This window comes from Tripterygium wilfordii, chromosome 18, assembly GCF_013401445.1.
Source record: "Tripterygium wilfordii isolate XIE 37 chromosome 18, ASM1340144v1, whole genome shotgun sequence".
Lineage (NCBI taxonomy): Eukaryota > Viridiplantae > Streptophyta > Magnoliopsida > Celastrales > Celastraceae > Tripterygium > Tripterygium wilfordii.
This window is the reverse complement of record NC_052249.1, coordinates 3,557,738-3,628,915: the sequence shown is the minus strand read 5'-3', so window position 1 is coordinate 3,628,915 and position 71,178 is coordinate 3,557,738. Positions and strand designations below refer to the sequence as shown.

The 71,178-nt window shown below is 36.2% G+C and overlaps 9 protein-coding genes across 13 annotated transcripts; 3 read left to right on the top strand and 6 right to left on the bottom strand.

Moving 5' to 3' along the window:
• Positions 1-6,497: 6,497 nt before the first annotated feature.
• On the bottom strand, positions 6,498-7,022 carry LOC119983396. The gene has a single exon (XM_038827081.1). It carries the CDS (start codon positions 7,020-7,022, stop codon positions 6,498-6,500), a length of 525 nt encoding a protein of 174 aa, XP_038683009.1.
• On the bottom strand, positions 7,019-7,942 carry LOC119983395. Its single transcript, XM_038827080.1, has one exon. The coding sequence runs from the start codon at positions 7,940-7,942 to the stop codon at positions 7,019-7,021; it is 924 nt and encodes a 307-aa protein (XP_038683008.1).
• A 5,683-nt stretch (positions 7,943-13,625) lies between these two features.
• On the top strand, positions 13,626-20,288 carry LOC119983307 (common plant regulatory factor 1-like). Of its 4 annotated transcripts, none has more exons than XM_038826972.1 (12): positions 13,769-13,989; positions 15,923-16,000; positions 16,219-16,263; positions 16,385-16,480; positions 16,648-16,728; positions 17,372-17,532; positions 17,734-17,782; positions 17,981-18,029; positions 18,859-19,097; positions 19,271-19,348; positions 19,466-19,591; positions 19,696-20,288. In XM_038826972.1, the coding sequence occupies exons 2-12, from the start codon at positions 15,938-15,940 to the stop codon at positions 19,933-19,935; spliced, it is 1,227 nt and encodes a 408-aa protein (XP_038682900.1). In that variant the 5' UTR covers positions 13,769-13,989; positions 15,923-15,937; the 3' UTR covers positions 19,936-20,288. The 4 variants fall into 4 exon arrangements, with proteins under 4 accessions (XP_038682901.1, XP_038682900.1, XP_038682899.1 ...); XM_038826971.1 differs by having other exon boundaries at positions 15,881-16,000; XM_038826974.1 differs by having other exon boundaries at positions 13,876-13,989; positions 15,912-16,000.
• A 3,127-nt stretch (positions 20,289-23,415) lies between these two features.
• LOC119983831 (GDSL esterase/lipase At4g01130) lies at positions 23,416-25,318 on the top strand. Its single transcript, XM_038827561.1, has 5 exons — positions 23,416-23,862; positions 23,970-24,185; positions 24,269-24,429; positions 24,595-24,865; positions 24,945-25,318. Exons 1-5 carry the CDS (start codon positions 23,607-23,609, stop codon positions 25,208-25,210), a joined length of 1,170 nt encoding a protein of 389 aa, XP_038683489.1. The 5' UTR covers positions 23,416-23,606; the 3' UTR covers positions 25,211-25,318.
• Positions 25,319-25,435: 117 nt separating this feature from the next.
• Positions 25,436-26,320, bottom strand: LOC119983393. Its single transcript, XM_038827079.1, has one exon. The coding sequence runs from the start codon at positions 26,318-26,320 to the stop codon at positions 25,436-25,438; it is 885 nt and encodes a 294-aa protein (XP_038683007.1).
• A 5,171-nt stretch (positions 26,321-31,491) lies between these two features.
• On the top strand, positions 31,492-33,753 carry LOC119983832 (protein CURVATURE THYLAKOID 1A, chloroplastic-like). The gene is made up of 5 exons (XM_038827562.1): positions 31,492-31,724; positions 32,408-32,508; positions 32,677-32,784; positions 32,951-33,022; positions 33,498-33,753. Exons 1-5 carry the CDS (start codon positions 31,574-31,576, stop codon positions 33,561-33,563), a joined length of 498 nt encoding a protein of 165 aa, XP_038683490.1. The 5' UTR covers positions 31,492-31,573; the 3' UTR covers positions 33,564-33,753.
• An 846-nt stretch (positions 33,754-34,599) lies between these two features.
• Positions 34,600-35,293, bottom strand: LOC119983834 (eukaryotic translation initiation factor 1A-like). Its single transcript, XM_038827563.1, has one exon. It carries the CDS (start codon positions 35,215-35,217, stop codon positions 34,780-34,782), a length of 438 nt encoding a protein of 145 aa, XP_038683491.1. The 5' UTR covers positions 35,218-35,293; the 3' UTR covers positions 34,600-34,779.
• A 1,385-nt stretch (positions 35,294-36,678) lies between these two features.
• Positions 36,679-43,204, bottom strand: LOC119983830 (BTB/POZ domain-containing protein POB1-like). Its single transcript, XM_038827560.1, has 6 exons — positions 42,849-43,204; positions 40,591-40,716; positions 40,184-40,305; positions 40,046-40,109; positions 38,272-38,551; positions 36,679-37,895 (listed from the first exon to the last, which is right to left on the bottom strand). Exons 1-6 carry the CDS (start codon positions 43,087-43,089, stop codon positions 37,061-37,063), a joined length of 1,668 nt encoding a protein of 555 aa, XP_038683488.1. The 5' UTR covers positions 43,090-43,204; the 3' UTR covers positions 36,679-37,060.
• Positions 43,205-59,722: 16,518 nt separating this feature from the next.
• On the bottom strand, positions 59,723-67,034 carry LOC119984597 (F-box/kelch-repeat protein At3g61590-like). 2 transcript variants are annotated; one of them, XM_038828615.1, is made up of 4 exons: positions 66,703-67,034; positions 65,721-65,858; positions 61,654-61,734; positions 59,723-61,193 (listed from the first exon to the last, which is right to left on the bottom strand). In XM_038828615.1, the coding sequence occupies exon 4, from the start codon at positions 61,174-61,176 to the stop codon at positions 59,995-59,997; it is 1,182 nt and encodes a 393-aa protein (XP_038684543.1). In that variant the 5' UTR covers positions 61,177-61,193; positions 61,654-61,734; positions 65,721-65,858; positions 66,703-67,034; the 3' UTR covers positions 59,723-59,994. The 2 variants fall into 2 exon arrangements, with proteins under 2 accessions (XP_038684543.1, XP_038684545.1); XM_038828617.1 differs by lacking the exon at positions 61,654-61,734.
• Between the last annotated feature and the right edge of the window lie 4,144 nt (positions 67,035-71,178).

The following is a 71,178-nucleotide window of genomic DNA, read 5'->3' as shown; positions in this document are numbered from 1 at the left end:
CATGATTTAATATATTATTCATATTTGTAAAACAATCTTATTAGTTGTCTAATGTCAGACTATTATTATATTATTTTTTATTAACACAATCTTTTATTACATTGTTTCTGATTAACACAATCTTTGTTTCTAACTAACACATACTCTTATTGCATTGTTTTTGTATGTAATTGCATTGTTTCAATATTTCAGATATTTTATTACAATATTTTCAAAAACAAATGTAATAAAATAATGTAATTAAAAAGATCATGTAAAACATATTGACCATTGATCTTGGTGGAAAGAATTTTATATATTGAATCAGAATATGTAATTTTTTTCGAAATTTAACACGTATTTTGAGAGAAAACATTTTGAAGTTCCATTTAAGAAAAGAAAAAACAAGTTGTGATGTCATTGATTGGTTATTATGAATAATTATGGGTACTTTTATGAAAAAATACATAATATACTTTACATGTCATCTTGTTTAGTAAACATGTCATATAGATTATCGTACTTTATGATTGAAAACAGGCAAAATGATTGTTTCTATCCTCAAACTATAAAATTTATCGAGTATATCCTCAAACTATCTCAAAATTTATCGATTCTATCCTAACCTAATTTTTTGGTGAGTTCCGTGGATGATTATGCTTATGTGGCACTAACCTCCTGTGAGTGAAAGGCACGTAATACCCTACGTGGCCACAAAACTTAAAAGAATTACATGTCATTAATAAAAACAAACAAACAAAATCAAAATCCCTAGATCAGTTTGCCCCAGATCGTACCAAGCTCGAGTTCGTGAAGGATAAGAGATCAGTTTGCTCCAATCCTCTGCAATCTCATGGATTTTTTCCATGGAGTTCTGGTTCTCATCGGTTCTAGCTAGTGTCCAATGTGCAGCTGAATCGTCGCACAAGTCGCATATCAAAAGTGACATAAACATGAATCTGGGTTACTACAACAGAGACGAACCGTCGTAGAAGTCGTTGAAAGGAGGCGACATAAGTTATCTTCGAAGCCAAAAAAATACGACTCTCTCTCTCGTGTCTTTAGTGCTAAATCTCTTTTTGGTTTCTCTGGAGACGTGGGCATAGACTATACTTGCTCTTTTTCCTTTTATTTTATTTAAAGAATATTAGATTGGAACCATCTAGATTGTATGAAGAGGAAGCAATTTTTTAATTAAAAATTAAAATTATACAAACCAAAAATCAGAAACCATAGAAATCCAAAACCAGAAACCCATTGAGGAGAAAGAAAGAAACTTACAGCTTGAATCGAGAAAGCCCTCTCTGCTATGTTCTTCGAAAGTCGGAGAAGCCACTATCATCGCCGCCTCATTTAACCTTTGATTTTGAAAGAACACGAAAGCTGTAGCATAAGCCTACGTGGAATTGGGGAGAGATCAGAGATGATTTTTAAGGATTTGAGTTTTGTTTTGCCTTTTTGATTAAGGACAATGCTAGAGACCCCCAAAATATCATCCTCAAAAGTCCCCCAACTCTATGTGACATTAAAATTGGGTTTTTTTGAAAAGTAGCACCTTGAAATAACACATTTGGAAAACTAACCCACTTTTGTAAAAACATGAAATCTAACACTTTTTTCAAAGGAATTGACACAAATACCCTGAAGACATTGGAACGACATCGTTTTGGTTCAAAGGCCGGCCTTCACTTCCTGCGACATCCTTCACCTTCTTCTTTCTTCTTTCACGTTCTTTTTACGACTATTTTCGATAGTCTCCATTGTCGCATATACTGTTATATACGATTTCTGCCACATTCGACCTGGTACAGCATGGGTATGTATTATTTAATGTTGTATTTGTGGTTCGATTGAGTAAGCAGTGATCACGGTTTGTGTTTTTGATTTTGGCAGTGCTAGGTGCTTAGAGTTTTAGTTTTTCCTGCTATAGGGTTTACATATTTCATTAGCGTTTATGGGTTTAGGGTTCCAGTATGTTGTTAGTGGATTTGGGTATTATAGGTTGGTGTTCGAGTTTTATGGGTTGATGTTCGAGTATTATGGGTTGATGTTCAAGTTTTCTGGGTTGACTGTTCGGGTAAATAGATTATCCTGTTTGAGGATTTGAGTTTGACTGTTCTGTTCGAGTTAATAGGTATGCTTGTCTGAGTAGTTGATTTCTTTTGTTCGAGTATTTGATTTTGAATGTTCGAGTAATAAGTAGTTTTGTTCGAGTATTTGATTTTGAATGTTCGAGTAGATAAGTAGGATTGTTCGAGTATTTTAGTTTGACTGTTCGAGTAAATATGGTTGTCTGTTCGCTTATTTGAGTTTGATTGTTCGAGTAAATATGGTTTCCTGTTCGAGTATTTTAGTTTGATTGTTCGAGTAAATATGGTTTCATGTTTGAGTATTTTAGTTTGACTGTTCGAGTAAATATGTTTGCTTGTTCGAGTATTATTAATTTTGTGTTTTAATTAATTGTCTCATGCAGATTATCTGATAAGTGAGGAGCAACATTTCCCCGCCCGGGTAACCACCTTTTCAAACATATCAATTGTTACCACTTCAATTAAATTGAAGTTGAATTAGGAGCAATTTGAGGTTTTTAGGCAATCATGCTTTAGCATGATGCTGATGTACATGACATCAGTTGTTCTTCACAACTGATACACCAGCTTCTATTACGTCAAATTGTTTCTCCCCAGGGTGATTTTGGAGAAAGATTACATTTCAATATTGGTGGAAAGAAGTGCACATTTGGTATTGAAGATTTTGCGATTATCACCGGACTATTATGTATAGAATCTGTGCCCGATGTGTCAACTCTGGTTGATACATCTGTTAATAGGCTAAAATCCCTTTATTTTGAAGAAAAATGTGGAAAGGGCAAGGGTAAGGGGAAGGCGACCAATGTAAGCAGAGTTGAGCTGGAAGAGGCATTCGATAAATGTGATAATGCTCATGATGCTTTGAAGTTAGCATTGGTGTATTTTGTTGAGTCTGTATTGATGCCTAGGGAGAGAAGAAATGCCATTAATATTCAGTGGCTCCAACTTGTGGATGATTTGGATGCCTTCAACCAATATCCATGGAGAAGCGTTTGCTACCAACGTACTGCTACCTCTCTTGCATCTGCCATGGTTGGAAGGGCTAAAAAATACTTGAGTAAGGGTAAGTCAAAGGAGACATACAACCTTTATGGAATGCCAATAGTACTCCAGGTAAAAAAAAAAAGATAATTCTATTTTTGTTCTCTTTATTATTTATTGTAATAATAGTTTACCATTGTATTGATTATATGCAGATTTGGGCGTATGAAATTGTACCCATTATAGCCTAGAGGTATGCCACCAAATGTGGTGAAACACACCCCAGAATACTCAAGTACTCAGGGAATCAAACCCCTACTTCAGATGAAATCGTGTCATATGTATTTGAACTGATAAAGGTTAGTGAAGTTAAAATGTTTAATAATATTTGTTTAGGTTAGTTTTAGTCTTATGTTCGAGTATTTGTAGATAACATGTTCGAGTTTTTGTAGTTAACATGTTCGAGTATTTGTAGTTAACATGTTCGAGTATTTGTAGTTTTATAGTCAAGTATTTGTAGTAACATGTTCGAGTAGTTGTAGTTTAATGTTCGAGCATTTGTATTTTGGTCTTCCAATTTCACTCATCACTTTGTTTTTAATCTTCTCAGATTGAGGTTCATGATGCTCTAATGCCAACAGAGGCTGAGCTGGAGAAGGATTATGTTAGGGAGGTTATGAAGATAATTAAGAAAAGAGAAATTAAAAGAAGCAGAGATAAGTCTGAAAAAGATGAAGAAGATAAACAGAGAAAAGAGAGAAGAACCAAGAGAAGGAGGGATTACAATGTTAATGTTGAACAAAAAAGGAGAAAAGAGAAAAGAACAAAGAGAAGGAATGATCACATCGAACATGCACATGCACATAAAACCGGAGGGAATTTGATATTGAAGGCCAAGTTTGATGCCATAGAGCAGAAGTTGACAGAGCATGGTGCTCAACTTTTGGATGTGAAAAAGGAAATTGCTGAAAGCATTGCTGATTTTTTTGAGACTACCAAGGCAATTTACGAAGGTTTGGCAGTGTCAAATGAAAATTGTGAGAAAAAGGAGGATGAGGATGGGAATCAGGATGAGGAAGAAAATGATGCTGATGGAAAGGATGAGGATGAAAAGGATGATGAGGGAAAGGATGATGAGGATAAAAAAGAGGATCAGGAGGGAACGCATGATGCGGATAAAAATGAGTATTAGGCAGGAAAGGAGGATCAGGATGGAAAGGAGTATCAAGAGGGAAAGGGTGAGGAGAAGGACAATGAGGGGAAGACAGTTTCCCCTGTTAGACATGACGATGATGTTGAGGATGCGGAGGTAGTTGCTCGATCTCACAGAACAACTGTTTGAACAACCAATGACAGACAAAATTTCAATTAGAGTTGAAGAGATTCCAAAAGCCAACTACACATTTACACGGAGAACAAAAAGAGGTTCCACATCGAGACGTGTAAATATATATAATCTAATGCGAAAAGAGTCTCAATCACAAGAGACAAGCACGAACCAAAATCTTGATGGTCCTTGGCCAATCAATTTAAAGAGGTCGTATTCGACTCTTTGGAGACAAGGATTGGAAGCATGGGTAAGAAACATGGCTGAGGATACATGTTATTTGGTGGTTGGTGGAACGAAGATGTACAAAAGTTGGTTTATCAACGCAATGACACCCGATTACTGGTTGACAGACCAGGTAACATATATATAACCATATTAAATAAAAATTTTATTCCTAATAGTTACTTATAGTTATCTTTGATTTTGTAGCATATGGACGTGGCAATGTATCTCCTCATGAAGAGGATCAATCAATACCCTGCCATATTCAATAAGAAGGTTGTGCTGTTTGACACTATATTCACTGTAAGTATTTATAGGTGTGTTCGAGTATGTTAGTTAGATGTTCGAGTTGTTGAATTTGATGTTCGAGTATTTTAGTTACATGTTCGACTAATATAATTCACATGTTCGGGTATTTGGTCAGATGTTCGAGTATTTTAGTTCACATGTTCGAGTTTTTTTAGTTACATGTTCGAGTATTTTTAGTCAGATGTTCGAGTATTTTAGTTCAAATGTTCAAGTATTTTAGTTACATGTTCGATTATTTTTAGTCAGATGTACGAGTATTTTAGTCAGATGTTCAAGTATTTTAGTTCACATGTTCGAGTATTTTAATTATTTAATGATCGAGTATTTAAGTATCATGTTCAAGTATTTGAGAAGAAATAATATAGTACATTTTAAAGGTATCAGTTGAATCCCACTTTAATGAGTTCATTAAAGATCCTCATTATGTTGGAGAATGGGACAAACATGAAGTCTTTGAGCACTATATTTCTGGAAAAAACCCTAAAGGGTCCATACCATTGAATGGTGTAGATTACATTTACTTTCCCATGAATTGGAGAAATATCCATTGGGTTGCAATTGAGGTTGACGTTGCCAACAAATGGATCAATGTATGTGATTCCAAAATTTCAATCACCAACAAGGAGGATTGCAATAATCATATGAAACCCTTGAGGACTATGTTGTCATACATCCTTCGTTTGGGTGGGATTGATGCAGGAGTCGCCCCATGGCCTGTTCATAGATTGCAAGATGTTCCTCAGCAAGAGACCGAGTAAATGTTTTCAGTGTTAGATAAATTTTTTATGGTAGTTAACTTTTATATATTATTTTAACATATATGTTGTCTTATTTTTTACAGGGGAGATTGTGGGATGTTCACAATAAAATTTATAGAGGTATTAAGTGTAGGAATGCCAATAAAACTTATTAATCAGAAAGACATGATGTTTTATAGGAGGAAATTCGCAATCGGGTCATACGGACAACATTTTTAACATAATTTTGTAAATACTTATTTCCCTTCTATTAAATTGTATATAACTCCGTGTAATACAAATATTGGTTCGAGTAATATAAGGTATATTTGTTCGAGTAATTAGCTTTTATGATTGAGTAATATACTATAAGGTATATTTGTTCTAGTACTTTACTTATTTGATCGAGTAATTGGTGTGTTGGTTCGACTAAATGAATATACGTTGTTTCGGCATTTGTTGAGTTTATTCGAGTATTTTGTCGTCCCATTTCGCGTATTTGTTGAGTCTGTTCGAGTAATTGGTGTCCCATTTCGAGTATTTGTTGATTCTGTTCAAGTAATTGGTGTCACATAGTGGGGTAATTGGCGTGTATGTTCGAGTAATTACTGGTTTAATAACCTGTGACTGTTCGAGTAATACATTAAACTGTTCAAGTAATACATTTAACTGTTCGATTAATGAATTTATAAAAACTCATAACACTAATGATTTAATATTCAAAGCATGTTACATCTATGATGTTGGAGTCAATGCGATTGGCTCTTTGCATGTTTGACGATTATGACCTCGCTATCGACACCGGGAACATATCCTCACTGCTACAATTTCACCTGATGATGGGATGCTTCATTGCCTTGGCCTCCCCCCTTGACGTCTAGTCGCCGGCGGGAGCAATACGTTGTCCTCGCTAACTTTGTGTTGATCCTCAATAGTTACTGGGTATATAGGTTCAGCGTAAGCTAACATTAGGGCCTCATTCGTATAGTACGGAGAACACATGAAATAAAAAGATATGTTCCGAACTCGACATGCAGCCAATGCGTGTACACATGGAAGTTGGTCAAGATCAAACACCCGGCATGAACAGGTCTTGTTTTGCAAATCGACATGTCCATCTTGATCACCATCTCGTACATAGTCCTCACTATGGCTTATCGGTTGAACATTTAGTCGCTGTGACCTATTGCTTCTCTTTCTAACTTCCTTGTCACACTCACAACATAGGTAAGACGTGACAGATGCTGCGTTATTACGACGATCACTGAACCATTCCTGTAGTTTGGCACGCAATTGTTCAACTAGCATTGTAATCGGCAAACTTCGAGCATCTCGTAGTATAGCATTCAAGCACTCTGCAATGTTCGTCGTCATGATACTATACTCTTACCAGAAGACAGTGCTCTAGACCACCTATGGAAACCAGCTTCAACTAAATAAGCATATTGTCTACCTCCATCGACATTACGCAACTGATTCATTAAATGCTCAAACTCAGATGTTCGATACACCTTAGCAGCTTTAAGATATATAGGGATGATAGATTCGTTGAACCCTTTCGCCTTCATGTTCCGTTGGATATGGACGATACATACACCATGAAATGAACCAGGCAATACAAGTGAAACTGCCCTATCAATGCTAGGATTTCTGTCTGAAATTATACATAACCGTGAAAAGTCTTCAACTACAATGACATCCCGTAATTTTTCAAAAAACCATTGCGAAGATGCATTATTCTCAGAATCATCAATGCTAAAAGCAACCGGATAAATTTGCTCATTTCCATCCAAAGCAGTTGCCACAAAAAGTGTACCCAAATACTTACCCTTCAAATGGTTGTCATCAACGACGATAACAGGGCGTATTGAACTCTGAAATCCACGTAAGCTTGCACCAATAGCCATGAAAAAAAAATTGAATCGATTTTCATCATCAGACTCAATATGAGTAATTGTACCAGGGTTATTAATCTCCAATACAGCACAATAATGGGGTAAGTAAGTAAATGATTCTTCCGATGAACCACGAAGAGAATAAAGAGCACATTCTCTAGCCCTCCATGCCTTATCATAGGTAATATTAACTCCATATTCTCTTCTAATATCCTGCATTATGTCCTTTGGTCTGTAAACATGCCCAACACCTTCATATCTGGCCCTGATGCAATCACCAATCACCCTTCCTGATGCTTGCTTGTGCCCATGATTCACAAATTCCAACGAACATGTGTGAGTATCATTGAATTTTTTCACAAGAAAAAGTTCAGTTTCTTTTAGCTTTATCCCTCTCATACGTCACTGGCATCCACTTGCAACACACTCGACCACAAGCAATGACTTCGTCGACCTCGTCACCCTGAATTGAAAGTTCTTCTTAATAGCATAGAGGGATATATGCTTATGTAACTCTTTCTTGTTTGTAAAAATCACCCCCACATCAAAAGTATCAGATGATTCGCTGTTGAGGTCAATAGTATTGCTCCCACTATATTGCCCAACCTGAATGTTCTCACCCGTCTGTGCATTAGGATCAGTAATTGTAGCAACATCATCAACAACATCATTAGAAGTGTGTGGGTGTATTTCATCACCTTCTTCGACACTATATAATGGAATGTCATCATCGTATTCATCATTAATATTATCTTCTCGACCCTGGTCATCTCTAACATCATCAAAATCTTCTTCGAATTGGCTTAAACTAGGAAACTCATCAATCCGATTTCTGGCACGTCCAACAAAAGGTTGAGTTTCAGGAACATAACTTGCATCTTGCGAATGAAACTGTTGATGCTCTTTTGGTCTGACTGTTATACATAGTGGGGTACCCGGTTTCCGTGAAGCGTCAGGTCGTCGTGCATCATCGTTCTGCCATATGAAGAATTGCAAGTCATCATCATTGCTAACAACCAACGGTTCCATATGAAAATGTGTGTTATATACAAATTTCATGACCGACTCATTCGAATTTCGATCAATTCCCGTAATCTTGTATATCTTCTCCAAAAAATCCTCATAGGAGATTGACTCATTTACTACAAAACCTTTCCCAGTACCACCAATGAATTTGTAAATTCCTCCTGAAAATTCTCAATCTCCGTCGTATATAACAACAATGTCAACCACACCCATTCCTGAAAAACAAAATTGCAAGAACTTGACAACTCGAACAGACATCATAAACCACTCGAACATATATAATAGAATACTCGAACATATATCTTCAAACACTCGAACATAAGGCATCATCAAATACTCGAACATATGTAACAAAACACTCAAACAAATATCATCAAACAATCGAACATATATAATAAAATACTCGAACATATATAATAAAAGACTCGAACAAATATCTTCAAATACTCGAACATATGTAATATAATACTCGAACAGATATCATCAAACAATCGAACATATATAATAAAATACTCAAACATATATCTTCAAATACTCCAACATATGTAATATAATACTCGAACAGATATCATCAACACTCGAACATATATCATCAAACACTTGAATAGATATCCTAAAATACTCGAACATATATAATCAAAAATAAACCATATATTTATACACTATTATCCGGATAAAAGTGATTACCCTTATCTTTAATGGTTATTAGTTGAACCTTTTCCGATTTTCTATGTTTGTCTTTTCAAAACGCGTGGGAGACCTTTGATTTCTTGGTTTATCTTTAATGGTTATTAGTTGAGCTTTAATGTTTAATATTAATTATGACGTTTCGATTTCTGAGAAGAATTAAATACAGTGGAGTTAATACTTAGGATTATTCCTATATATATAGCACTATCTATGGGAAAGATAATCATCAACCCAAAAAAAAAATCTCCATTTTTCTATAAGATGACATCCTCTCGAAGTTCTATGAAGACCTTGAAGAAGGAACTGGAGGAGGCATATGAAGACTTGGAAGATCACGAAGCTAAGATTGCAGAGCTTGCTAAAGCTCTGCAATCTGCTGGGAGTTCATTGTCCCAGCTCCATGAGCTAGCTGAGAAGCGAGCTATGGAGCAGGACACCCATAAACTTCAGGACTCCCTCCTTGATCTATCTGTTTTGATCAAGAAGGTTTTAGATAAAATAAGTGAAAAATTGAATATCTGGAGTTAGATTGTAAAAGAAATTTTATTTAAATTTCTATTTCTGTTACATTATTTGATTCATTTAATATCTGTTGAAATATTTACAATTACACGAATACTCGAACACATATCACATAATACTCGAACATAAGTAACAAAATACTCGAACAGATATCCTAAAATACTCGAACATATGTAACAAAATACTCGAACATATACCTAATAATACTCGAACAGATATAACAAAATACTCGAACATATATCCAATAATACTCGAACATATGTAACAAAATACTCGAACATATATCACATAAAACTCGAACATATATAAGTAAATACTCGAACATATGTAACAAAATACTCGAACAGATATCCAATAATACTCAAACATATGTAATAAAATACTCGAACATATATCACATAATACTCCAACATATCTCACATAATACTCGAACATCAGTACAAACTCGAACATATATAACATATTACTCGAATCATTTAAGTTCAAATTTAATTCCTAGAATTTTAAGAGTTCGAGTAGTAACCGTTTTAGCTTCCCCACGTTCTTTTAAAATAACTACCCACTTATTTGAACGTTGTTCCTTCAGCTTTAAATAGGACATAGGAAGAAACTGTTTAAGGTCATCCTTTATCCTCTTCAAAAATCAAAGATCACCCATCTCGAACTAAACTGAGTTCTTCTCATCCAACTCCTGCAAAGAGAGCAATAAATGAGGAGGAAAACCCCATTCCTCCAAAGAGAGCAAAGACTGAAGACCCGTCTTCTTCAAAGAAGACGGGGATCCAAGATAAAGGTTCCACTTCCACGAACAATGAGAGCCTGAAGACCCTATCGTCGACATATTCACGGTCTCTGAGGAGTTATATAGAGAAAACCCTCAGAACTCCATTGAAGGGTTGAAAGAACTACTGAAGGAAGCCGAAAGGAACCTTCAGAACGAATATGAACGTAACCAGTCCTACACGAACGTGCTCCGTTCAGCGAGGGATGCATTGATCAGCATTCGTGACAATGCATGGGGTCACGTTCGCGGCCAAAATGTTTATCGGCTACAAGAGTCCCTTTTGGACCTTGCAGCCCATGTTGGAGCTGCAATGAATGCCATAAACGATGTAATCCGTACATGGGCACGTTAGAGTTTATTTCATTTAATGTCAATTTTTATTAAATATTTCCTTTATCATTCTATGAAGTAAACAATACTCGAACAAATCTCAACAAATACTCGAACATCTATCGGTAAATACTCGAACAAATCTCAACAAATACTCGAACAGATCTAAAAAAATACTCGAACAAATCTACAAAAATACTCGAACATCAATAAATAAAAACTCGAACATCAATAAAAAAAACTCGAACAACTATCAACAAATACCCGAACAACTATCAACAAATACTCGAACATATATCAACAAATACTCGAAGAAGAACATAAACTGAATCAACTGAATATGGTGTGTCTACGATTCAATGCAAGGTAAGAGAGTTCTAACGAAGCCTATATACCATGCGAACTTAAAAAGCACTCACTTCGGGTTATAATGTCGATATAGAGCAAGAATGATGACTGTGATGGGAACGCCGACAATGCTGAAGAATGCCCAAGCTATAATGAAAGGCAGCTCAACCAGACCTCTTGAAGAAACACCAGAAGATTTGGTGCGGCAAAGAAACACCGATAAATGTCAGGAATGGAGTTTCAGTAAATCGGGTTTTGGGTTTTCTCGATAGGATACGGATATCTCTGTTTGCTGTGGCATGTGAGGGACATTGATGTGTATTGTGGTATGTTATAAGGGTATTTGAGTCAGAAAAAAGCAAAAAAGTGTTAGATTTCATGTTTTTAAAAAGTAGGTTAGTTTTTCAAATGTATTATTTCAAGGTGCTATTTTTCCAAAAAAAACCCATTAAAATAGTCATTGATTAAAAATACAGATGTAGGGCACACTTCACATCCAATACTTCACATTAAATGAGGATTTTTTGGGATCACTTTTTAGGGGGTCTCAAGCATTATTCTTTGATTAATTTATATGTGAATGAAAAATGACATGTAATTTTTTACATTTTGATGGCCACGTAGGAAAATATGTGACTTTCACTTATCGAAGATAAGTGCCAAATAAGCAAAATCGTTCATGAAACTCACTAGAAAGTTGGCTCAGGATAAAATTAATAAATTTTGAGATAGTTTGAGGATATACCCGATAAATTTATTGTTTAAGAACATAAATGAAAATTTGAGGATAGTAGAAGGATTAAAACAATCATTTTGTCGTTGAAAACATTACGAATACGTAACGTTGTGGTTAAAAAAAATATCTGTAAAACTAAAAAAGCTAAAAGATTTGCTTCACGTCCACGTCAACTGGGGCCCCGTATGCAATGTCTGTATGAAAACCATGTGCCTGCAGCAACACACGTCATCTTATCGGTCAACGAATTCAAAAAAAGTAAAAGAATAAATAAATTATTCAACCACCTCAGACCAAGCCAGTCACAGTCTGAATATGCCGCAAAACACGCATCTTTGCCAACTAATGAATGGAGGACACGTTTCTGACAGTGACCCCTTCGATCCCAATGTCACAACCCACCACATCTGTTTGCTTTTCTTTTCATATTATAATTTTCTCGAGTCATGCTTCTAATTTTTGTAACTAAAATATCCAGATATTTAAATCGTTAATTAATTAATAAAAAAGTAATCAGATTTTTTAATTTAATTTAGTTAAAGAGATAAAATTCCCATAAGAAATGAGATGACCTTTTTTTGAGGTGACGTAATCGCGCATGCTCCAACCAATAACAGGGCCCCCCGTGGAGTCTCCCACGTGGAGATTTTTGGTGGAGACACGCGGGCCATTTTAGGATCCCAAGAAATTCTAGGGAAAGTGAAAGGTGAGCTGGCTACGCAACCCCCGTTGGTTCATAATTTTCGTGACACGTCAGTACTTTTGACCACATCACAGCGACCTTCAGAAAGCCTGTGGGGACCATTCCCAAGTACGGAGTACGTGTTATTGTCTTGCTTTTTCTGCCTAGATATAGCCATATAGGCCTTGATCTAGCCGTTCGAGCTGTATATTCCCAACCGTAGGATTCAATCGTGCGCAAGAGTTTATTAAAATAAGGTCGTTCGATGAACATTTATAATCAATACTAAGTGGACGGCAGGGATTGAAGGCATGAGTCGAAACAAAGTGCATCGGACCGTGGAGCGCACTGCCCTCGGCGTCGTCATAGGTCAGAGTTTTCAAATTACTTCTTACGTCCCAATTTGTCTATTATTTGTCGAAAATCTAATTTTTTAGAATAAGTGATTTAATGTAATTCAATTATATAAAATAATTACAGTGCTTCAAATTTGACTTTATTGATTTAAAATAATTTTTTTCCTTAAAGTTTGATGTTTTAACGTAACAACACTAATTTTAGAATATATTGTAAAATTAATAATTAATGATGAAAAGTAACATTATTTTTAGGACAATTCTAAATAGAATGATGAACAAAAAAAAAAAGGAATGGATGAAGTATTAATTATGACGTTGAACTTCATAGATTAAACTGTTTAGCAAATCAAAAAGTTAAAATATAAAATTACATATTTGAATATATGGAAAATCATGAATAACTCAAATGACATTCATATATATAATATTTCATAAAAATATTAAGTTCCAATCATCTCAAAAATAAAAAATAAAAAAGCCTATAACTGGGCAGTCGTGGATTCCACAAAACCTATTCATTGTAGCTAAATCTTTGAAGAGAAGCACCAATAGTTTTTTTTTATATATAAAATTCTAATTAAATAAAATGGCAGAGACCAGGTAAGCAACATGACTGGTGGAATCGGTTGTGCCTTGCACCCTTACCCGAGACGTGTAAATCGACAGAATCACGAACACGTGTACGGCTCAGGTGACGCTGGAATAAAATTAAATGGACAGCGCGAATATCATTACGCCAACTCGACAACCACCACACCCTGGTCACTTTTTCTGCGGGACACGTGTATCGTGACGTGGGCGTTGCCTTGGCGCTCCCTCTTCACCTTCTTCCTCCAATCCGTCTCTGCAAAAACGAACTTTCTCCCTCACAGTAAAGTCAGTTGTAGGTTTGAATTCTCGCCGACAGTTTTCATTTCACGAGTTTGCTCTGTTGCGATTCTGGGACGAGTTAAGGCTCCAAAGTTGAAGGTACGCTGAAGTTGAAGTTCTGCTATATGATTTTTTTTTTTCACATTGAACGCTTTCAGAAATTTTAATTTCCATTATTTGATTCTATAAGTCCATTTTGATTGTCGAGAGAGTTGTTGATTTGAATCTTCGAATTCCAGCGATTTTGTTGGTGATAAAATGTAGGAAGGCAGTAGTTTGAAATCTTCATTTCCGGTATCGATGGATCTTGTAGTATTATTTTTTTTTTCATTTGTTGGAAACCAATTTAAAGGAAGTTATCTGGATTTCTTATGAGCTTCTTCTAATTCGAGATTTCATTTCTCTGCTTCTTTTCGAAATTTGAAGATTTGAACGATAACAATTCACAAAATCTTTGTTAATTACCTGAAGATAGTGGATTATTAGGCAGAATGAGCTCATTCAAGCCTTTCTTTTGTCTTTTTGGTCATGTATTATCCGATTGAGGTGGACTTGGTGAATATTTTTCACTTTCTTGTTATCAGTGGGGTGGTGGAAAGGCGTTAATGCCCTTGATATTCCAAACGTTTATAGAACACCTTGACATTTTCTTACAATATTGCTTTGGCTGTTGAGTTTCTTGAGCAATTTTTCCTTGAAGGATCTGCAAGGAAAAAAGCGAAAAGTGAAAGTATGATCTTAGTTTCTTGAGCAATTAAATAAAATTTGATGAAAGTATGATCTTAGATTGAAACGAAAAAGTTAAAATGAATCCACGTTGTGAATTTCATTGATTTTCTCATAGACTCATGTAGCTAACCCAATTTGGGATAAAAACTTGAATGATAATGATGACATCTAGGTTGCCTCGGTTTTTTTCCTAACTGTGCCTCAAATATTGCTCTAGATCAGAACATTGAAAATTTGGTCTTCATGGCCTTTTTCTTTTCTATTGTGTTGTAATATCCTTTCTACTGCTGGTTTGTGCCTTGGGGTTGCAAAAACGCATGGGTTTAGTGCTTAGTTTCTCCACTGTGCTCCCAGAAGAATTTGAGAATTTGTGTTGTATATTCATATTATGAGACTGTACAATATATAGATACAGTGAGAGCCCTAAATTAGGGAAACTCAATCAATCAAATCAACCTAATATTTACAAGGCTAAATTATAGGAAACGTAATATTCTCGTAATATTCCAACACTCCCTCTCAGCTAACATGCTGCTCATGACCAATGCAAATGACAGTGAAGCTCTGGTTTCATTATGAATTTGTACATGTGAACTGCCTTTTCGGCAAGGGTCCTAGCTGTGCTGTTCTTGCTTTATACGAAAATAAGAATTGAAACCCACCAACTAGCTACTCGAATGCACTTTATGCCCAGGCTCTAGCGGAATATCCATGCTACTCTCTAATATAAGCCAACACTCTCAAGTAACCCAATTTTCCATGTCTTCCCTTATCAATTCTGTCCAAATATAGTTTGGTCGCCCTCTTTTCTTTTTAGTACCTCCTACTTGAATGTTCCCGACTCTGTACCGTTGTACCAATACTTGTACATCGTACTCCCATGCGCCATGTTATATGTAAAGTAGTTTAACTTATGAAGCTGAATTTAATCTGAATGACAATAGGACCAGGGGATCTTACTTGGTCAATCTTTGGTAGCATCTTATGTATTCATGTCATTTGCTTCTGTTAGCTAGTTTAAATTTTCTTAGGAGCAGTAATTTAAGGATACTGTAGTTGTTTGCACCTACAAGTAAACATTTCAGACCACAAGATTCTGGTCTGAATTGTTGTGTAATAAGCTTTTCAGTTGTAATTCTGTATTTCTAATTTAGTTTGCTTGAAAGCTTTTGCTTTCCTTCTTTGTATGTACTTTTTTGCCAACCTTTGCCTTGACATAGCTACCCTTGACTCATGTGATTTGATTTTTCTGACATTGAAGCATAAAGAAAAATTATTGATAATGTCTGAAGTATTTGTTCAGAGTTGGATTCTAATCATGGGAAACAATGAGGAAGTGAAATCTTCCAAGTCTGATAAATCTTCGTCAACCGCACCATCGGTAAGCTGGAAAGTTTGTGAGCATTGTTATAACCGGAATACTCTGCCAGTCTTCCCTTTTTGCCTCTCAATTACTTTCGTGTGATAGAACAATATTTTCTCAATTAGTTGTTTATTGGTAGAGAACTGACGTTAAAGCTTATTCTACAGGAATTTCTCTCTTGGTAATTAACTTAAAAAAATTGTCTAATAATCAATTAATGCTTTGCTTACTTACAGGATCAGACCAATATTCATGTATATCCTGATTGGGCAGCCATGCAGGTTATCTTCTTTTCGCATGCTATGGTGCTGTCTTCTTAATTGAAGAAAGAACAAAGACGAATCATCATTTCTTGTGCTTTTGTCAAGACTAATTTCTAAATTATCTTATGTCTTCTTTTAGGCTTATTATGGACACGGAGTTGCTCTTCCACCATATTGCAACTCAGCTTTGGCTGCGGGTCATGCTCCTCACCCTTATATGTGGGGTCCACATCAGGTAATTCTTAAAGGGCATTGGTGATGGCAATTCGTATTCAAGATATGTGTTGTTTTGTAAGCTAAGGACATATTCCATTTGTAGATGAGGATGATTAAAAAAACTTTTATGTACATATTCCATTTGTAGACTTGGATGAATATTAAAAAACTTTTATGTTTTTCCAGCCCATGATGCCACCTTATGGGGGACCTTATGCGGCAATCTACTCACCTGGAGGAGTTTATGCACATCCTGCAGTTTCTCTTGTAAGTATACAGTATTTCTATCCCTCAGTTAGTAAATGTTTCTTGTCGCCAAACCTCTCTTTGGTTTATTTGATTGGATGGTACTATCCCATATTTTGAGGATGTGGTTGTTCTAACTTCAAACTGCCTCTGTTGTCCTGTAAAAGTGATTTGGTTGGTTCCTCAATTTTGAAGAGGTCAACATATCCTGTTTGAACTGCTTAATTTGTTTTGTGAGAAAAAAATTCATCATCCATATTAAGGTCCTCCAACCTGTTTTTTGATAAGACTTGGTTACATGAATAATAAATTATGAGTTTCTTAATTGATGAATCCCCCTTTTTTTCCTTTGCCTTCTCTCCCATCCCAACTATAGCTTTTTAGTAAAGTTAATGATCTTTAAATAAATAGTGACCTTTAGTTAGACTCTAACCTTGTGTATGCTTATATATGAGCATGGTAATACTGTGCCTTCATCGCTTGCCATAAGCGATGCCATTGTTTTGAGGTTTCATTTTGAATTCTTTATACTTTATTGCTTAATGTTCTTTGATCTTCGTGTGACAAATTTTAAAAATATATATATATATATATACTGATAATTGGAAAACTTTATGTTTTCGTTGAGTATTCCCCATAAGTGAATGTAATTGTGCTGATGCAGGCCGCAGCACCATCAAGTGTAGAAACTCCTTCGAAGCCATTAGGAAAGGCGGATCATGGTTTGATGAAAAAGTTGAAAGGATTTGATGGGCTTGCAATGTCAATAGGCAATGGAAATGCTGTGAATGCTGAGGCTGGTTCTGTACGTACGCAGTCACAAAGGTATGCTGAACTAGACTGTACTTTTCTCACTTGAATGTCATCTGTTGTATTTTTCTTTAGGGATTAATCTGCTGGTCTGCATAGACTGCATCTACTTTCTCTGTCCCGTGAATAGGATAGACAAGCCTGCTTCAGTAAATTTTTATCTTGCTAAAGTCTTGTTATTAAGCTAATTCTGAAATTTCCTGGCTGTGCATATAGCGTGGAGGCTGAAGGTTCTTGTGATGGAAGTGACAGGAAGACAGATAGGGTGAGGGCTCAATTATTTTGTTCATAATATTTGTTGTTTCATATAATTTCATTCAGACAGCATATATTTCCTGTAGTTGTTGGTTTGCACCTTGGTGCTTTCAATAAAATTTTCCATTTGGGGAAAAAAATCATACATGCACTGTCAAAGCAAAACTTTCCTAAATGTTAGTTCTGATGTCCACTTGTCCTATTTCAGACGGATCAAATTAGAAGGAGAAGAAGCTGTAAGGGAACACCAGTCGCAGGTATACATGCTAATTTTCACAAAGTGTAGTATCTTCATTTTTTCACTCAATTATATCTCTTGAAAAGTGATTGGGTTTCCATGGTACCTCATTTTCCTGTAGTATGACTTCTGTCCTGAGTGTAAAACATAATACCTTACTTCATTTGAAACAACAACATGGTCCCGTACTAGTTACTACCATTGTCAATGCAACGGTGAAGCTGTCATCATTGATTCAACTTGGAGAGCTTTCCATCAAATAGTGTTTCTAAAATCCAAGGAAAGTTGCAATGCCCTTGATTATATAATTTTGGTAATTCATGGGCTATATGTGATTCTGGTTATGAGGCCTTGATAAGCAAGTGTCACAATATTTAATCTTGAAAGGGAAGCATCTGTTAAGAGACACAGGTGAAAGTGGAGAAACTCATTGATCTTCCTTTAGTCAGAATGCTATTGAAGATTTTAGGTTTGATCACTTCTCTGTAAGCAGAGGTTGACACCCATAAGTACCAGATCTTTTCTAACTGCACAGAAAATAGCATGGAGTGTGTAATTTAATGGAGATGATCATTTAAGAAACTAAGTGTAATTCACTTTAAGTAATTATTCCATTGTCACACACAAAATATTGATTTGAGATGAGTAAGCTGAGAGAGAGAGAAAGAAAATAATTAATTTTTTTCCTAACAAGAATAATTGACCTCATTCTTTCACTCACACATTGCAATGATTATCCTAGTGAAGAATTGTAGGGGAAAAGAGGAAAGCAAATAATTGACCATTACAATGCTAGCAGCGTAAACCACAGGTCTCAAGGTTTATATAGCTCAATGTGTACGTTACAGGTGAAAGTGGAAAAACTGAAACACAGAATAGTCCAGTTACTCCAGCTTATGATGAGGAGATGAATGCTGCTTCAGGCAAAGTGTTAGGTGATACTGTTCCTGGGAAATCAGGACCTCCTCCTTGTTCTGGCATTACAACTGCATTGGAGATCAGGATCTCTGCAAACTCAAATACTAAGACAAACACTGCTAATGTTCCACGACTTGGTGGACTGTCCTCTTCTGAAACCTGGATACAGGTACTTTCTCTAGACAGTGATTTAGATATTTCTGTCTTTCTGATGCCTTTTCATCATTTTATGAATGTCCAACATACGCTTTGGATTGCCTAATGTTACTAGTTTGATTACCATGGTATGTTTATTACATTTAGCATCCGTTGGTGGTTAACATGTTTTGACGATTTGCTTAGAATGAACGGGAGCTGAAGCAGGAGAGGAGGAAACAATCGAACCGAGAATCTGCTAGAAGGTCAAGGTTAAGGAGGCAGGTAGGATATGTGTGAAGATGTTGCTCGCTGATCCTTCTATGATCTTACCTTCTTGCATGATCCTCTTGTTACCTTCTTCCACTAATGAAACTAATAGCTTCGCATCCTGTTGTCTAGGCTGAAGCTGAAGAACTTGGACATAAGGTTGAATTATTGACTGCTGAGAATATGGCACTGAAATCTGAGGTTAATCAATTAATGGGAAAGTCGGAAAAACTCAGGACAGAAAATTCTACATTATTGGTATAACCCCTCCTATTTCACCACCCTCCAAGTTTTTCTCTTCAAAACTTTTCTCTATTTTAATTTTAAAAATATTTTGTTAACTAATGATGCTCAACATACAGGTGAAGCTAAAGAATGCCCACCTAGGAAAACCTCAAGAAATGCATTTGAAAAACAGTGATGACAAGAGGGCCATGCCTGTTAGTACTGAGAACCTTTTGTCGAGAGTTAACAATTCAGGTTCTGCAGACAGAGGGAGAGTGGCAGAGTGTGATGTCTATGAGAACGACTCAAGATCTGGCACCAAGCTACGTCAACTGTTGGATGCAAACCCTAGGGCTGATGCTGTGGCTGCTGGGTGAATAAAGGTAGTAGAAGCAACATCTTTTCAAATTATGATGTAATTTTGGCGTAATTAAAAGCCCAAAATTACTACTAACTTTATAGCATAGGGATGGATCAGCTGAATAGGATTTGTGTCCATCCCTGTAACTTCAAAATTTCACTTCTTAGGTTTTTCATGGCAGCACTGATGTATTTTATCGTATTCAGAATGCTGAAATGGCCACTAAAGGTTATGCGTACGTTTGATAGAATTAAGGGTTTGGTAAGAGGGAAGATCTTGCTACTTTGTTTCTTGTGGTTGTGAAGCAATGTGGAATCTTTGCTGTATATGAATGGAACAATTATGTTTCATTGGATGTAGAGTTGCACATCTTTGCCAGCATTGCTAAGTAGTATGTGCCGTGAGTTGCTATCTGAAATGTTTTGAGGAATTGCACCAAGGAAGTTGCCTGCTTGATGTGCATAGTTTAGGCCATACAACATATAGTGTACAAATTTCACGTGTGCTTAGTGTACAAACTACTTCACAGGTGCTGGTTTACCAGAAGGTTTTCAACTGTTGTACCCGTATTCTTTGACAAGAAGTTGAGAACTGCCCTTTTACTGATCTGATGCAGTGCGGCCCACTGCATCATGATCATTCAGTAGCTCGGAAAAATGAAATAAATAATTTGGAGAAGTGGTGAGTGAGGAAAGATGTAGTTAATTACTCTTCAAAAAGTTGCCGAAGCGTGCCTCGGAAGAAATCCAATCCAACCCATGCCATACCAACAAAATCTCTCATACTAGCAAAATCTCTCATACCAACTCTCTTTCGCAAATGCAAGACTGAGGTTGGTTGAATTCCGTGTAAGATAGTTTCAGGCTTTCAGTAGAGAATAGAGTGTTGGTGGTGGTGGAATTCTTGTGAGCATATGACGTCGTGTTATAAAGTTTCAGCATAGAGGAGGAAAGAGTACGTGATTGTCCATCGGTGGTAATGCAATTTTTTAAGAGTGTATTTAACAATATTTAATATTTTTCATATTACATTTTGAGTATGTACTTTTTAGTCATCTTGTAAAGGATATTATTCTCCAAAAATTATAAAAAAATTTATGGTGTTGTATTTAATAAAAACTGTGATATATTTAACCGCCCCTAATTAATTTTACTGTGTTAACGAATTGATACTCATTGGAGGTTGTGAGTTCAAGTCTCATTGATATTTTCATTATTACAATTTGCGAGATGAGTTATTGCTCAGCCTAACGTGTATGAATGTCATCCTGTATTATCTCTCACAATGGGTCTCGGTCTAGGAATCAACTAATTCATGGAGGTTGCAGCCTTGTAGGGTATTCCATGTGGTTCGGGATTTAGTAGCCAATTGTTTGGTGGACAATTAGATGGATTATACGTTACAAAAATAATAATAAAATTGACAGTGACACCTCTCCCTAAATGAATTAAAGATAATCATTAATTTAATATAGTAAGATTAATGTTTTGGAAAGAACTATAATTCTAATTTGATATAAAAAATAGATGAGAACTATTTGCACCCCATATTTAACTAAATACACCCCATTCTAAATAAACCCCAATAAAAAACATAACATTTATGAATACACCCCGATTTCAATTCTTTTTTAATTTTACAAGCTACACCCCATAATTTCAGTCATTAGATCTCACCAACCACTGAAATTAAAGAAAAAATAAAAATAAAAAAACTAAAAACCTATTAGCTCTCTACTTCTCTCCCTTTGTAAACCTAAACAGAGTGATTCTTCTCCTCCTACTCTACAAAACCTGACGAGCCTCTCATGCCCATCTCCATTAGCTCTCTGCTTCTCTCATAAAAAATTTGATGCAGGATGAGGGCAGAGTACATGACTACATGGATTCTCAACCAGAAATCAATGCTAATATGAGATCGATCCTTGTGGACTGGTTGATCGAAGTTCACTGCAAATTTGAACTAATGCCAGAGACCCTCTATCTGACCATAAATCTTGTGGATCGGTTCCTTTCTCTGAAGGCTGTATCCAAGAGGAAGCTTCAGCTGGTTGGGATCAGTTCAATGCTTATAGCATGCAAATATGAAGAGATTTGGGCACCAGAGGTGAGGTTTTCCTTTTATATTCAACAAAATGCATCACTTTTAAAGGAGAGAAGGGGAAGGGGAAGGGGAGGAGAAGGAGACATGGAGAAGGAGACTGGGAACCGGAGAAAGAGAAGGAGAGGAGGAGAATTGGTAGGGTAATTTGGGGTGTCGAAAGATTGAGATTTTTTTGAGTTTTTGGGTGTACTTAATTAACTTAGGAGTGTAAATAGTTCTCATCATAAAAATAACTTTTAAAAATAACTCGTCACCGAAAAAATAAGAAGATATGAATATTAAAAGTTAATTGGGTGAAAAAAATTAATTTCAATGGAAGAGAGGAAAATACAGATGTCAAACATTTCACTATTTCAGATGTATGTGTCAACATCAGGTGAGGCTCTTGAGGTAACAAAAGAATCCCTCAAATAAAATTACGAAATAAGCTTTGACAAATTATCAAAATCCACATGTGTAAATTATCAAAAAATCTTTCAAAATTATCAAAACCCCCATGTGTCACTGGACAGGTGTTGGTGTTGGCAAATTCACTAGCCACGTGTTGGCAAGCAAGCTGCCTCAGCCACTTTATATATAGTATATATCGAAGATAGATGGGTATTCTTTTGATAGAAATTCTCCTATGCACACGTAAATTACGAATAATTTTTTAAGGACGTGGATGAATGAAATGAAAAGTGAAACTTACTCTTTTGGGTTTTACATGTTTCAAATCAATGATGAAAATATTTGTGTGTAATTTAGGTATATACAAGAGAATTTCTCTTCTTTTTGGCACTCATACGGTATGGAAAAAGATACAATAGCTAGGTAAAGATAACCTGATAAGGGTGATGGTGTACTCTCTATATAAAAGACATAATTATTGGTGTTGATGTAATTTTCCTTATAAATCATTGATATAATTATATATCTAAAGCTCCGTTTGAATGAGAGGATAACACTCCGTATAATATAAAATTATCTTTTAATGAAGTTATCTGGTGTTAAGAAAATTTTTAAAATACCTAGGATAATATAACTTTATACAAAAGTGGTTTTTTATACGATGTTGGCCGTATAATATTAAAACACCTCTAACTCGTTTTTATTTTATACGGAGCGTTTAATATAAGAAATAATATGTCAAATGACAAAAGAGACCATCAATCTCACTTTAATTGAGGCTAATCCAGACATATTATCACAAATCTTATAATATACAATCCTAATATCATATTTCTAAACACCAAACAGGATTAAATTATACATCAACTTATATAAGGATTAAATTATATATTGGATAAAAATATTATACTATCCTACCAAATGGAACCTAATATTTTAAGGGTGTGAGGAATAAAATCTTGCACTTCATAGAGGCACAAGGAGTTGGCCGACAAAAGTTGCTAATTTGTTTTGTAATCACATGCAGACAAGCTACAACTCTTGATGGGGTAAGCTACAACTCTTGATGGGGTAAGGGTATCCATTCGACTGTGTTATGAAACACGATTGCAATAATTGTTACGAAGAGATCAATCATCATCATTCTCTATCTCTGTAAAACTTGAATTTGCACTCTCCACTCTTCAACAAAAAATGATTGTATTATCCATAGCAACCTTGTCGCCATTGAAGCCGTTGTTAATGGTTTTTGCGGTGATACTGACGACGTGGAGTGGTGTAAGTTGCTCGGAATGTGAGTTCCAGGCCATCTTCAACTTCGGCGACTCGAATTCCGACACCGGAGGGTTTTGGGCAGCATTTCCAGCACAGTCTGGGCCGTTTGGCATGACCCACTTCGGAAGACCCACCGGTCGCGCTTCAGATGGGAGACTCGTTATCGATTTCTTAGGCATCCACTCTCACTCTTTCCCCTTCTTAAACTATTTATCACCAGTTTGTGTTGTGGGTTTTAGTTTTAATTTTGATTTGATTGTTTTGTGTTTGTTGAATTGGCAGCTGAAGCTGTAGGATTGCCATTTCTGAGCCCATATTTGCAATCAATCGGATCTGATTACAGACATGGAGCCAACTATGCAACATTGGCATCAACAGTGCTCCTCCCAAACACTTCTCTGTTTGTGACTGGAATCAGCCCTTTCTCTCTTGCTATTCAGCTCAACCAAATGAAGGATTTCAAGGAGAGAGTGGTTCAATTCCACTCTGCTTCTCATGGTACCATCAATACCATGTTGCTTGTATATTTGATTTGTTATTGTTCTGCAAATAAACTGGATTTGAATTGATTCTGGTTTCAGGAACAAGTAATCTTCTTCCTTCACCAAATATATTTGGAAAATCACTCTACACTCTGTATATTGGTCAGAATGATTTTACAGGCAACTTGGCTGCTATTGGTATTGATGGGGTCAAACAGTATCTCCCTCAAGTCGCCAACCAAATTGCTTACACTATCAAGGTAGGTAACCTCCTACATACCCAAAAAACCGTTGTACTCTTTCGATTGTTCTTAGATGTCTTAACTTGCTAGTCTATGCTCCGTAGAATGTTTCATACCAAAAAGATGTCCAAAGATTAAGTTCTCATGTAATGATGTTGTTATGTTGGTCTGATAAACTTGAAGGAGCTCTATGCATTGGGTGGGAGGACATTCTGGGTACTCAATCTCGCGCCGGTGGGATGTTATCCTTCATTTTTGGTTGAGCTTTCTCACAACAGTTCCGACGTGGACCGGTTTGGTTGCTTGATCTCCTACAACAAAGCTGTGGTGGATTACAATAACATGTTGGAAGAGACACTAAGCCAAACTAGAGAAGCCTTGATGAATGCTTCTCTTATATATGTGGACATTCACTCTATCTTGCTAGAGCTAATCCAGCATCCCACACACCACGGTATATAACCATAGTATGTGTTTGTTATGTTTCTGGTTTTATTATGATTGTGTTTTGTGATCCAAATTTACGATAGCAGGGTTGAAGTATGGGACCAAGGCATGTTGTGGACATGGGGGAGGAGCATACAATTTTAACCCTAAACTAATGTGTGGGAATACAAAGGTGATCAATGGAAGAAGAGCCACAGCGACGGCCTGTACTGATCCCAACAAGTATGTTAGCTGGGATGGCATACATACCACAGAAGCAGCAAACAAGCTTATCACATCAGCAATCCTAAATGGCTCTTATTTTGATCCTCCTTTTCCGCTCCACCGGCTCTGTCGGCTGCATCATATATAGGCTGAATCACCTGCATTTTTGTATTGCAAATGCAAACAACTACAGCAACTATAAGACAATGAGAAATTAAGTTGCCTTCCCAGAAGCATTTTTGATTCAGGTCTTCCATTTGATCTGGTAAGTTTTCCTTAAACAACAAACAGTAACTCAAAGAAATGTTGGTTTTCAAATCTAAAAGAATTGTGATTGGTAAGGATACAAAATTGTACAAGAAATAAGAGAAAGCTAAGGAGCATACTCATGCTCAAGCTCTGGCTGGGTTCTTATCATTGACGCTGAAGGCATTCTACTTCTTCCGATCCAAACAGTGTCGAACGCCACCCCTTTATCAGACTCATTCTCCATTTCCGTAATTCGCTTTCTCCTAACTAGTTTACAGATACATAACCCAACCAAACCAAGCAAAATCAACCCAATAAACCCGGCAACGAACAAAATCGCCCGCCATTTCCGTAACTTCTCTTCCTTCTTAGGCAGAGGCAGAGACGGGGCGACGATGGAGAAATGTCCTTGATTTTGTGTGGTGCATGTGTTATCACTGGTAAGGTTGCTGAACTCAACAAACCCACCAGTCCCAAACCTGACACATTTTAGTGTAACATTTTCATCTTCTGGCACAATGCCAGGGAAATGGATCAGAACAGGATCACCCATGAAGCTGAAATTGAGCTTCTCTCTCCCCAATCCTCCAGATTCTGAAGAATCATAAGCCATGAAACCAATAACAGGAGCAATCAATGTATGATTAGGTACTTGATGATAATAAGAAGACCAGTTGCCCAAGTTTTCATACACAATTGCTAGTCTCTTCACATATGGCAAAGGAATGACCCTTGAAGGGATATAAAAAGTACTGAAATTGGCTCCTCTAGACCACAAACTACTGCTGCGGAGCCTTACAACTGAAGCTTCCATGCCAGAGAAGTTAGAGGGTAAAGAAATGTTGTGAAGAGTACCTATGCGTTGCTTTCTTAGCGCTCCATTCGCGTGACTGTGAATTAAAGCATCTAACGATTCAGGGTCATAGTAGCCGGTGGTGCCATTGATGATCGACGAAAACATGAATGGAACAATCAAGTATATGACAAGCCAATCTCTGTTGGACTCCATCGAGAGTGACCAAGATTCATCCCAGAAGCTGCGGCCGCCTCCTGGCTTTCATGTCTGAGTTTGTCAAACTCAAAGGGAGATCATAAGATAAGAAGGCTTAGATTGATGGAGAAGGTAGAGCGGAATCACTTGTGAACAATAATAAGAAAATGTAGAAGGTTGAGCAGAATCACTTGAAAAGGAGATCACAAGTCTGAATTCTTCAAATCTAAAGAGCGATCTTCTTGGCATTTGCCTATCAATCAGAGGCAATTGATATGGAAGCCATGTTAAAAGAGTTGTTAAACAAGTCAGCAGGATTAGCTGGCCTTGAAAGCACAAAAAGTGGGGGTGTGGGTGACTATTTTAAGCAACTAATTTTGGGACTTCTCCATATGCTCAAATCAAATTACTTTCCATAATGACCAAAACCTCCATTTGTTAATGTCTTATTCAAACTAGCCAAATTTACCATAAATTTTTGTCAACAAATTAAGTGTAGTTGTGTATATATAATATGTGAAAACATAACAACATGTCTGGCCGGCTCCAACTTATTGGTGAATTTAATACCGAAAATTACTACATTTATAATTTTTTATTTTTTTTCCAGAAGTGTTACGGGGATTCCAATCATCTCAATGACTGATAAGCCACTCTCTGATTCAATCACTAACTTTTGTGGGCCCCTACATTTACTAAGATGATTGGGTTCTCATTTACTGAGATCCCTGATATTTTTTTTTATAACGAGTATTTCATCCGAGACACGACACATTTGATCTCATTTTACATGATAAACTTAGGATACGTACGTGGGTCTCTCCATCCTATATGCACCAGATGATAATGACAGGGTATTTTTACTCTGATGATTGAAGATAGTTACAAAGAAATTCACTTTTACATGAGATTTGGTCGATCGTGAAGAAATCTGAGCCCGTTCTTCTCGGAAATTACGTGGAATGGTAGTACATCACAAACAGACAGAGGTAAACTTATGCAGACTTTAAGACAAACTTAACCAAATTAATTATCATTTTGGGATCATTATGGACATTGAGGTCCACCCTAAAGCTCCAATATTACCTTTTTTACATAAAATGATGTCATGTCAACAACATAATAATTTACAATAACAACACCCAAACCACTAGTTGAAATGATAAGAATTGTGTATATCACCCTAATTACCATGATTTGTATCTCACTCTCCCGTTTAAAAAAAAAAAGAGAGAGTTACTATAACTCCTCAAAAATTTAAAAATTTTAGAAAAGTCGTAAATGTGTGGTATTTTTGTATAAGAGCATCTCTAACGAAAGAATCAAATGGAGAATCAAATTTGGTTCTCCACATTTTCTGGGTAAAACAAAGTTACCAAATGAGAGAGAAAATGGAGGATCAAATGATGGAGACAAAAGGACATGTTATCTGGGGTGGAGTCAGGAATTCTTATGGGGGGCCTAAAGGTTGACAGGGTTCAAGGGCAATGTTCCCGGAAAAAAATTTAGGACTATTTAATGAAAAATTATCTAATTTCTCATTAATTATATAACAAAATCAAAGTTAAAAATAAAAGTATCACTGAATACGATCCACACTCGAAACATATATTTTGTGATCCATATCAGACTTCAACCTTTTAATCAACTATTTGTTCATATCTGTCAAAAAAATTGAAAATTTGCAACAATATACTCAAATTATATAGCAAATTATGGAGTGTGGACTTAATATATGGTATATTTTGTATTAAAAAAATATATATTAAATTGTCTTTTTTTGATACATAAATTAAATAGTGTTAACAAGATATAAGGAATGAAATTAAAATATTCTCTCAAAAAAAATGAAAAACGAAAATTCAATTTTGAATACCTTATTCTTTATTGATATGAGAGCAATTTTTTAAAAAAGACAAAATAATTATAATAGAACAAAAACAAAAACAAAAGTAGAAACAACTTTTGGAGATTCGAAGAAAAGCCCAACGAAGCAATTAAAACACCTACTACCGTAAAACCATCAAGCAATTTCTAAAATGAGTTTAAACTAGTGTGTGTCTATATATATATATATATATGCATCTGATACTGCCATAGGTGCAATCTGTGCATAGAGGACATAGCATACAGGTCATTAAATTGCTTGCAAGCAAACCAAATTTTCACTTGAAACATATTTTAACCTCTTTTATATATATATCCACCCCTGCATGTTACTATTGTTGTTGCCGATCACTTTATTCGAGATCAAGATATTTTTAGATGAGGACTATTTGCACTTCCCATTTCCCCCAAAGTCCAAACGCGGCCCTTAGCCACCCCGAGTCGCTGGCCGATGAACTCCAATCGGGCATTTTGGTGTCAGTTCTGGCTGGCCAAGAGCTGGGTTGGGTTCGTCTCTGGCCGACGAACTTCGTTGGTGGTGGTGGTTTGTCGTTTCGTGGCCAGATTCAGTCGGATCGGAGCTTTTTCTTCACGTTGGCCGCGAGCTTCCAAGGACGATTCCGGAGGCTACATGCGACGGTTTGAGACGAGGTTGGTTGGGTTATGCTCGTGAGGGTCGAGAGAAGCTTTTCGGTAGGTCAGTGGCCGGAAACGGTGGTCGGACCAAGCAGTGGCAGTGGTGGTGATGGTACGCGTGAGAGGAGAGAGGGAAATGGGATTTGAATGGGGCATTCCAGTGTTAGTTTCGGCCGGCCAAGGACTGGGTCAGGTTCATCTTTGGCCAGTGAACTCATTGGTGGTAGTGGTTCACCGTTTCGTCGCCAAATTCAACCGAATCGGAGCTTTTTCTTCACAATGGCCGCGAGCTTCCAAGGACGATTCCGGAGGCTACGGGCGACGGTTTGAGGCTAGGTTGGTTGGGTTATGCTCGTAAGGGTCGAGAGAAACTTTTCGGTGGGTCAGTGGCAGGAATAAGCAGTGGCAGTGATGGTGCACATGAGAGGAAAGAGGGAAATGGGGTGTGAATGAGTTTGTTAAGGGTGTGTTTGGTGGTTTTGAAAAATGGGGTGTCAATGGCAAAATGAGGAGTACAAATAGTCCTCATCATATTTTTATTATGTCCGACTAGCTAAATACAAGTAAAGATGTAATCCATGGAGTTGATCAAAAGTAGTGTTGTGAGAATCGGACCGGAAAACCGTTGACCCGACCATCAAGCTGGCAAGGTTCTGTCAATATTATCGTTTTAGCATATGGTGACCCGATAAAACTGGGCTGTCGGATCAGAAACCCGATGATGACCTTACCGGTTTACATGAACCGAAAAGATTATTTTTTAGAGGTAAATGACTACAAAACATTGAATTCTTTTGTAATTTCATTATATGTATTTCATTTTTTTACATATAATATGATAATATCAATATATGTATATTAATTATCATTTATCACTTATCAAAATTTATCAATATAATCAATATGTCAATATAATATATCATTATTACATTGTTAAATGTCAATATTACATACATATTTTTTTGGATGATCTTATTTCATTATTTTGGTATTTTTTTATTTTTTAGCATTAAGTTTAATTATATTATATTTTTTATTTATTAATTGAATCTGCGGTTAAACCGTTGACCCACTGGTTGAACCAGTGACCCGATCCTTTACCCAAATTGATGTTTGGGTCGGTTTTAATAACATTGATCAAAAGTCTTCAAGATTTTGGAAGATGATTTATAATTAGTTCATTACCAACGTAGATCTAGAAGGACGTACAGAAGCATCTATTAAAAATCGTTGGCAGGAGTGCAGGACATTAATGCAAAATGCGTAAAATTTATTGGATGTGTTAAACAAATTGATGATAGGCATCAATCGGGCCCAATAGAGTATGGAAGGATACATATTTAAAAAATTTATGTTTTATTGAACGATTTATTAATTTGTGCTAATATCTTGTTTAAATTCACTTGATAGTTGAGTAAAGTTATGAAACTTTATGTTTTAATCAATGGAGGAAAACCATTCTAGTTTGATCATTGCCTTGATACTTAAACATGAGAAGAAATGACTTGATACGTTCTCAAAAAAGATGCAATCATGTTTTCTCTATGATGATATTGATGGTGGTACAATTAATTTGTAAGATCATAGTGAATCTTCCACCAATCAGAGTAGACCTTTGGGTAGAAAAACATTGAAAGATCAACTTAAGGGTAAGAAAGAAAATTTCGAGATCAAAAGCGACGCTACAAAGTAAGTTACAGATGAGCATTAAGAAGAGAAGATCGCTCTAGAATGTGCCAAAATGGATCAATTGAGAGACTGCTACCCTAGCATCAAATTTGATTCTATGGTTGCGGTTTATTGGGATGGGTTGAAGAAGGATATTATGATGAAGAGAGGTTTAATTGGATCAAATTTGTATTAGTTTAAACTTAGTGTGGAAAATGCTTATATTGTAATGTGTTGTACTTTTATCAAAATTTAAATCATTAACCATTTAATTTTTGTTGAATTATTTTTAATATTGGAGATGGACTTTGCTATATTGGGCTAATTAAAATGAGATTGAAAAATGGTTACTTGGGTTGGAGTTGTTAATTTTTTCGTAAATCAAATGAGGTATCAAGGTATTGTAACAATAATCAAATGAGTTTTTTGATAACTCATTTTGATGTCTTCCACTGGAGATGCTCAACAAATCCGACGATATATGTTTTGCTAAAAACAAAAACCAAATTCATCCCGATGGCACGTGACAATTTTAGATCGTCAGATATCAACTCAAAATATTCGCTTTGAATTCGATTTTTTTTTCAAACACAAAATATCGATCGAATTTTTTTCTGTTAAATACTACATATTTATGATATTTAAAAATTTTCCAAAATATTTTTGGTGTATCATTGACCACTAATGCACTGGTCCTCCCGGAATCCGAATTCAAGTCCCCAAACCCAAATCTATACATATTACCAAAAAAAACAAACAAAATTAAGATGCCTAACTAAATCCTAATGTCCACAATTTATTCAATCGATGTCCTACAAAAGAGAGCGGGAGGAAGACCCTCAAACGTGGATTGCAGAGATAGGGAATCCGCCAATCAAATTGCACATCCCCTCCACGTGGCATCACTTAGATTGGGGACGAATCTCGTCCCGAAAATATCAATATATCATCACTTCGATAAATAAAAATAAAAATAAAAAAAACATAAATATCTGAAAGGAAAGGATAGCCCTCCAATCCATCTTCGGCGGCCACACACTGATTCAATTTTCATCTGCAAAACATAAAAGAAAATTCAAAATGGCAACGGCAGCGGCAACCTCCTCCATGGCGGCCACCGCCGTTTTCATGCCTCCGCGGCTTCCCTACGCCACTTCCAGACTCGCTCGCTGCTCTAATTTGCCATACCTTCCACCTCGCGTATCCACCACTTCCATTAAACAAGTCTCAGGTTCTAACTTCCTTTTATTTTATTTTTTTTGTTTTGTATTCACAAGTACAAGAAAACCCAGGAAGTAAATTTCCCCATTTGCTTTCCATCATTGTAAAATAAAAATGGGAATTTATTTCTTTCGTTATGAGTTTGGTTGTTGATTGAGAAAATGCTACCTGTGAATGTGAATATTGTTGAACTAGTATGAACGGAACTTAGGAGAATGGATTAGAGGAGTTGGCTACTGCTTGATTTCCTCCAACTGTACTGCCAAAATAAATTAGTATTGACAGCAAATTAATGGATAAGAAATTTGCATGGCTGTTTTAACTGCTGCTGCAGACAGACCCTGCAGATTCTAATGTAGATTAGTACAGATTTAGTTGTTTCTTGAATCATCGTAGTATTGTAATGGCAGATGGGAATGTAATGAGCCTAGTTTGAAGTTGTATCTTGTATTGAGACAAGTAAAATGTTACATTCCCTGACATTATTGGAATTGTGTCCGAGTACTGAAGCTCCAAGTTTTAGTGCGTCTTTCCAGCGTATTCATTTCTAATGTGCATGCAGAGAAAACAATGTGATGTGCCTAGTGTGAAGTTGCTCCCTTTCCAATTTGTAATCACTAGGACTACTAGTTGTAGTAAGTAGCTTGAAATTTTGAACTTACGACAGTTCTCATTGTTCCTCCCTCTCAATAGAGTCTCGAAGGCTTTCTCTCGTTCCGATTAGGGCCACTTCTTCGGAAGAGTCTTCCACTTCAATTGATACTGAAGAGATTTTTACAGATTTGAAGGGGAAGGTGAGAACCAATTGTCTGATAGTATGATTTAGATAGTGCTTACCATTTCTGTCCTGCATTGTTCCTTTTACATAGCCTTTATGTTACTACTTGCTTATGCAACTTCAAGCACAAGGTAGTCACATTTGTATTTGTTCTAAAAGAAATTCTTTCTGTTTTCATTTTTAGTGGGATGCAATTGAAAACAAGTCTACTGTAATTCTTTATGGAGGTGGAGCAATAGTTGCTGTTTGGCTCTCATCAATTGTTGTTAGTGCCATCAACTCGGTACCTCTGGTAGGTTTCCTTTTAAAAATAGTAAATTTTCACTTGCTTTAATTCATTTGCCTGAAAGGTGATTAATTGTATTTATTGTTTCTGTATTTACTTTACTGGGGGCATCATTGAGTTCATCTGAAGTACCTTTTCTTTTATTGGAAACACCATGTATCGTGGATATTAGCTTCCGAAGATCATGGAGCTGGTTGGGCTTGGATACACAGGGTGGTTTGTCTATCGATACCTTCTCTTCAAGGTAAGATTGATACAATACAACTTTCCTGACATTTTTGATTTGTGACTCATCTTCTTTGACATGCTCGCGAGTTATGTTTCTGGAAATTTTTAAATAATTGAATAAGATTTGGATTTGGATCTTCTTTGTGGTTTTGGGTTTGTTTGTGGGGTGAAGAGATGTTTCAAGAATGAACGTTGTAGGTCATTCTGCATTGTGCTTCTTAGTGATGAGAATATCAGAAGAATTTGAAGGAACTCTGAAGAGTTAACACCAACTTGAGGATTTTGTAGTTTTATTTGAGCACCAGTCAGTCAGACAGTCACTTGAAGCTTAGAACCTTGTTTTTCATTGTTGTTTTAGGCATTCTGTAGAATGTGTGCTTAAGATGAGCAAGTGACTACCTGTCTACCTCATGCTTCTTGCTAATCATAGTATTGTCTAATTGGGGGCTTGTGGGACGTATATCTAACTAATGACAATTTTTGGTACTCAGTCGAGCAGAAAAGAACTGGCTACAGATATTGAGGTTCTGAAGAAGAAGATTGCTGGAACTGAATAGATCGATCTGTGTTGTTGATGTATTGTCATATATGAGTATTATTTCTGATCATCATTTTGTTTCGATCCTTGGCGTCCCGTGCAAGAGCGTAAATGTACCTGTTATGTAGAATAGGCCATTGGTGAACCCCTAAACTGTATTTTGCCCATTTCATTTAATAAAGAATTGACATCTTTATGTGTGTGTTCAATCATTTCTACCCAGAATACATTCTTCTTGCTCTTATGTAAGGAACTGGCACAGTGCCACTCTCCTCTAGTGTTCATTCAAGGCCATCACCACAAACAGTTCCAATAGAAATTAGGTTCAATTGGAACTGAAGTAGCATAGTCCGGTAACTCTATCATGCAGCAAGGACTAAGGAGCTAGTGACCTTGAAGCCATCAGTCAAAAAGGTATGGAATGGAAAGACACCTGAATCTACAAATTATGGTCCTATTAGAAACCCATTCAAACCCCTGCAGGTTTGGAAATAGTTTTCAACCGGCAATAGAAGCTCATGAGCTGCGTCCTTGCGCCTAGAGATCGTTACAAGTAAGGTAATCTCGACAACTACTTCTAACCGTTTGCTGCTACCACTATGGAAGTTCCTAAATCACTTAGGCTGAAAGGATATCTACGAAAGTTCTTTCACTGAAATCTAAAGTGGGAGGATGCTTGCTTAGTTGATGAAGGGGTGATAACTAGAGGTTCTCTTTACTCCAAAAATGGCTACTTGTTTCTACAGCCTTGACAGACAGAGGCTCCTCCTCCAGCTAATTTAGAATCAGAAAAGGTATTATCCATATCCCATCATATTCCATATTGAGGCTAGTGCTTCGGAAAAGAAGCTAGAAGGATTGGAATCAGATCTCTCCCTGAACAGAGTCATTCACAACATCAAATCGATCTCAAAACAATTAACAATTCAAATTCCTACGTTTTAAGATATTCTGCCCAAACCCTAAAGAAATTCCAGAACTCACAAGGAATAATCATTTCAAAAACAGCCCTCTCAATTTGGAAACCTTCAGATTATTTAACATCAAAAGCAGTAAAGTTCAAGAAAATTATCACATATAAACTTTACAAATCATTATTTTGAGAATTATTGTAAAACTCCTCAATATTATTGCATCAGAATCACCAACACGATAAAACTAGAATTATCCAATATTACATATCATCGTAACAGAAGGTAAATGGCAAAGAAAACGAAAAAGCATAAGAGAAGGATTTAGATCTTATCAATGTCCTCGTCCTCAAACTCGACGTAGTTATCACCAGCGCCGTCGTCCTCCTCTTCAAGCCCGCCAGCAATCCCTTCATTCAACCTGGTGTTCTCAGGTAGCTCTCCGTAAGCCTTCAAGAGCCTGGCCTCATCGGGCATGTACTTGAGAATCACATCGGCCTTATCGTCCTGGTAGTCCCTGAGGCCGACGAGAATAATATCACCGGCTGCGATCCAGACCTTCTTGTGCATCTTGCCTCGTATGTGGCAGAGACGCTTGTTTCCGTCGATGCACGTGGCCTCGCATCGGCCATTTCCCAGCATACGCAGCACTTGCGCGTACTCCTGACCGTCCTCTTTGAAGACCAGCTCACGCTTCTCGTCATCGGCCTCGTTCTTTCCTCTCTTGCGATTCTTTCCTCCCTTACCCTTGTTCTTCGGCATCTTGCTCTTGAAGCCCTAATTGGACAGAAAATTCTCCCCTCTGAAACCCTAATTGATCCATGTATACCACCCATTTTGTCTTTTGTTAATGTTGGGATCAATATTCTCGGTGGACTGTTCGTCCAGTTTGCGTCGGAGTTACAAAAAGTGTGAGTCGGATTTTGCTATATTTAACATTGTTAATAATATTTTTTGAAAAAATGTAGTGTTACATCATCATAATGAATAGAATGAAGTGTATTTTAATTATTTAAAATGTTACTTTTTTAATAAGTATAACGTTGGGTAAAAAATAACACTTAAAAATTTAGTTGTGGAAAAATGATACATGAGAGTTGGAGTATATATATAGTTGATGAATATATAGTTGATGAATAGTGAAGAGATGATGAAAATGAAGAGAGGTGATGAAAAGGAAGAGAGAGAAAATAGAGAAAATGAGTATGGAGTGTTGGAATGTATGGAGTGTTGATGAATAGTGTATATTGTGGATTCACTCATCCAATTAAATTGTGCCACACAGAAGAGAGGAGAAGAGAGAATAGTTTTGGAGTGCTGGATATTACAATGACCACTATGGATGCTCTTACGAGTTTTGATGATGTTGTAGGTATTTTTTTGATATAATGGTATAAATTTATTAATAGATGTGAGACTCAATATTAATTTTGGTGTAAATATGAGTATGTTAGATGTGAAATTTACGTAAATGAGTAAATATGGGGGCATGACAAACTTCATTTCCCATATTGCTTCTAACAAATTTGGGCCAATAAAAATGCACCACAAGCAAGGTAGGCCAACAAAAATGCTCCATAAGCCAACATAAGTGCACCATTGCAAGTGCTCTTACTATTTAATCACCTATTCCGAAGTCTATTATTAAGAAAATATAAATTTTAAAATATACCCATATACTTTATAAAAGGAATTGATTGAACCCATTCTTGAAAGTACGAACCCTTGAATGACCTAAAAATTTAAAATGACTCAATTGATTCATTGTGCACAGTAGATAGGCCTTTTTAAAACTTATCCTTTAAAAAAACCCACCATTCTAAAGTCTATTAAATAAAACCCTAAACTCTAAACAATTTCTCCAAACATGACAAACTACTTTTTTGGTAACGATTTATTTCACAAAATAAATGACGAATTAAGTCGACCGACCAATTGGTTAAATTTATATTAAAAAATCGACTGAAATCAACCGCAGACACCCCTAATCAAGTTTACCATTAAAAAAATGATAGCTTTCAAAATAATCAATCTATTTTGTAAAACAAGTCCATTGAACCCATTCTTTAAAGTAGAGGGCTTGAATGATCGAGGGAAAAAAATAAAAAGAACTCAATCAACCCATTTTACAAAATAAATAGTCTAATTTGAGACTTATCCCTCAAAAAAAAAACCACCATTCTAAACACTAAACTCTCAACACCATTTCCTTTTTGCCAAAGAAACAAGAAACACTATTTGGCATATTTTCATTGCTTTCATTTCTCCAAAAAACACTGAACATTTTAAGAGTTCATATAGACCAAATGCCAAATGGTCTCTCTAAATCAAAAGAGAGTCCTACAGGCATATAAAAGATCAAATCATTTACTTCTCAAGTCAATCTTGGAAACAGGTACTTCAGAAACTTATACCCTTCTAGTATCCAAACGCATTTACATTTTCTTCCGCCCATTCCAAGCACTATTCCACTTGGACCAAGAGTAACATGTCTAATTCTCCCGAACAGGCTAGTGCATGGTGTATATTTATTACACTTGTTCCGCTAGGGTCAAGAGAAGAAAAAAAGGGTTGGGAGAACTGAAGGAGTAGATAGATATCAGACTCATAGGACGGTAGTGGAGTCAGAGTGCTTGATGGTGAGCTCCGCTTTAAGATGCAGAATTCCATTTATGAAATAAAGATTGTCCTCTGCCATAAACGATGTCCATGGGATGGCAAATAAGTTTCGGTACCCTACTGCCTTGCCCCCAGTGAAAGTGTAGTTGCCTTTGTATTTGCTAACAAACTCCTCCGTTGGCTTTGACCTTGCTGCAAATTCATAGTCCACAGCAAAACTTACAGCTCCCTTCTCCTGCATCCCCAAAAAAAGCCCAAAACAATGGAAGGAGCTTTGCTGATCCATGTTGCAATGAGCTGATAAGAAAAAGCCTTGTCCACCCAAGTGAAATGCCTGGGAATACACACGCCCCGATGGAAACAAGTTTCCACACTCTTCCCGCTTTAAGTCCAGGTACACAACACACTGCTGCCGAGGCTGTTCAAATTCCAACACCTTAACAGGTCTATACTTGTAGGCACGCTCGACAAATCGATGGTTCAAACTGACTGACTCGTCTGCTGTCAGTAACCGTTGTCGGTGTGGTGCCTCAGCTTTGAAAAAAAGAGCTTCAATCACAAGATTTGTTGCAACATCATGTTCAAAGTCGCTACAGGTTAAAACCTTCTTAAGCTTCCGGCAAGTCATGAAAGAGAAGCGAATAAAGCGTGCAAGCCGAGAGCCCAGGATTTCACGCCGGTCGTCCAGATTTGGGTACTGGGTCCTGGCCCACTTCAATACAAAGTCATAGACAGCATCTTCTGATGCAACCTGAAGATCATCACTCACCAATAATGCCTCTATTCCAGCAAGAGGTAAGGCCATCACCTCCTCTTGGAACCTGGACAAAAGGACCAAACTAATATAAGCTTCCACAAAAAGCATGGGCATAACTTTGTATCAAACATTGCAAAAAATTTAGCTTCGAATGATGCGCTTTCTCTGTCTGCAACCATCATCAGTGCCATTTTGACACAAGTGGATTAAATTACCCCACAGGGTGGCATATGAAACGGCTTATTCAAGTTGCATTATATTCCAATACAACAACCCTATCATGTAAAAACACAACAGCATCTACAGTTTTATATCAAGGACAGTCGGATATAGGAAAAGTTTCTGGACCTAAAGTATTGATTTAGCATCCTCTTTCTCACAAGCAGTTCACCAAAGATGACAAATCTACCATCAGTAAGCATACAAGTCCAGAAACATACTTGCTCATATCCTTGTAGCGGGCCGCAAGGAACTGCTTTGCAGCATCAGTCAATGGCTGAACAGCTTCAGCCATCAAAACACTAGAGGGAAGCTCTAGATAAAGCAAAGCAGATTCAGGTGTCATTTCCATACCACGCAAGAGTCGGCTGCAATACCTCATGCATGAAGCAACCTCAAACTTGTCCGCAGCCATTAGAGCATCAAGTAAAGCTGGAGCACTATTAGTAGATAATGTATTGCTGTACATGAAATTCAGAAGCTCCATGAGGGCGGCTTCCTCTGTTCGACAGGCAAAAACATGAGTAACTTCATTTTTCTACATTTCAGCTTTATCATCATACATTAAACCATAAAAATCTCTCACTCAATAATCATGTAGTGTTACCAAGTGCACAAAGCGCACTTGAAGAGCAAAGGCATCGCTCAGCTTCAAAGCGCACGCTTCAAAGGCGCGAAGTCCAAAATTCATAAATTATGAAATAAATTCAATAATTATGACAAATTATATATATATTTCAGCGCACAAACAAAATGTCAAATATATCTGTACACATCAATCCAGCTGAGCTAGCTCAAGTAGGTCCCCTCTGTCTTAATTAATTCCCCACTTTACTGGCTATTTTCTAAGGTCAATATTTTTGTTCTTCAAAATCACATAGTTGCTAGAATTTTAAAACCAGTCTTCTTCTTGGATCCCGACTTTTATCCACTGAATTCAATTATAGAAATCACCAAATAAACACATTATGTTTCGGTTAATGTTGAAATTATCCAACAAATTTAACACTAATTAGCATCACACACCAAGCACAAGCTGCACAAGTAGTGGTTATCAATGTTAATTAACACGATAGATAAAGACTTTCATAATATAAACACAGACTCAGTGTTTCAAGTCATGCTTGCTACCTCCAACTGCCTCAGCTGATAAAAACGAGCAAAATATAATATAAAGTAATTAATTAAAAACTTTAGAAGTCAAAAGCTCAGAGAGAGAGTTAGCAATACAAAATTGGTTGTGCTAAAGGCTTATATTTCAACACCTCTGGCCTTGTGAATTCACCAACAGCTCAGAAATTACCACCGCGAGAGGCGACGGAGCAAACAAAGAACCTCATTCGGTCAACAGAGCAAACGAAGAGGCAAGAAAAGCAAGAAGCTTGTTCGATCGATAGAGCAAAAGGAAGAAGAGAAACCTGTGCGGGGAAAGCGGTAAGCTAATCACTAGATTGATCTACCATCGAAGGGCTAAGCCAATTCAATATAGGAAAGCGATCCAGTCAGTTCATGAATGAAACAAGATAGCTTAGTGAAAGTGCAGATGTAGCGCACAGGCGAGTCGAGGTAGCAGAATAACGAAGAGCCCTCGCTCGATCAACGAAGCAAACAAAGAAGATTGGGTCTAGGGCTAGATGAAAAGCCTGACAATCAGGTCCAATTCCTGAAACGGCTGAGGCGCAGTGCGCGCCCAAGCACTACAAAGAGAGGCATGATCCGTGTGCTGCACCTCGCTTCTCACTTAAAGCGCGCTTTTGACAACTCTGAATTCGCGTTTGATCTTTCTTAGTTCAGCATAGTAAAATGTACAGGAACGAAGCAAGCTAGGAAAAAGTAAACTGGTCTATCTATACCAGACAATAATCAAGTGTGTCTTCATAAGCAGGATTCATAAAGTATTTGATAATCAGAGTAAACAATCTTAATTCAGCAAAGTGATTTCCAATGTCTAGAAACACCAATACGCGAGGAAAAAGTAAACAGGGTGATCTATACCAGAAGCATTGATTCGAAGTGTTACATGCCGCTGCTCGGACTCCCTCATCCCATTTGAGAAAAGCTGCATTAAAAGTGAATATATAAGAGGAATGAAAACAAAATTGTAAACCCCACATGAAAATTCATAAGCTTCACCTTGTAGAAAAATGGACTCTTTGCTGCTAAAATAGGTGAGCTAATGTGTAATGTTTTAACTCTGACAACTGTAGAACAATCCATGGACCAAGGTGACTCATTGCCATCTGCAGCTTCATCGCCTGAAAGAAAGCCAAACAAGCTTAAAATGAGTACAGTTGACAGATAGAATTAGCAAGAGTTGAAAACTACAAAGTCCTTGAAGACTATAAAGTTCTCATTAAAAATTGGACAAAAGCATAGTTATGGAAACAGTTTGAATAACTAATAAGGACCACATACGTATTTACATGTGTGCTCATGTATGTATTGTGCATATGAGTGCTTTTCAGAAGTTTGCATATGTATTGTACACATTGAAAGGTCTAAATCTCATCTATAATTTAATTTATCAGAAGTTGTGATACCTGATCCTGCCTCTTCAATCATTGCCACTGCTTCTTCATCTTGATTTTCAGATCCCACACACTCATCCAAATCAGGCTGGTTCCCATTTAAAATCTGTTCCTCAGGGCCTCCAGAGAGATCCACAACTGAATTCATCATAAGTACAACACATCAACAGCGATATAAGAAAAGGCACATATGTTGGTAAAATTGCAAATAACGAGCAAGTATCCATTTAGGACATGTTTTGTGATGATCCCAAGATTACTTGTGGTTGATGGTTTTAGTAGGAGTCAATAATCACCTTGTTAGACTGCTTCCAAGTGATTTTAAATGTCAGTGATCCAAAATCACACATGGGATGAGATCATCATCCAGATTCCAGACCAAGGAGCTCATCACCCCCCAAGGAGGCTAATGATTGAAGATCACAACAATGATTCTGGGATGGAATCTTGACAAAGAACATCCGTAATTCTATGCACAATTCTCATCAATCTTTTAGTACCTCAAACAAATTGTGTTTGGCCACTTAGTGTTATGTTGGCAGAGATCCTAAATCAAACCTAACAATTATATGCCAGGAGAAAAATCATCTGATCACCCCTAATGAGCGTAATGATCACAGATCACAACATCCTGGGCCAGAACTTAGGCAAGGAACAACTCTAATTATTTTCACAATTCTCCCCCTTAATCTTTTACTACCAAAATAAAAGCTATCTCACATTGTACTAAAACTGACTCCCAATCCCATAGAAGATATAGCAAAGTGTCTTTCTAACTAATTTTGTCCATGTGCTGAATCATACGATAATCAGGAAATAAAACAGACTATTTATTCGTTATCTAGAAAAAAAAAAAAAGAGTGGATGGGGCGTGGGATTTTGCTATTTCTCCTTGGTTTTGTAGCATGTTGAGTGGATATATAAATATTACCAATCGTTGGAAATCAATAATCACTAAAACATGTCATAGACTACTATAACATATCCATATGCGTTGATAAGATCAGATCTGATTTTCATTCATTAAAAACCTATGGATCTTTCTTTCAAAAGCCCAACCATCCTGCAAATTCATTTTAAACCTAAAAGCTTATTAAGGAATAATGGTCACAGACCAAGAACAGAGTCTGCATTTTCTCAGCTTATTTTATCAACAATTTTCACCTAGTCACCAGCCTTACAGAAGCCTCAAACCCATAAGCATCGTGTGCCATTAAGCGCTAAACTAAAACATCAAGAAGATAAGAAACAGAGAAAAAACATTGCTACTACAGTTTGCAGTCACAAGACTCACAACTCACATATCATTAAAGGCAAGAGGGTGGCATGTTAAGAATCATCCCATTAAGATATAGTTTTCGTATGCAAGATAATCGCAGAGAAACATTTCAGACAACATCGCCATGTCTTCTCAATCCGATACTTCAAATAATACAAATGAAAATAAACCATGGCCAAAGAAGACAGAACATTGCCCCACTTGCTTTCCAGACCACTAACCAGATCTATCAAAATGGAAAGTCGTGTAAGAGAACCCACATCAACAATGACAAAATCTATCTCATGACAACTAGACGATATTTATATTGGTCACCTTTCATCATTTTAATTCTATTAGCAGCCCACATCAATTAGTGCAAAGTCCCTAAATTAAGTTTCATAAAAAAAGACACATCAAGATCATCTGTACGCAAATATTCCTTGGGCATAAGGATTTTTATTTTTTAACAACTGAAAAATATCAAATAACCACAAGAAAAATATAAATCAATAAAGACGCCATGTCCTCTATGCCTCTCGTAAAACGGTTAAAAATCAACGTCAATTTTGCTCATATGCAATACACAGCATTACACCAACTAGATTTTATTCCCTTCTCTACTTCTCGTTTATTCCTCAAGTTTCTCAACAACTGGGCAGAACCCAGAAAGAACATTTTTTCTGCAAACTGGTAGTCTGAAGTCAATATATCATTCATTAATCAACAAATCAAACAAAAATTACTAATATCTCCATTGCCGAACACTGAGGAGGGAAATAAGGCACATTTAATCCTAAGAAAATTGTTAAAGCTCACTTTCATTTCCTCAATTTTATAGCATAACAGATGACGGTGCACAAAGCAATAAGCACAATTTTTAACATTCCCAAACATACACCATGAAATTAAGAACTTGCACTTTCTTCTCGTAATCACTGAAAAAAAAAAGAGTTAAAAAAAAAAAGACGAAGTTATAGAAATAGACAGAAAGAAAGAAAGAAAAACAGACCATTTTCCTTCCTGATATCCTCCCTTCTCCTCTTGCGGTGCCTGACCCAATCAGCTATGCTGGTGCAGCCTTCGCCGTCAGTTCTACTCTCGGGCGCGTCGCCCATGATCTCGATCCTAAGCAGTCGATCGGAAAAATTGCTGTCGTTAAAAGCGAAACCAAAATCGCCACTGGAACCAGGGGCGAAGTCGGAGTCCATCTCCGTTCTCGGGTCGAAGAGATCCGTAGTGGAATCCTTCATCGAGAGAATCGAAGAAGAAGAAAGAGCAGAAAGAAACACAGTAGAAACAAACCCTAAGGAAGAATTGGGGGTGATAATAATAAATGAAAAACTGAAAAAGCTGAGCCGCCACTAGCCAGGGGCAAGTAAATTTGTGCGTATTTGAATTTTCTCCCTGGGTGTTGTTAAGTGGCTTAATACTTTAATTAGTTGGATAGTTTAAGGTTTAATTAATTATTCTGCTCAGTTGTCTTTGTTTGAATTTGTGAAAACTGATCGAGAAGGTCAAGGCTATGAATGGAACTTCATTTGTTGTTGTTTTTCATCTGTCATTTATCCCTAACTGGTAGTAATACAATACACAGCACAATTACTCTACTGTGAGCTTGCATTCCCTAACAATTTATATATAGATATGAATTGTCTTATGAGAGGTCTTAACATGATGTTTTAAAATAAAGTCTTAACTTCTATGATTCAAAATATTTTTAAAAAATTTATAAAAAATAATATTTATATTTTGATCGGTTTTATGAACTCAAAAATATATTTTTTGTTCAAAAAAAATCAAATGCAATGAGAAAAGTGTAAGAAATGCCTTTTATTTTATATCTAATAATCCAGAATTATTTGCACTTTTCATATTGAATACAAATATATTTTTTCCAAATTTTGAACCCTAAAAGTTAAGACCTCATTTTACGACTTCTTCATTTTAGAATCTCATAGGAGAATTCCTCTCTTTATATATCTTTTTACCTCTTTAGCGGTTTAACAGGTTATATCGTATACCAAACGTCTGACCAATATGATTCTAGTATCCGTATTTAAAACATTGGTTTAAACTTGAGCTGTTAGTCCCACACGCACAAAAATTTATCGCTTGACGATGGGATAAGTTTGGTCAAAACTCAATGCGTGACCATAATGACATTGCTCCCGATCGAAATATATAAAATTGTATACTCTTTCATAGAAAATGAGGTACATTATTATTATTTTTTTTTAATGGGATAGTCTCGTGTTCTTTAGTTTCTGTATAATTCTTGAGTGTTTGGATTGTTGAATTCTCTTCAAACATTTTGGTAGATCGGAGGATATCAATAGAAGAAGTCGAATTTTGAAAAGGATTCATTCACAACGTAAGTTATGTGTCATTCATTATTAGCATAAGACCAAGTCTTCTTGGTTTGAAAGTTGAATTTCACGGCATGTGCATCGTCACCCAACAATAATTCAAGTGTTCAGAACCACGAGTAACTCAGATGACATTCATGTGCGTGGTATCTCATAGAGGTCTCAAGTTCGAATCTCCGTATCCCCTTCCCTTATACTAAAAAAAAATTCAGGTGTTACAAGCATATGCTAAGTTACACAATTTGGGTTTGCTGAATTAATTAACTTGTTATAAAGGGGGCAATTAGGCGACCAAAGAAAGGAAAGAGGGCTTTGAATAAAATTCACAATTTGATATTTTGACCGATGGTGCATCTGATCACAAACGGAACTAGTCATTATCACCGCAAGTGAATTTGGCAGGTTTGCTGTTGCAACTTGCAACAAGTTGTCTTGTCAATTTGGAGCTTCGGCTATTCTTGAATAGTGTGTGATGATATCAAACTGATCTCCCCTCAAAACCCACCACGTGTCTTAACACCAGACACAAAGGGTGAACATCAAAGGGAGAGCACACTAGGACAGCATCTAAGAAGACGAGGAGGAGAGCTCCTCGGCAAGACCAAAGAGTCACTCTCGGTGTGCCATCTGATCACACATGCTCAATATTCCAAAGACCAAGAGTTTCCCAAGAGGACCAAGAGTCCCTGAGAGCATCAAAGTAGGGCGAGGAGGAGAGCTCTTCAGCATGATTGAAGAGCCACGATCACCCTTGGTACCCCACCGAGCACACATGCTCAGTTGAATAAAGATGTCATGCCTCGATGTGAAAGGGCCCATAAGAAAGATCAATTACAAAAGAAGAAATAAATAGTGGATCCACTCACCCACGATCCTAGCATTGATGAGAAGAGACTCATGATCTTCTGTAACTGCTCTCTTCTAGCCACTATAAAAGGAGACCCCCGCCTCAAGTGTACATTAGATTCGAAGCATAGGCTGAGCCTAAGCACATTCTAAGCTCTAGTACACTTCATAGCAAATTGAGAGAAGAGAGCTCTAAGCACTCTCCATTTTTGATTGTTTACTTACTTGAGCGTCAGAGAGCCCCTCCCCCCTCCCGAGCACATCCTTAGAGCCGCCCCATAGCTTACGTGCTTCTTTGTGCAAATCAACCTTCATAGCGATCGAGACAATCCCGACTTCGGCCTTACCATCGATGACGTCCTCAGAACCGAAGATAGTTTTGAGCGTCATTAGTGTCAATACAATCTTTTTCTTTTCTCTATTCTCTGTTCTTTTAAACAAATCAAGACTAGTTATCACAAAGAAATAAGTAACCAAACACATACCATTGGTAATCAATTATCAACGGAAAAAGAAAACTCAGTACTAAAAAAACTATAACCGAAACACTTATATATAATATAATCAAATATCATAGTAATAGAAATCATAGAAAGCAGGAGGGTTCACAAAAGTGTGAAACTAACTACTAAGACTAAGAGCATCTCTTGTTGGAGAACAAAATGGCACAAGTATCATTTTACTCCCCAAACCACAAAATCAGACCTCCAATACAATAAATAATAAACAGTGAAACAAAAAATGATTATTCTCTTTCTTGGATGCAAAATATGATCTCATATGAGAGAGAGATGCAAAGTGACATAGGCCCTAAAAGAAAATTTGATTGAAGATATTTGATGGGTTTTAGGGTTTCCATATGAAGACGAGAGGTGTATGATTTCTTTCTCAAACAAAAAAAAGAAAAAGAGGTGTATGATTTTCTATTTAATTTTAAATATTGGAAATAAACTGATAAATTTTCTATAATCGGCTTTTTATAATGAGCTAATTTAAATGGGTTTAGGAAATGATTACTTATTTGGTTACTTGTTGGGTAATCAAAAAGGTATCAAAGTACTGTAACAATAATCAAATGTGTGTTTTGATTACTTGATTTTGTTACTAGTATTGAAGATGTTCTAACTAGTTTCCCACTTAACAAAGCTCGAAATATAAAAATGATCAATAAAAATATAGCATACTACAACACAAGGTTGACATTAAATAAATTCTCCCAGTAGTTATGCCAGATTTTATTATTCCTAATGAAGTTGAATTTGAATGTCTATTTCTAAAAACCCATTGATAGTCATAAGGCCATGTCCAACAGGTAATCCTTTTTCATTTTCATCCCTCCCAATCGGTACCCTGAACTCTTACCCATTTTGGGTATTTTATTTTTAGAGCATGTCCAATGGCTATCCGAAAACCTATTTTGGGTACTCTTTTTCAATTTAACACCTTTCAAACGGTTGCTCCAAATTGTAACAACCCGTCCCTAAGGAGGATCTATGAAATTACTAAAATAACCTCAACTATATAAAATCATGCAAAGTCTTGCAATTTCATTTATTTCATTCCAAAAATCTAACCTAAATACACTAGAAATAAATATGACATAAAAATATGTGTCTACGATAGAAAACATGCGGAATTTCAAATGATTGAAACCTAACAAATACCACCCACAAACCACAAACTGGTATCCATGGCATATTTATCACGCCTCAGGATGCTAGTCGCTATCTGCATACTCACCTAAAAGAGAGACATAAAAGAGGATGAGCTAAATAGCCCATTAGCGATATATTACCCGATAAGAACCCAATTATCCATGAGGCGGATACTCGAGTGAGCCAACCACAACAATAATCATAAATGAGAGATGAAAGGGTAGAACTAGTATACAGAATAACAATCAACTCAAAAGTGATGCAAAGGGATAGAGAGAAACAATATGAACATGATCATGCTACAATCACCATCCAATATATATATATAAATAGCGGTGGGGGGAGGGGCACTACACTAGGCTGTAGCCCCCCTCCCCCCACTTTTTAACATATAGTACTATATATATATATATATGAATTCTCTTATGAGGTTCTAAATTTTAAAACATTTTTGTTAAAATTTATAAAAAATATATTTGTATTTTGATTAGTTTTATGAACCCAATCATATATTTTGTTTGAAACAAAAATCAAATTCAACACGCAAAGTGCATGATAATTCTGGATCGTTGGATTAAAACAAAGACATTTCCTACACTTTTCATGTTGTATTTGATTTTTGTTTCGAACAAAATATATATCGTTCGGTTTTTAAGACTGATCAAAATATAAATATATTTTTGCTAATTTTTTTTTAAAAAATTTGGACCCTAAAAGTGAATTCTAAAAATTAGGACATCATTTTAGGAACTTATTTTATAACCTTATAAGAGAATTTCTCATATATATATATATATATATATATATATATATATATATATATACACACACACACACACTTCTACACATATATATATAGTGTTTTTCTCCTATGTGGACCTAGTTTGTACACTTCTTCTACAATCATTGGATCTCTCCAACGATTGTAGATGAAATCCATACTTATAACCCGATAGACCCAATCGGGTTCTTTGTAAAATGCATCTTCTCTTCCCTTCGATATAGCGAGCCAAATACTTTCGATTCTCTTCCTCTTCGATTCTTCTTTTTTGATGTCTATTTTGAGCTCCAACCACCATATTGACACCCCAAATCAGAGATCAATCAGGTTTAGAGTTTGTTTTTCTTTTATTATAATTATATTAGAGCTCAATCAGGTTTTGTTTATATTACAAAATTGAAAAAGGCTGGGATTTGCTTTCCAGGCCATGAGATAGAAACCACGAAGGACATGGAAGATTTACCAAAGATGGGATAGATAGAGATAGAGTTTGAGGTTATTATTATTCATTTTTTGTGCTTTGTTATTGGAAATTTTGTGAGAAACTTGTTCTTGGAATTTTGTGTTATGTCCGACTCTTGTCTTGTTTTTGGGTAGATTCTCTGAACACTTTATCTGTTTATCAAAAATAGATGTTTGGGTGAGTGTCGTGCAACAAATTTACACTAGAAGCATAATGAAGCCAATTTACGATGGTGAATGTATGAAATATTTTACACTGGAACACTTTATCTACCCTGTCAATCTTGTCGATCTTTGTAGGTTTTTGATTGTCTTACAATCAAATTATTACAATTGTGAATGTATGAAATATTTATGTACTCTTATTAGTAGTGAAATATTTAATTATCCCCTTCGTTTGCCTTACAAATTTTAGGGCTCTACAATTCTCTAGAGTTTGCAATTCAAATCTAATGATGGAGATAAAGTCAGACAAATTTTAAAAACAAAAATGTAGTGTGATATGACACAACTCTCAAACCATTGGATGGTTTGATTCGAATTGTATACTCTACAATTCGAAATGAATTGCGAAGCCCCCAGATCCCTTTCGGCCATAGATCTCTTGACCCATCCAATCAATATCAAACAAGAGAAATTCTTTTCCAAATATATCCATGCGCAGACAACTTTCCCTTCTTTCCCTTCAAGGTGTAGCTGATATGTATTCTTTTTTTTAGGTTTATACAACAAAAAGAAGGAGAGGTATATAAAGTGTTGATCCATGCACAATAGCAAAATGTTATTGAAGTACCCTAAATGCTTGATCAACATCCTTATGAGTCAATTCTTGAGCATTAGCAAAGAATTGCCTCTTATTTCTTGTGGAGCTGAAATTATTTTAACAAATATTGACCATGATGGATATATACCATCAACAAGATCATATTCAATCGAATAACTGTTGTCATTAATTGTGTAGTTGATTGGAGGAGCATGTCCTTCAGCAAGTTCGTTGAATAAAAAAGATCAATCTAGCACATTTTGTTCATTGAGAGATCCTGGTAAACCAAAAAATGCATGCCATATTCAGAGATCTTGTGAAGCAACTATTTCTAAAATAGTGATCAGTTCATGAATATGGTTGATATACATACATTGCCATTGTGTGCAACTAGACATTCTTCTTCATCCTCTACGATTACAATTGCGAGCAAGGAAAAATCATCGTTGATGGGATCGAGTAACATATTAACCAAATGATTACGGGCAAGCCATATGAAATATTAAAATTCACAAGAAAAACGGAGTGGAAATGAACGAAATTGAGATAAAATATTAAAATAAATGGAGGTGATATGGCAAAAAAAGCTTTTTATAGGTAACTAAAAATGAGTGGTAGTTGAAATGAGTGGTGACTGATAATGTTTGAGTGGTTGTTGAAATGAATGGTAGCTAAAATGTGTGGTTGTAGATAACGTTTGAGTGGTAATTAAAATGAGTGGTAGTTGAAATGAGTGCCCAAAGAAATGAGTGATGGTGAACAATGTTTGAGTGTATTTATTAAATAAATAGTTTCAAAATAATATAAAAAACATTCAGTTAGAAATATATATATAAATTAGGTGCGCATAGGAGAATTTATATATATTATGAATTCTCCTATGCGCACCTAACTTACGAATTTATGTATTCACCATTGATTTGAAAAATGTGAGACCCAAAGCAGTGGGTCTCACTTGTCATTTCACTCATCCACACCCTTAAAAAGTGGTACTTATTTTAAGTGCGTAAATTAGGTGCGCATAGGAGAATTTATATATATATATATTAATCTTATTTTGAAATTAATGTATAAATGATGACATTATTAATATTGTCCAAAACTTAGGTGCATTTGTAATAATAAGTTGAAGGTAATTAATCTAATAAAAGTAGTTATGTTGAAAAATATTAAAATACTAGGTCTTTCCCCCGCGTTTCACGCGGCATTTACTTAATTATGTGGTTTATATCAATCAATTTGTATTCATGTACATTATATAACTCAAAATTCTAAGTTAAATTTACCTAAATAACTTAGAATTTTTAAGTTTTTTTAATCCAATAATAAATTAATTAAATATTACATTTTTTGTTTTGTTGTTTATAAACCGAAGGTGAAGATTGAAGAGGTCATTATGTCCATAATTGACTAAAGATCGCTTCCACCTTTAGTCTCATTCTCATAATCGAAAACACAGGTTTCAGTGTATTAAAAAGATGTCACATCACAAAGTGTTACACACCACAACTGGGATTGAAAAAAAAAACTGAATTGAAATGGCTTGGAAAGTTATATGCATAATGACGTTTACTACACCAAATACTCCATTAGCAATTCGAATTTTGGTTACCCATTAAGGAAAAAACCACAAGGACACACATATACTAATTGAATATTAATTGGTTACTACTTGTCACAACCAAGAGAGCCTCATTGAATATTTGTGTCCATTCTATCATGCTAGGTAGGTCTAAGGTAGGTACAACATAAATTTTCTAACTATGATTTAAGCCTAATATTCAACACTAAGCTAAATCTTAGACCTTCTAACATGACAAAAGGAAAAGAGAGATTAGAACAATAATTATCATATATAGAATGCAATAATCGGTTGAACCAATCTTCAATTATGCTCTTTATTCTTCACATATGCCACTTTATACAGGGGAAAACCACATATATAAAGAATTATGGTATCTCAAACTGAAAAGCAATAATCTTACACTAACACTTGATCGTTCACTGCCTTAGCAACAGAGTTCTTACCATGACAAACTACCGTCAAGTACATGAAATAACAAATTTCTTTCTGAAAATTAAATTTAGTATTAGAGCATTCCTCACCCTCAATTTTGAAAGAAACAACCCATATTATAAATATATAATTAACCTAACATATATAATCATAACTCTCAATAAGGCACCAATACAACGCCCTAAATTTGAAGCACAACTGATTAAAAAATATAAAACACACAAATTGGAGCAGATTTCTAAGAACGAAGAAACATAACAATAAAAGAAAGAAGTATCAAAATTCACTCACAACAGAGCAAAGTTGCCAAGTCCACGACAATAAACTGCAACAATATAGCAAGAGGCAGACCATTCATATTACCTTCTCTCTTCATCCTAACCTGCACTAACCTACAAGCGTTCATGGTATAAAGCTTTGAAAAAAAAACACACCCAAATAGCAGGAATAATAGGACGGAAGCATAAACCAAATAGCCGAAAATCGTAAACCAAGGATGACATAATTTTGAACAGTCAATATAATCATAGTAAAATATACTTATGAAATCTACAAATACACAAATAAATACAATGAACATAACGTGATCAATCAATAAAAGAATTCATGAACCCTCATTGGAATCAAACCTAAATTACTCACCTTCAGTCAGATCGTATGGTTCTTCTATCCATGGCTTTACCGTGAACATAGACTCCCTCTCTAGCAATTTGCTCAGCAACTGGGGATATAAATGGATGCAACGGTTTCAGACACAAAGGGAATGCAAGCCATTAAGTGTGGAGTACCACTAAAGCATGAGAGAGGAAGAGAGAAGAAGAAACGTAAAGAAATAAATAGAGGAATAGAAGAGTGTGAACGGCAGCCAACCCCTAACTGTAGTTTGATCTCATTTAATTTTATTTAAAACAATAATAAATAGACATTATTTGTGTATAAGTGCATAACTTGAAATTTTTTTGTTTTAATTTAATCTTTATCATAATTCCACGTGGCAATCATAGAGCTATTTAAGGAGCTGATGTGGCAGCACCAAAAGCATTTCCTTATTCAGTAATCATACTATGTATATGATTTAATGCGATGTTGAATGAGGCATGTGGTTGGAGTGGTGTTAGAATATGAATCACCTTAAAATAGACTTTTCATTTATGGAGAATCAGTTGATCAGGGCTGTCAACACAATCTGTCCCACCCTTGTTCTTTAACGAACGCAACTCATATTCATAATCCCTAATGCTCCTGGAAAATTCATCACACAAAGTTCTCCAATAAAATCCGGGCTTTCTTTTCTCTTCCAAGTTCTTTCAAAGTATTAGAAATAGAAGATTTAATTTTCGATAGTTCTCGAGCTAAAGTATCTTCCGTTGCAGGCTTTCTGAATGCTTTCTCAATTTCTTTTCCTCCATTACTTTACATCTCACTGACTGAATAGCAGCTTTGATTTGATCTTGCTCTTTATTCTTCCTAAGAACTTTATCCTCTGTAACCTATTTCACCAAGTCATTAATTTCTATCCTATCAGTCTGCTTCTCTTTCAGCAACTTCTGAATTTGTATCTTTGAACGATCCAATACCATTTTTAGAGGTTTCAACAGTGATGTATTGGATGCATTTTGCTCTTCAAGACTCCAGATGCACTTCAGCACATTGGGCAACTCCGTGGATGTTTTAAGGCCATACCTAGACCTGCCCTTCCTACCATTATTATCACCCTTAGTACAAGAAACTATTTCAGTACTAAGGGTGCTGATCCAATTTACCATTCTTCAAGATCTTGGAAGGGAGATGCATTCTTTTATTATCATATGCAAGTACCTTACGTGCTCAAAAATTTTAAACCCCAATCCTAATGTGTGAGTTGCCATGTTTTATTAAAAAAAAAGGGGAAGGAAACACGCACACTGAACTTTGATAGCAGAACTCAGTACTACTTACATCCAACGATGGCACAAGCTCATAGATACGTACATACTATAAATGGATTTTGATGTAAAGAATCAGTATCTATCTCCATTGAGTTGCCATTACTCCCCGGAGACAAAGGCTGCAGAGCATAAGCATTTCCTTCAACTAATCGATGTCATTGCATCAGTGTTGCAACATGACTTCTCAAGCTGCTTGGAGTTGTCAACTGGAGTAAAATCAAAAGGTAAGTTACCTTTCTTTAACAAAGCAGAAAAAAAAAGCCACATATCATCTGAAAGTTCAATTGTATGAAATTCAAGTTTGCACCATTGATCTGCCTACGAGAGTACCACAGATCTAGAATCATTTAGTAAAAAAAACATAGTTCAACTATACTTTGTTTTTCTGAGAATGAGTCATCCAATAGATTGTTAACCCTAGTATATGGAATTTCATACAAGCTTTCTACCCCAAAGTATAAGGAATTTCAATATCTCTATCAAAATTTGAAGTGATTACGACCATAAGCCAACCCAACACTTACCAAATGCAAAAAAGTTCCAAGAGAATTACATAGTCAACATTGACTAATTATTGTATTAAGCACAATGGGACTTAGATACTCAACATTGAATTCATACTGTTACTCTCACCACTCATATTGTGAAAATGAATAAGAAAACTGCCCTAAAAGACAATGAACCCGAAACCCAAGAATCCCTCTCTAGCAATGGAGAGAAAGAGGGGTGTTTCTAGACACAATGAAACTCAAAGACCCAGGAAGAAATACCAAACTCCAATGAATAATAAGGTAAGAAATTGCTACAGACCACAAGGAAATAGAGGAAAGGCTATGCATTACATTGCATTTTTAGGCAACAATTTCTTTTAAAACTACATGTAGGAAAGAACTGAGCAAAACATAGGCAACAAAAATGAAGCCAACTTCATTCAGACAAAAAGCAACAGAATTAACCCACTAATCAAATTCCCTAGCGACAGCACAGCAGAGAACCCAATTTTCAGAAAATCTCAAATCCTAAATAAAAAATAATATTCATTTGTACCTGATCAGGTGGGGTAATAGGAGACTTAACCTCGTATTTGGGTATGTGAGGACAGTGAGCATTGTGCCATTTTTGGACATTTTAGTGAATGAATGGTGGTGTTGGGGATGAATCTCCCAAAGGCTGGCGCAGAGCTTCCTGGCAACTTGTGTTAGTGTTGGTTTGATTTAGAGTTGGAGATGTGAAGTGAAACCTTCATGTAGGTGATGGAGTAGACAGACCTCCTCTTTTCCCTACTTGTATCCCGCGCTTCAAGTTTTTCACCATCAATTCTTCTTTCTTTTTCTTTTTGTCTCCTCTCTCTTTTCCTTCCATCATCCTCTCTCTCTCCTCTTCAAATTTGGGTTTCGCCCATTTTTGCTTCAACTTTCTATTTCACTTCAGGAATTGCTAAATACACATAATTTTTTACTAAATACACACAACATTTCAATCAATCATTTCACAAAATTAATAAGAGATTAAAATAATCAAAGAATGGTGTGATGGCATTGGGATCAATATTTTACTTCTTTTTAATAAAATTATCTGTATTTAAACTAAAATACTACTAATTATCATTTTTTTATAAATATACAAGTATAGTTCATAAAAATATTACTTAGCAAAAACAATGGACATACTTGAACACATCTCCCGATAAATTGACTTCAATTTTATTAAAAAGAATGTTATATATATATGTATGATCTCAATAAGATATGATACATATGATTTAATTACCTTATGTAAATTTATTTAAGCACTATAGCACATGTTACATTACTAATCTTCTACCACAATGGTTTCAGGAGGAAACCTAGAATGAGTATACTGCATGTATGCATCAAGTTGTTCCATATACGGTAAAACTCATGCAGCTGCGCACTCATACTTGAAGTAATTCCACTGAGGCATAATGGTAGGCATCGGGTAACCCCCAGCTAAGGAAACCTAGACGTAGTGATTATTATTAACGTGTCCGATAGCGATAACAACATGTTGATACTGCAGTGGAGGAGTTGATCACAATGGTAAATATGTGAAGCTCTGTGCAGAACTAAGAACGTGTAGTATGACATTGTACCTCGAAGCAATCAAGAGACCCATGTTTGACATTGTCATCTAATGCTGAACTGGTGTTGCTCTATCAAATTCAAAGAAGTTTAGTGAGTTGTGAACACGATATGCATGCTCTTCACTACCAAACAGTGCAACATATTCATGCCAGAATGCGCCCAACTCACCTATCAAGTCACGACGGACAGTATCCTATGTATGTTCGCCAAAACCAAGACAACCAGCTATCGCCCGAAAGCCACAATTTCCATTAGGTATTACATCTTATACAGACCCAATGTAAGGATGCAATATTGACGGAAACTGATGAACATAAATATGTTAATACTTAACGTTACTCGATATGGAACTCCTTTGTGTAGGGAGTGGTGGAGTACTGTAGAGGGATGAACAACTGTGTCTCCCTGGTTGCTGGGAATGATGAAATCATGGTGAACGAATTCAAACGTAGAAGAATCTGTATGAGTTACTCCACCTGTCTTTTTCATCGAGGATGGCATCCCACTGAAATACTGTGTCTACTTTGTAGGTAGGACTAAAGAAAATCGTGCTCTACGGAGTCGAGTACGATAGGATTACAATGAGTATGTATGTCTACTTTTTTCTTTGTAGAGGGGCGTCCATGTGTACTTTTCATAACAACCGGATCTTGAACTATAATAGTTGAGAGTTTAATTATCTCCCTGATCTTTCGTAGTAGATTGAACTTTTCTGGTCGTGAGTGATGCTTAAATTGTTCTGCAAATATTTGTAGCTCAACGGTACAATTGATTTCATCGTCTCTAAGAGAAACACATGACAATTGGTCAAGTTTCTTCCAAAATGCATCGATGAAAGCAAGTGATATAGGTTGACTATCTTTCATGTATATTGAAAGCTCGTGCGCACATGATAGTCCGTAGATTCTATGAAGTTTACATTCGTAGGCGTACGAATCTTCTCTGACAACTTTAGATTGCTCATATTCTTTGAAAATCAAATTCAACGCATCAATCGAAACAAAACCACGGAATTCCTTGAATCGATCTTTGTTGAACCGATGTTGGACGATATGTCTACTTTTCTTCAAACTGGCCTTGATTGATGTGGCTTGAGCTTAGACGAGCTGATGAATTAAAGATACTAAGGACTCAACATCTAACAGTGATGATCTCATGTATTTCTTTAACTTTGCATGCTGACTCTCGACGCTATTAGTGGTCAAGTTCCCGAAATGCAAATACTTATTCGTCCAAGCGAAGACAAACATCTCCTTATATAGTGTCAACCATACATCTTTAATGTAACTAAACTAACCATAACTGCATAGTTTTGTAGGATTACCTCTAGGTAAGACAAATTGTACACATAGGCAATCTCATTTTCAGATTCCACCAACGTATTCCAGGATGAGTAGAATACTTCCTATGATTCCTTGTCTTGAAATGATCTTTTGCAGTTCGCCAAAACACTCCTATATATGTGCCATCTACAGTCTACAGAGTAGTTTCTTTGCATCAGGAAATATCAGGGCACATGATTTCATCAGCACCAACTCTCTATCGGTGACAATAACTCTTGGGGCAATGCTTTCCTCAATTGTTGGCTACAAACACCTTAAAGCCCATGTATAATTTCCTCCTTCTCGGAATTCAAGGGCACGAATGCTATGCAATATGTCATATTTGTTGGAGTTACCCTGACAATCTCAAGAAGAGGCATCATGAACCTGTTCATCTTGTATGTTGCGTTCATTAATAAAACATGCTAGAATGCACGTAGTACTTGTAACGCGCCTGGATGAGCAAAGAATAAATCCTGGAGCTCGTTGGCTATATCATCGGTTCGATAATAGAAAATGTACATGTGCTCGTGTAGAAATGACATTAGAGACTAAATATGGGATTTATCGGCTTTTCAGAAGTTCGAAACTTCTGTCGTGCATTGTATATTGTTTTAATAGTGGACGCATTGTTCGGATCTCGTTTCTTCAACTATGCCAAGATGTCTCGTGGCTTCACACGATTGCTAGACATATCAACCATTATCTCAATTTCAGGATCAGAAAGGCGATTGGTGTATGGATGCCCCAACATATATGATGTAAGGGCATGGTTGTGCGTTCCACATAGCACTCGTTCCATCCAATCATCATCTCCACATAGTTTCATCCCTTTAAGTCTGAAAGGACAATCAAGCTTTTTCGTGCCTGTTAGCTTCGTGGAGGTTTTCTTCCTTCTGTACGTGTCACCGCGATCGCATTGCAACAATAATGATGAGCTTCTTGTAACATGATGAATCCCAAATTACACCCTGTTTCTTGAACCCAATCAATCAACGACTAATGTGAATCGAACACTTGAAAATAATTTATAAATGTTATAAATTAAAACTTATTTGCTAAATATATTCAAAATAGAAGACATATTATTTCTCTGATTCTTATATTGCCTCGTTAAAAATGGATTTGTAACGTCAACTTCAATTTTCTCTTCACAATCATCCGCAAGTTCTTCTTCTTTTTTCATTTCGTTTCTGATGGTATAATCCTGTCAACAATAAATTTCACTTGATTTTCTATAATTAATCAAAATATTTTGTGAAACAAATAAAAAACGTCTTCAGTATCTATATTTACCTGATCACTAGAACTACTACTTGATAATCGTAGATTTTCGACCCAAGCTCTCATTTCTTCCAAATGGTCCATATCCGCAAGAATAAAAATTGATTCCGGAGGTTGATTGAGTGTATGGAAGATGTTACCACCCTACAACACCCATTTAAAAATGGTTACCAAACTTAATCAAAGGCTAACTAAATATTTTTTTTTCGTTATCCTTTAAACCAATTAAACTTTTAAGACTATCAAACTCAAATAAAACAAACTCAATCATTTATAAACTTAATCCAATCTGCACATTTGCCCAAAATTAACAAGCGTGACCCATTTAATCATTCCCACTTTATAAATAAAACCCATTTAATTTGGCCGTAGCAAAACACTTACTGGGCCAGATAGGATAGATCATCAACATAAATTCCACAAAAAATCAGGTTCATCTAAGAAGGAAAGCGTTGTGAATACCTTAACTGTACAGCTCCACTCACGAACGAGAACACTCTTCAAAAACAAAAAAATAAAAAAGAAAAAAAAAATTGAAAAAAGAGGGGGAAGGACCGTGAAACGATGAAAGTGATCAAACAGAAGTTGAGCTATTTGAGGAGAATGAAAAAAGGTTAGGTTAGTAATGAAGAGGTCGTGTCTGATTTATAAAAAAAAAAAAGTTATCAAGTTACTCATAAATGTTTCTAACATTTAAAACAACTCTTTAAAGTCTGACACACGTGAATTTCGTGGTCTTAATAACCCTATACTTGAGTCCAGTAGAATAACGTATGTCAAACCAAAGACCACATGCTAGACAGCTCATCATTTCACTATTATTTTTTTTTTACTTTCTCCATTGGAACACCACTCCTCTCTCCCACAGACCCACTGTCACGAAACACACATGGCCCACCACACGTCTCTTCTCCACAATCAAAGAGACAACTAGACAGATGCATTGGTACTAGTAGACTATATTTTTCAAAACTAGCCTGATTGATTGTTTTCAATGGGGTCAAATAAATATTTGTGTGTATTTAATAAAAAATAATGTGTATTTAAATGAACCCTTTCACTTCACCGCAGAGTGCAGAGCACAACTCTATTGCTTTTCTGCTCTCCTGCTCTTCTTGTCTACTAATAAATTTACATCCTTCTGCCACCACAACAATTCAAAAGTTCCAGCTAAAAGAACAGAGAATTCCTTTCAAGCCTCTGGACCAACACAAAATAGCCTGAAAGGGATTTTGACACATTTAAGTTTAACGAAGCCAAACAATGCTCGTGAGTTGTTTTATGTAGAGCCTAGTAAGGGTGACAAATTAATTCACATGAATATTAAACATAGGGAAGACCACCTGTAGCACCTGGCTCAAGTGGATGGAGCCACAGCCTACAAGGCGTTGGACTAGCTATTGAGTGGCGATGGAGTTAAATTTCTCATCTCACATAGCCTAGGGTAAGATGTGTAGTACATGATATAAAAGTAGTAACGATTAACAAACGCTTTTCCTGAGCTCATATCAAACTAGTATGAGTTGATGTTGTCGTGCGAGCCAGTATTGACTGACCCAAAGTAGATAAAATGTCACTAATGTGGAGAGGCGAGCTGAGACCCCAAGGTTTAAGGTGTGGACTCATTGACCACCCACGAACGTGGATCCTTGAGGGGAGTCTGTAAATTTAGTTGGCGTTGGATAGCTTTGCACAAAGAGAAGCAAATTACATGTGGAAAACATTCTTGAACCAATTGTTGTGTTTTTTTAACTTAAAAGTGGTGGAACCATTGGGTGGTGAATCGAGGAACAAGTCAATGACTCTCTATTGTTTCCCTGCAAGATTTTTTGAGTTATTGTCCTTTTTTTTCAGTTCGTTAGTCAGATTTGATTACAGTGTTTCCCTGGACACAAGGGGCACTGGCGCACTGCCATTGCCACTGTTGTTTAGAAGACAAAAAGGCAATTCAACAATGGAAGAAGGAGCAGAGGCCCACCCTCAAGTGATCCAAAAATTAAAACCTAAATGAACAACAAACATCCAAATCTATATTCACAACATTCCTCTTTATCTTTTTCCCATCAATGGCAATCATTCTATAGCAAAAAAGAATGCACACACAATGACAAAAACTTACATGGTATTGCTCACCTACCCTGTCACTAGCAGAGGAAACACGCGGCTTTGACAATAGGAGGGGTCCAATCTCCAATGACTCCAACCAACAATCCTACCATAAACTGTCAAACTTGAAGAAGCAAGAAAAGGAAAGCATAAACAATACAGTGACCATGAGGGATCAAAGAGGGGGGGGGGGGGGTTTATTAGCATCAGAGACCGAGAACATAAAATATTGACTACTGTTGTAGGAGAGAATGTTCAATCCCCATAGCAATTCCATAGAAACTAGAACAATCATCTGCAAGATATGTTTTAGGAGGAAAGGATATTCTAATCCATCAAAATTAAAATTGCGATTGCCAGGCATGCAAAAGGCAAACAAAAACGATTGTCAGTTGGCATATTCAGTACAAGACTTTTTTAAACATAGATTTCAAAATAATTGGAAGTAAAGGAAACAGAAATATAAAGGTGGGACTTTTAGAAATATTTTTCTATAAGAAACCATAAATCCAACACCACCTTATGGAGCTATTGCAAGCTTCGGTTCAAGGCAAAATCCAGAAAAGAGCTGGAGCTGGTATCTCTTTTTCAGGGGACAGTTCGCTACCCGTTTCCATTTCTTCTGATTCATGTCAAAAACAACAAGTAAAGGTTTTCCATAGCTCTGGATGTATATATGATCAACCATACCACTGCTAGCAAACACATCATCGAGTTCCCCAAATCCTTGGAAAAAGTCATGGCTCATACGTCCAGCTACTTGCCAATCCTTACCATTCAAAACCCAGATGCGAACTCCCGTTATTATGCCAGGTTTATCAGGTTTTCCAATTCCACCCACCATTACCAGCTTCTCCTTCAGGTTCGTCAATCGACCACAAGTGAGAGAGATGGGTTCAGGAATCAAAGTGTCAATCAACAAACCATTTGACGATCTGCTAGAAAGATTATAGGTAATTAGGCCATGCCGATTTCCACGTGCGCCAATGTCGGTGGAGTAAATCAAAATGTACAGCACACTGTCACAGATAACACTCTCATTACCACCTCTCCACCCAATCAAAACCTCTGACAAAGATGTCACCCACATCACTGTCTTTGAATCATATATATGGATCGAAATATCCCACTGAGAAGGATTCTCTAGGACTTTCTTAGACTTCACAATCGAGATGGTATAACCATGTGATTCACTACTAACAGATATTGCAAGTGCACCGTATTCAGAAATTCCCAAACCAGGGGGCTCAACAATCTTCTTGCATTGTTTTTTGATAGGATTGCAGACATGAAAGTCACTTCCACTATTATTGTCCCTGAAGCAAACCAAACCATGTGAAGAAGCAATGAACCAATTGGGTGTCAGTATGAAAGGCAGTTCTATGCCATACCAGTTACCAAGAGAAGGATCATAAGCATAACCCACTTGTTCATCTTTGCTTGTAAACATAAAATACCAAGGCTTCCGTGATTGAGCATCGGAATATTGTAAAAACCTTTCAGAACTAACAATCCCATGCCATCTTTTGCATACAGAACTTGAACTAAAAATGCTTCCAATGGGAAGATAGACTAAAATTTTTTCCAATACGTCATTTGACAAATTTGAATCAGCAGAAACAGTTTCTCCCTTGTTTTCTTCCCTGCATTCACTTGCTTGGTAATTGTGGCAATAGTTGGCATGTGACATTTTTCCCCTCATGATCAAAATCTATAAACCTAAGCACAAAAGCAAAAAATGCATTAAGTACCATACGAATGAGATTGAAGCTTCATGACACCAAACAAAAAACGAATCACTGAATTTGTGCTCACATAAGCTAATGGGGAAATGGCAAAGGAATGAAAAATCGACCACAGAAGTCACAATATGAGGTGAAAGTTGACAAGTTCAGGTGCACAAGTCACCTTGTAATCAGCTCGGTATTCCTCTCCCATTTAGAAAATAGAGAAATAAAAATCAAAAACAAAAGAAAAGAAAAAAAGGTAAACGGTATCGATGCCAAAATGTATGCTTAGGGCTCAAGCAGAATCAACCTTTTTTTCATAGAAAAATAGAATCACTTCAGATCCTATAGCGTGACCACCGTTGGATACAGAAACAAAAGAGAAAAAGGGAACCTTCAACCAGCACTAACATTAGAGTTGAATGAAATCCAAAATTTCATCGAGAATATACCTTATGTGTTTTAGATTGATAGAGTTTCAAAACACCAGGGTGCGTGACGTATCTCTAAACAATAAGATCCAACATCTCCGTCTGAACAAAGAATGGAAATTAACTTAAATTACGATGAGAGCTTCATGAGAATCTAACAAAAAGCATAATTGTTAATGACTACGAATATTGCCGGCTAAAACGAAATCTAGTAGAGACAAATCAGATAATCATGCCTCTATACAGGAGAAATGAAAAGAACACCACAGCAAATAACACATTCCAAAGAGGATAAACTATCCTATGGAGAAAACTAGGCAACAACAGAAAATTTTGGGATTCGCAGAAAGGAACACAACAAACCAAAAAATTAAGCCAACCACCACCAACATCGAATGCGTATTTGTATTGCAATAATATCAGCCAAGGGCCATAGAGGACAAAAATGCCAAATATTCCCAGCCAGACAATTATATTGCTGGAGGTTTGACAATGCCAAATATGGGAAGCCAACCACCCCCACAATTGATTGCATATCCGATAGTGATAATATCAGCCATGTGTCACAAAGGGGGGGAAAAAAAAAGACAGCCAAATATGGAAGCCAGACGATAATATCACTAAAGGGTTAAAAATTTCTTCTTTTATTTTTCTTTTAAATTATGATACATATTGAAGCTGATTAGGAAGAAAACAAGGAAATAAGCATTTACTAAAAAAACCATGACAAACGAAAATAATAGAAAGCATTTTTACCTACATTTCTTACCACAAACATATCTCTTGATCCAAAAATGCCCCCAGTAATTTCAAAACTTAGTATACAATACTAATAGTGGTTTCTCTTGGTTTGAATAACAAAAACAAAGTTACATAGAGGATAGGCAAGAGACTAGTCCATGCATAATTGTCAAGCAAACATAAAACCCCTCATAACTAAACAAATAACATCAAATTACTAAACCAATATCGCACATATGGGAGGGTGTGAACAAAGACTTCGATGATAATGATGATGATGAGAGGATGTCAACAGGTCAATGAAAACACAGTTATTATTATTTTTTAATTGAAAAAGAAGTTTATGGAAACACAGTAATGGCGTTTCTAGGTTATAAGAAAAATAAAATTCCAGCATGAAACCCATCAAGAACATAGCTATGTATCATCGCGAGTCCTAGAAATTTGTCCCGCTAGATCTAATAGACAAGATAAATGGCACAAATGCTAGAAGGCAATGAGGACGGATTAGCAACTGGCATGCAAAATCAGAACTTATACGTCGAACACTTACAAAAAGTAATGGAACATTAACCACTTATCAAATATTTCAGGAACACTAACCACATGTAAGACTACTAGTTATGACTCTTCCCTTGACATATTTGGCTGAGAAACAGCAGAAACCTAAAAGAATATGTTTTGGGATTTACGGCTCATATGAGATTTGAGTCATACAAGAATGACTTGAGAGTTGCATAATGTGTTTGCCTACGACCATACTCCTAAACCTCTTCAATTATTTGAAAACATTACACATCATTGTAGCACTCCAGTGCTCTATCCTTATATGAAGTTAAAACTCCTGTTAAGCTCAATGAAGTTCACATACAACATATATGTTTGGGTATTTACATGTCAAAATGATATCCGGAACTCCATATTATAAAATAATGTGCAAATAAGAAATTGTCAATTCTCTATTTTTTTTGTGATAAGTATCTCTATGGGAAAAGTATGGATACCCAGGTCACTGACAGATACGGTTAATATACTTGTTTTTGAGTGACCATTACTCACAGAAAAATCAGTTTCATTTTCATAGTAGTCACTCCAAATGATCATAAGTATGAAATTTAAACTTTCAGTGACCAGATTGCAAGCGAACACCTTTGGCTGAACGAATGGTAGATACCCTTACCTTTCAGTGACTTATCCATACATATCCGCGGATATCCCTATCTCTATATTTCCATATATAATGCTTCCACTGAATTTGGAGTGACTATTACTCACAGAAAAATCAGTTTCATTTTCATAGTAGTCACTCCAAATGATCATAAGTATGAAATTTAAACTTTCAGTGACCAGATTGCAAGCGAACACCTTTGGCTGAATGAATGGTAGATACCCTTACCTTTCAGTGACTTATCCATACATATCCGGATATCCCTATCTCTATATTTCCATACATAATGCTTCCACTGAATTTCTTATCTGGACCGGACCTCAGGTTGCATAATAGTGCAGTATTGACTCTTCTTGGTTCAAGTTATCTTGAGAAAAAGCTGACTCTAGGTTGGTTTAATACTGTTACGAAAAGAAGAGCCCACTCCAAATTTACAAGTAATATTATATAATTATTGTGCAATATCTGAATTATCGTGCAGTATCATCTAATCAGTCTAAGCCATAATCCTCAGTATTTGAATTCACTATACGAATCCAAAGTTGGAACTAGTTACAGTGTGGCACGTGTTTTCTCCTTCTACATTCATTCAAATCTAAAACTACATTTTATACTGTTCCTTTGAGTCAAGTCCTCCTTTACAACTTCCATCCTTGTATCTTATTCAAGCTCTCATGTATTTAATAGCATCTCATACTTTGATATTCTCAACTTTCTGCAACAAGTAATTGACATCCCCATCCTGCACATGGTCATAGCATCTAAGACGGTGTTCTTTCATCTTATCTTCAATCAAGGCTGCTCTTACCTTAGATTGGGTCGATATCTTTTCTTATGTTGCCAAACCACCACCACAACATTTTGTCTCTCTGCTACATTCAATATGTTTTCTGCCCACAATCAATATTACATCCACTCAGGTCTACTTCTACAAGATACATTCTCTTGATTTTCCAATCATTTTATAGAATCCAATATATTTAAAACACCCCACTCTTAGCAATGTCTTGCGCTCTTGCCTCTCTATTTTAACCAATAAATCCTTGATCTCTGTTTTTCGGCTAAAATTTACATTTCATGAATTCTATTTTACTCCAAATTAGTCCCAAGCCAGAAGATTACAAAGTACATCCCGATGTACCATCAAAGAAAATGCTTGGGAGACTAGAAAAGTTTCATCAATTAATAGATAGAATATTAACACCATTTATTCGTTTTATTATCTTCAGTTTGGATTTCTGTATGTTTCTTTCACAAAAAAGTCACCATTAGATAGAATCACCCAGCCTTTCCTTGAGAAGATACCCCCATATGATACAACCATATTACCACAAACTACGAACTTGCAGTTATTGATTCAATATTTTAGAGTTTTAGTATATGTCTGCCAAAACATACACTAGAACAAATTCACCTCCATAGATATCTTATACGATTCCATTACTGACAGATTTAACAAGCATCTATTTATTTCCTTTTTACTTAAATCTACCAAAACAAATCATCTTCTGCATTACTGTATCTACTTGAGTGTCAAGGTAGTCTATCAAGGCTACGCAAGGAGATGGGAGGAAATATCAGATTTACGGGTTCCTTGCCGTTTTCGACAAGAGCCTCAACTAAAATATCTTCAATGGCATCCCTATCTGTACCAAATCAACAGGAAGTAGTTAAGGACATAACACATGGTGATCAGCAACCAATACTTCCAAAGAACTCCCATCACATTATCACCCTTTACATAACAACTCTTTAATTTCTTTAACTTATGAATTGCATTTTCCCAAATGATATTTGATCAAAGTGGTTTTCCTATTATAATTGCTTAAAAACGTAAAGTCAGCTCATGACTTCATGTTTTCTACTTTTTTGTTGACATTTTTATTTAGCCATCTCTTTCAAAAATGGCCAACTAATTACAACCATTGAAATGGTTGGTGTGGATAACCTTTCAACAGATGTCAGCAAGAGAACAAGATGCTGGCTACATCAGCTTGCACTGGGAATCTCTATTTTGGAGATAGACCTGGCTCTAAATATGACTAGCTTTGGGTCTAAGCGGCAGTATACTTTTGCTTCAATATAAATGAAAATCCAATTAAAGAGAGCACCCAACCAGATGGAAGAAAAAGTAACAGACCATTACTAGTGAATATAACATCATATATGAATCAAAAACCTGAAAACTCTACGACAGTAATCCTTCTGTTCAAAGTTGGTAATTATTGTATCATGTTTGAAATACTCTATCCAATCACTTCGGGGGGACTGGAAGTCAGCTAGTGAAAGCTCCATTCCTATCTGTTGTATTACTTTCCTGCAAATTGCATATGTGCATATGTTAGATGATGTCAATGTTCCCTGTCAAAGTTCAACTCTATATGACAATAAACTAAGCCACTTGACTTCCATTCATTGCATCAGAGTCCACTCCATTGAAAGCATGCTGCTCGTACAGTCATTGGGAGAGAAGCATAGGAATTCACTAATTATTGTAGCCAATACATACACCCCTAAAGTCTTTCAGTATCATATTCTTGCAATTAGAATGTTTTCCATAAGAACTCAATGTTTGAGTAGTCTTTGGCATTAAGAAATTTTGTAGCAAAAAGCCATTATCAGTGAGATCAAAATCTATACTTTTAGATCAATGCTATCAAGTAAATACCGGTCCAAAATATACACAGCAGCAACTTTCTCACAAAGAAGCATATCCATTGCAAAATATGATGACTTCACTGAGATGATTATATTGGGATTCAGGCGACACACCCCTGAAAACACTGTGAGCAAATAAACCACATAATTCTTACACTCAAAACTCTACACAGCTACAGAGCTCCTTTTTCCCTTTATCTACTATTTGCAGGACTAAAATTCAATACCTTAATAATAAATTTCCAGCAGCGGATCCAGGCATTTCTCTCATAACCAATGATATTCATTAAGTTCCGGCAGAACTTTGAAAAAAATCTAGCATAAGGCTTTCAAATATTGAAAACGGGCTCATATTGAAATTGTGACCAGTACATGATACCGAAAATTTGACAGACTATTAATTGCAATAAATAAAGAATGCACAAGAAAATAATTCAGGAATCCATCAAAATAATCATTTCAATGCAAGAGGAACAACAATTATCAGCAAAATAAAGACTTACCCAAGCAGTCCTCGACGAGGGAGATCAGAGCGGACCCCGTCGTCAGAAAACGAAGTCGTAGATAATCTTTTCAGGCAAGCACCTTCAAAACTCGAAGGATTACAGTGGGAGTTGAACTGGAAACGGAAAGAGAGATGCGAAAACCTAAAACTTCAATCAAAATTATAAAAACCACTTCTGTTTTTCCCTATTAAGAAAAAATTGGATAATGCCAAGTCATTTTGGCTTTGCTATTTGTAGATCGACGATACCACTTCTTTTTTTCCCTATTAAGCAAAAATTGGATAATGCCAAGTCACTTTTGGCTTTGCTATTTGTAGATCTTATCGTCGGTAGTGATATACATACATAAGATTGGGTACATAAAAGATACATAATGATGTGACAACTGACTGGATATGTTGACTAAGCAAATTCAAAAATCAAAAATCAAACCTTACAAATCATTTTTATCTCTCCTCAATTTTACTTTTCTCTCTCCTCTGTCTCTTCCTCTCCTCTCTCTCACGCGATTCTCTCTTTTCTCTCACGGCCAATAACGGACCTCTACCATCCGACCACCGATATGAACGCCGCTGCCGCCAAAAGAAGCGTCCGGCCACCAGGAGCAACGCTCAGCCACCACTTGCCGTCAACGGTTGTTGATTTTGTCGGAAATCCACCATGAAGCCATGGGTATCCACCAGACAAAAATCACATATCCGACTGATTTCGATGTCGGTTTGGCAATCCGACACCACCAATGGACTCACCTACGTGAGGAGCACTTAGCCCAGCCCTTCGTCGATCAAAACGGCCACCGAAAAATAGAGACCCACATCGAAGGTATACTCTGGTGCGTTATTACACTGTCCCAAATTAATTACACTGTCAAGAAAAATATTAATTATCAAGATGGGGATCTAAGTTCAAGTTTCTTTGGTGTGATAGAGACCCATATAACATGTTGTGCACTCATCACAAACACAGCCTATTGAGAGATCAAGCTGGTTAGAGAGAGAGATGTCGAACGAAGTCAGTGAATAAGGGCAGAGCCATTGAAAGGACTACGTGGATTCTGGTTGGTGGGGGGTTTTGGATTTCTTTTTGATGTCCTCTTATCCAGTTTGATATGTTTGTATTGGGATATTTTTTGATTTGATTTTTTATTCCCTTGGGTTGTAATTTCTCCTGGTTTGCTCATATTCTTCATACCCTTTCAAAGTTGTTTGAACGGCTTGATTAATTTGAAGGTGTTGGTTTAGGTCATGGGTATATACAGAGTTAAATACACTTTCAATGCGTAATGTAATTATCATTTTGGTCTAAATTCATTTTGATTTACATTGTTGCTGCCAGACAAAATAATTGGGTTTTTATTTACAATTATTCATGAATTTGTCAAGTTCTTTAGTAGCAATAAGCCACTGGTGATTAAACTTGTCATTGCTTGCTTATTTAGCTTTTCAGTGGCTTATTACACTATGCAATTGACAGTATATTTAGCTCTCTAGTGGCTTATTACACTGTAACCAGTAGTGTATTTAGCCCAATCTGTTATTACACTGTGCAATTGACAATGTGTTTAGTCCACTGATTTTATTACAATGTGCAATTGACACTGTAATAAAATTATAAGTCACCAATCACAAACTCAAGAGAAAGAATGAAGAAGTAAAAGAGGTTAGGAGAGAGAAGAAAGAAGTACAAAAAAGTTTTTAAAAAAAAAGCAAAAAGCTAGCTTGATGAGAGAGAAGCGGAAAATTGAATGTAAGATTTAGGATTTTTAAAAAATAATCTATGTGGCATGCCTAGTAGGCATGCCACATAGATTATGTATCTTATGTACCCCATATATATTATGTATCTATGTCATTTCCCTATCGTTGAGGCCTATGACAATTGACAACCCTACAAGATGATTACAAGATTAAAGGAAGGTTGATTATCAAACTTGGACACCAGTATGGTGTCGTTAGTCAACGGTGTGAGATATTTAAATGAGAGAGGTGAACAGCATTTTAGAGAGAGAGAGAGAGGGGTACGGTGTGGTGTCGGTTGAACAAGCTCCGACGGTGAGAAGATATTTAAGTGAGAGAAGTTAATAGTTTTTTAGAGAGAGAGAGAGGTACCGTAGTTGAGAGAGTAAATGGGGGTCCTCCTCTATTTATAGTGTTCCAGATCATGTGATCAGCACGTGTTGACCGTACGGACGGGCTTCTTAGTTGGGTCGTGATTGGGCCTATGGCCCAATCTAGTACTTATATGGTATCGTGGGCCTTGGGCCTCAGATGCCTATTCATGTACATATTTCAACCACGAGCTTCGAGCTTCGTTTGTACTTGGGCCAGGTGCGCCTCCGGACATATATTTGCGCCGATCCATTCCGGGCCTCTGTTGGACCTTCCATCACGTGCTTATGTATTTCGAACCAACGATATTTGGCCCATACACTATTATTAGGAGTGATGGATCATTTTTTTCTGCCACATACATTCATGGCGCGCATGAGCTTTGTAAAACAGAAAGTCACAAAATTCAGTTACAGTTTTTTTTTTTTTTTTAGTTATAGTAAATAGAAGCATATGAAGTGTTGCAATTTTTAGTCTACTCGGTATATGAGGTGGAGCCACGTGGGGACCAAGGCGGCCCCCCTGGATTACATGTCAAACTCTTACCAGTTGGTCTAGTGGCAACGATTGTGGTCTTTTATATCATATGCTCAGTTCGAATCTTAACTCAACCATATCTTTTTTCTTTTTTGTTTTCCTTTTTAAATCCACTCTTCTCCTTTTATCAACATTTCTCTCTTTTTTAAACCTATCAACATTTATTTCTTTTTTTAAACCTATTATTCTCCTTTGACCCGTATTTCTTTCTTTTTTTAAACCTCCCAACATTTCTTTCTTTTTTTAAATGCTACCGTTTTATTGTAAGTGTCGTGACTCATATCCGAGTGCGGCTTCAAGGGGATTGAGGTCCAAGGACTGAGGAGCAGATGAGGTCAGGGTCTTTGTAAGTACGTGGTATCTTTCACTGTAATTTTGCTATATAATCAATGACAAATTAGTTAATTTTTCAGTAACCAGCCCTAAAAAATATTTCGGGGGCGCTGCCCCCTAACCCTCGCCAATTTTTCGGCCCCCCTCACAAAAATTTCTGGCTCCGTCCCTAGGTATATCCCGATGTAGTTTGTAGTCTGATATATTTTGATGTGGTACAATATGATCCGGTGTGGTTCAATGTTTATAATTTCTGAGTATATTCTGATATTGTCAACCTTTGTAAATTCTTAGGTTGCTTTTGTAGTGTTGGATTTAAAGTTTCTCGAATGCTAAATTTGTGATAGAAAAATGTAAAATGCTAAACTTTCAACATCGTAACAACTGGACGCACATAATATATATGCATTAGTTAGCTCTTTAAAATTTGAGAGTATGAGTGTCTAAATAAACTCTAACATCTCTTTTCCCTTTCCTCTTCCCTAGTAGAGATTGCAAGTTAGTATCGTCTCATTTTGTAATATTTTTTTTTTCAATAGGACACCACTCTATGTATCATTGTAGGCACCAAAGTTGTTAGGGCCGACCCTAGAGGACATGCATGAACAATTTGACAGCTGGTGGTGCTATTTTTATATTTCAATTTTATTAGTTGTCGTTGGGTGTCATCTAAACAATTGGGCTTTAGGTTGGAAGCCAACATGGTATGTCCTAAATGGGCGATGGAACCCATGCATGCATGACACTCTCTTAAATCCTTTGTATGCATCGATTCATATTAATGTAAAGTTGTGTTTGGCATGGCATGGCATGACATATTGTTGAATTATTATTTATTCTTTGTCATCTGAATATAAACAAATAACCAATAATTAGCCGTTCAGATTATCTTCTTCTTTTGATTATATCTTCATTTTCCTTTTTCTATTGGATATATCACTATCCTAGTCCCTATAAAATTATTTTGTAGTCATTGAACAAGACAATTAAGGTTCACAAGCGGCTGAAACACCATAAGAGCTTATCCGATCTAATCATACCCCATAATTTTTTAAAGGGCGTCCTGGGTGAGTTATTTCACTTATCCACCAACCACATTATATGTCAATCCACTTTTAGAGTTTGTTTGGAATTGAGAGATTTGGGAGAAGAAAAGAGAAGGGAGGGAAAGAGGGAATATTTTTCTCTCTCTCATGGATAGATTAAAAAAAAAAAAAAAAAGGAAAGAAAATTTTTTAATTTACTAATTTATCTTTATTTTTATGTTAAAATATTATATACAAGGGTAAAATAGGTATTTAATTTATAAATGACTTAATTAGTAATATCTTTCCTCTGAACGACTCCATTTTGAGAGAGAATTTTATCAAAAATTTAAGTAAATCTTCCCTCCTTTTAATTTTTTTATAAACTATCCAAATGAGAAAATTGGAAACAACCTCTCTTTTCTTTCCCTTTTCTCCAAATATCTCAATCCAAATACACTCTTAAGGAC

Coding starts and splice junctions, on each gene's coding strand:
- LOC119983832 (XM_038827562.1), top strand. CDS start 31,574: ATGGCAACGGCAGCGGCAACCTCCTCCATGGCGGCCACCGCCGTTTTC. Junction 32,509..32,676: donor TTACAGATTTGAAGGGGAAG/GTGAGAACCAAT, acceptor TTTCATTTTTAG/TGGGATGCAATTGAAAACAA. Junction 33,023..33,497: donor ATCGATACCTTCTCTTCAAG/GTAAGATTGATA, acceptor TTTGGTACTCAG/TCGAGCAGAAAAGAACTGGC.
- LOC119983395 (XM_038827080.1), bottom strand. CDS start 7,942: ATGAGAGGGATAAAGCTAAAAGAAACTGAACTTTTTCTTGTGAAAAAA.
- LOC119983393 (XM_038827079.1), bottom strand. CDS start 26,320: ATGGAGTCCAACAGAGATTGGCTTGTCATATACTTGATTGTTCCATTC.
- LOC119983396 (XM_038827081.1), bottom strand. CDS start 7,022: ATGACGACGAACATTGCAGAGTGCTTGAATGCTATACTACGAGATGCT.
- LOC119983307 (XM_038826973.1), top strand. CDS start 13,630: ATGACTGGTGGAATCGGTTGTGCCTTGCACCCTTACCCGAGACGTGTA. Junction 17,533..17,733: donor GTACGTACGCAGTCACAAAG/GTATGCTGAACT, acceptor CTGTGCATATAG/CGTGGAGGCTGAAGGTTCTT. Junction 19,592..19,695: donor CAGAAAATTCTACATTATTG/GTATAACCCCTC, acceptor CTCAACATACAG/GTGAAGCTAAAGAATGCCCA.
- LOC119983831 (XM_038827561.1), top strand. CDS start 23,607: ATGATTGTATTATCCATAGCAACCTTGTCGCCATTGAAGCCGTTGTTA. Junction 24,430..24,594: donor AAATTGCTTACACTATCAAG/GTAGGTAACCTC, acceptor ATAAACTTGAAG/GAGCTCTATGCATTGGGTGG. Junction 24,866..24,944: donor CCAGCATCCCACACACCACG/GTATATAACCAT, acceptor TTACGATAGCAG/GGTTGAAGTATGGGACCAAG.
- LOC119983834 (XM_038827563.1), bottom strand. CDS start 35,217: ATGCCGAAGAACAAGGGTAAGGGAGGAAAGAATCGCAAGAGAGGAAAG.
- LOC119983830 (XM_038827560.1), bottom strand. CDS start 43,089: ATGAAGGATTCCACTACGGATCTCTTCGACCCGAGAACGGAGATGGAC. Junction 40,110..40,183: donor AGAGTCCATTTTTCTACAAG/GTGAAGCTTATG, acceptor CTTTTAATGCAG/CTTTTCTCAAATGGGATGAG. Junction 38,552..40,045: donor ACTTCGAATCAATGCTTCTG/GTATAGATCACC, acceptor CCTGTCGAACAG/AGGAAGCCGCCCTCATGGAG.
- LOC119984597 (XM_038828615.1), bottom strand. CDS start 61,176: ATGAGGGGAAAAATGTCACATGCCAACTATTGCCACAATTACCAAGCA.